Genomic DNA, 71,017 nt, shown 5'->3' on the forward strand with positions numbered 1-71,017 from the left:
CAAAAGAGAAAGACAATTTTTCCTAAGAATTCGAAGTTGCCAAGGAGGAGAAAAAGAGCCAAAAGAAAAGCAAGATATCACACTAGAAGAGTCACTTTTAAACCACTGATTTCACTAATCCTACCGTGTGTCAACTGCACAGTAAAAATGGTAGCATGAAGCTCTGCATAGAAAGAAGTATGATACCCCAACTCTCAAAATAACCACCAAAAAATTAAAACTACAAGCATGCTGCAGGTAGTACGGCCAAATTTCCTTGAACGTATTGTCCTTTGGTAATTTGTGTGAACGGCTGGACCAACAAACTTTAAGATTTAAAAATTGGCATTTCTGAACCCACCACCAAGTTTAGCAATATGCATAGTTAATTCGTACATGTGTGCATACATATGCATATGCATTCAATGATGGATTCATAATTTATTTTTAGGAATCTTAGCATAAAAGATCAAAAAAATTTGAAGTTAAAAGTCATATTTGACCTAATTATTTTCTAATGCACCGAAAAAGTTGGAGTCATATATGACTTGAGTGGAGTTTTGCATATAACTATAAAGTTAAGGATTGAACCCATCATTAGATACAAAAGTTAGGGTAATGGTACTATCAATTTAAACCAATATTTTGCAAATCATATGATGTGGTTGTTGATGATTGAATTATTACTTAAATGATGATTAACATGCTTATTTCCTATTGATAATACTTCGCTTAGTTTGAAAATGTAGTCTAAAAATTTTATATTTAACTTTCTCTTTATCAAAGTTATATATTATCTTTAAATTGACTTCATCCATTTCTAATGTACAAGAGTTAAAAGTTAAAAGTCTAAGTTTAACTTTGTATGCTGTGGAAATGCAGATGACCTAAGTCGTTTGGAGTCAAATATGATTATAATTCTTAATTCTTGCTTGGAAGATAAACCTAACTCGTGGTCCGTGGTCGTGGCTGGGCTTTAACATTCTTCAACGTCAGCTAGCATATTCCACATTGAAATTGAATTTTAAATTTACAATATACTTGTTATAATTTAAATTATACAAGTAATTAACAATATTAGGTACTGATTCAGTATACAATTTCTAGGAGATAACAAGACAAGGAAAGAAGAACGTAAAGAACTAATGACTTCACGCTTTTGCTTTACATACCTTCTTAAATCTCCCACTCCTAACAAAGTCGGGATTTTAATAAAAATGGCGTGGGCTAAATTTAGTTTAAGAAACATGTTTTTGGGATGTCTATGTCCGTAAGTTATTTTCCAAATAGTTGCACAATCTATGGATTTTTGTAGGTCTTTCTACTATTTCAACTATTTGAAAGGCACGAAATAAGTTTATTTTTTAGGGTCGTCTAATCTATTTTCATTGTCTTTGCATGTCTATCAATTCGGTGATTGTTCATGGTGGGAAGTTTATTCCTAGTTATTCTCAGGGTTTTGACACTTGGATCATTTCTTCTTTGGGGATCCGACCTATCCCTCGCAAAGACACCTACTATTCTTCCTGTCTTTTCGTCTCCTCCTTGGTTTCCTTGGGTTAAGCTTAATATGGATGGTTGTTCTAAAGGAAATCCTGGTCATGCTGCTTGTGGAGGAGTTTTCAGGAATTGCCATGGTCGTTTTCTTGGAGGTTTCTATCAAGGGATTGGTCATCACAACTCTTTTTTGCAAAGTTATCAACAATTATTATTGTTACTGAGTTTGCATATTAGTGGGGTTGGCATTGTCTTTGGTTGGAAAGTGACAATTCTAGTGTTATTTCTGCTCTTCAATCGTTTGATTTTGATCCCCATTGGCCTCTTCATATGCAATGGTCTATTTGTTTGGATCGCGTTCGAAAAATGACTTTCTACGCATCTCACATATATCGCGAAGGAAATCTTGTTGCGGACAATTTTGCTAACATGGGCTTGTCTACTCCATCTTTAACATGGCATGATTCTCCTCCGATGGCAGTTCATGTTGCTTTGTTTTTAGACTATGTTGGCTTGCCTGACTACCACTTCTCAAATTAATGTGCATGTTGGCATCCAGGTTTGTCTCACTTATCTTTTTTTTTTCCCTCCTAACTTGATGGTGTTGTTTGACTTGTTTTGCAGGTTAGGTTTGGTTTTAGATGAGTTAGGTTTCATGTCCCCTCTCTTTTCTTTGTATCATTCTTGTTTTTGTTTCTAGAAGGGTAAGGTTTGTGTCCCCACCCCCCTTTTTTTTTCTTGTATTCCTTTTTGTTGTCTCTGTTTTTTTGAGGGATAAGGTTTATGTCCTCCCTGACTAGATGTAATTTATTTTTTCGTTATCAATAAAATTACCCTTGTACCATCGAGGTTTCCCAAAAAAAAAAAAAAAAAAAAAAAGGTTTAAGAAACATGTTAGAGAAACAGAAAACTCGATGGTTCGCAGGAATTTTTATTCAGGGATCCGATATACATAGTGAGAACCATAAAAACATCTAGCGCACTTAAGCCATCGTAATCTTGTTCTTGTGTTGGTGGATGTCTCACTGGACATCAAACTTATGTTGCACGATCGAGTCAATTAAGGTAATCGATTGGGTAAGGAAAGTAATAGAGGAATCAATTGACATCGACAGGACAGAGGGTTGCTCGTTGGGTTTAACACTGTATGCCATACTGCCCTTGCCTGTGTTTCCCCGTCTCTCCATGATAGTTAAGTTTCATGCAAGCTGTATGCACGTTCCCAAATTAATGCCAGTCATGACCTCCGGTGGGGACTGGGGAGCAAGAATTTTTTGTGCAAGTGGACCTTTCATAAATTAATATGTATTGAGACAAAATTTCTAATTCATAACATGAGTCATCTTGGCAAAACTAAAAGACCCATTAAATTTAATGGAGAGAACCAAAAGAAGTGTATAATACAACTAACAGGAGGTAGAGCACAGGGTAACTAAAAAAAAATTTGAATTTATAGGGAGAAAATACAAAGAAATCTGGTTTGAATCGTTTGATAGAAAAAGAGAGCAAAGAGGAGGCTGCAAATAATAGTTGATTAGGTTGCTTTAGAATTAACAATAAGGTGATCAACTTTAACCATTTTTGAGTTTCATTAAATCACAAGACAAAACAAACAAAATAGTTAAAAAAGTATAAGATACGACATCACTCAACTCAACTTCTTCACGAGAACAATTCATCTTTTTCCTCATGTCTCACGGTTCTACAACTGCAGACTTGAGGTCACTAGAAATTTTTTACACAATGGTCAAGATGGGCATGAAACAACTCTGGTCCCTTAGTGGCTCCGCCATGATGACCTGATTAGGAGTCCACTATATAAGGGTTATCATCTTGCAATATATTGCGGCCAATTGATCAATATTGAAGACTTGTTATATAATCTGTACTCATATTAATTATTTATAATATGTATCAATCCACGTTCCGAATTAAATATTTATTAAGGGTAGGAGAGGAGGTTCAAAACTATTACAATATTTTAGAGAGGTGGATTGAACTCGGAATGCATGAGTAGAAATCTAACACTCTATCTACCACAATATTGAATCACATGCCTTCTTAATTAAATATTACCGTTGAAGTGTTTGTCATGGGTACTTTCTCTATATGAACACTACGGGAGGAAAGAGCAACACCATTCCAGTTCATGAAATATTTACCGTTGAAGTGTTTTGTCTGATGCAAACACAAAAACCGCCACAAATCTAGGGCACCAAATTAATAGTTGGGTCTTCCACTTCTGACTTTCCTGGGTTTCCATAGCTAATGTACTTCAACATTAACTGGATGTCTTAATCAATTCTTCATTTTATTTTCAGATGAATCTATGTTTTATATTATCTAATTTGTTGTTTATATTTTGAATTTCGTGGGTTTTTATTTTCTTTAATGGAATATATTATCATATAGGCTTAGTTAATCTCATGTTTGTATTACGTACAGACTGAAAAGTTTTCTGTAACTTTGATCACACAACAAACATATGAAATATTGATTAATTAGTAGTAGATAGCATACCCAACAGCAATGACTCTAACTTCATTGCCATAACTATTGGTTGGTCATGTAGTAAAATTTCCTACGTACCATAACATAGAAAAAAAGAAATATCAGGATATTTTAGTTTGATGACTGGAAGGTTGCAACCAAAGTTCATGTTTTACAGTTTTACTTATAAATCACATTCACACTGAAGGTAGGAGGAAACTGCTCGGTACGTAGGAAGAAAAGCCATGTGGCCTGATATACATAACGAAAGTGTTTAAGCAATTACCATACCCTAGTCCTTTGAGGGTTTTTTAGTTTAGAGATACTTTGGATGCAGTCTCTTAATAGTATTCAAAGTTTGATCAAAGTCCCTTGTCTTTGTGTCACATCCCGGCCCGAGGTCCACCACATCCCAGGCCCGCTCCATCACCGTAACACGATATTGTTCGTTTTGGGCCCCGACGACGCCCTCACGGTTTTGTTTATGGGAACTCACACGAGAACTTCCTAGTGGGTCACCCATCATGGGATTGCTCTCGCGCGCTACTCGCTTAACTTCGGAGTTCCCATGGAACTTGAAGCCAGTGAGCTCCCAAAAAGCATCGTGCTAGGTAGGGATGAGAGTATACATATAAGGATCACTCCCCTGGGCGATGTGGGATCTTACACTTTGTACACCTCATAATATTACTATTAATATTTATATTTTTATAATTTTGACATTAATTGTTTGATATTTTATGAGATTTATAATCCTATAAATTTAAAATCCCTCATTATAATACTATTAGAAACGGTTACAATAAAAAAATTCAAACATTTTGATTGAATATGTGACATCCCACATCACCCAGGGGAGTGATCCTTATATGTATATTCCCATCTCTACCTAGCACGAGGCCTTTTGGGAGCTCATTGGCTTCGGGTTCCGTAGGAACTCCGAAGTTAAGCGAGAAGGGGGCTAGAGCAATCCCATGATGGGTGACCCACTGGGAAGTTGCTCGTGAGTTCCCAAAAACAAAACCGTGAGGGAATGGTAAGCCCAAAGCGGACAATATCGTGCTACAGTGGTGGAGCGGGCCCCGGGGCGTGATCCGCCCGGGCCGGGATGTGACAGAATAAATGGATAAAAACTATGTAAAAATAAGCAATAATAAATGGCAAAGAATGTATCCATAGTGTTAAAAAAATTGGTACATTTTACAAAAAAAATGGTACATTTCACATATAACAAAGTGGTACATTAATAAAGAAGAATGGGTACATTATAAATAAATTAGGGTACAGATAAAAGATTAGAAAATTATGAGTACAAATGAATTTTTAAAAAATATAGGCGCTAAAAGAAATTAAGACATGGGTACAAAATAAAACTAAAAAGAAAATACTACAAATTAAAAAAAAAATGTTGCAAATTAAAAGTGGGTACAAACTAAAAATATAAATATATGATACAAAGTTTAGGCATAAAACATAAATATACCATATGTAATTTTTCTATCATTGATTAAATATACAATGTCATGTGACGGTATACACATGGGTACAAACACAAATAAAACTTTAAAAAATATGGGCACAAAAAGAAACTAATATATGGGTACAAATTAAAAATGAAAAGAAAATTGGTACAAATTAAAAAATATTTGCAAATTAAAAATAGGTACAAACTAAAAATAAAAATATATGATAAAAAATTTAGCCATAAATATAAATATACTAATTGTAACATTTTTAACACTAAAGGAATATATTTAAAAATAAAAATATTTTATTATTCAAATAATTAATGATGTTATTAATACCAAGGACCTTGATCAAAAATTGAAAATGAATATGATTTTAATCAATGGAGTAACAAAAAGAAGGATATGAACCTAATTTTCCCTTTAGTTTATCTGGCTCCGATGGCAAGTCTCTTCTTCGTCTTCCTCCACTCTCACTCATGATGTATTTTTGTGTTTTAGAGTTCCATAAGGGAATCGACACCTTCTTTGAACATGAGCAAACAAGAGGAGAAAGAAATATATATGCATCTCAAATGTGGTGCTTGAATGAACTCTTCAAGATCCTTCAATGTAAAGAATCAAAACAACAAAAAGTTTGGCCCATTTTAACCTTCCCGTGTATGAAATGAAACAAGTAGCTAGTTTTGGTGGGGCATATATTTTGGGTTTTTGTTGGATGTTTACTTACAGGTATCTGTTTAAAAATATGAGTTGTAAAGGTCTATTTCTAAAAAACTCTATTTATAAATATCTCTGAGTACAAAATTTCAAAATAATTAATAAGAGATTTTTCAGTAAGCTCGAAATTCAAAGCAGTACACTACTTATCAAAGTTGAAGGACATAAGGAAAATATAGATAGAATACAAGACGTCAAAAGGAAGTTCCAATGCATCAAAGCTGCCCTGCACTAGTGCATGACTAAACAACAAGTGGCAGGCATCTTTCACTTCCTAAGAACATGTTTACTTTTCTAACAGATCATCTTGAAGTCAAAACAGTGATTTAGTTATGAATAGTTCAAATCTTATGCACTCATTTTGTGTGTGCCATTTATGTAGGTTCTACTATTGATTGACACGTGTTAATAAACTTAACTGTTCTTAACTTTGTTGTCATAAACTTAACAGACGTCAATCAAGAATAGAGACTACAGAAAGATCATAAACAGTGCAAAGATTTGATATCGTAATTGTATTAAATACATACAACTATAGTAGTCAAATCCTTAAATACAACTGTTTTGTGACTTAATTGTACGTTAATTTATTAAGTGAATTTAAGTATTTGTGTATTTCTGATTAAATGCCAAATGAAGGTCTAGAATCTCTCAAGGTCTGTTGACTTAAGGTTAAGGTAGGTGTCTTCAAAGAGGCAAGATTTGCCCAATGCCCGGACAAGAGTCAAGATACAGAGCTCCTCGTTGAGCAAATACCATTCTTTTTCTTCTTCCTTTGATTCAGTTACTCTACCTTCGACAACGAAATATATGTAAAATTCTAACATATAAACCCATGTCAGGAAGAGCAAAACCATTCCGGTTCACCAAAAACCCTATTAAATTAGTTATGGCAGTGACAAATAGTAAAGCTACTGCCGTCATGCCAATTCGTTATGACACTGCTTTACTGAACAGGAGCAGTTTTCCAGCTGGGTTCATATTTGGCTCAGCTTCAGCGTCTTACCAAGTCAGTCTTTCTGCATTTAATACGTGCTTTATGTAAAGATTTTAGAGTTTTCCCTTAATGTCAGACCAATTACCATATCCAAGCATGAGGGAAATGCTGACACTTTTGTGTGTAAATTAATTTCAGTAGGAAGGCGCATGGAATGATGGTGGTAGAGGACCAAGCATATGGTATAACTTCACCCACCAGTATCCAGGTACCTACGTACGGGTGCCAAATCAAATGAATAGTGATTTTTCTTAACCTTTGGAGACTGACGAGAAAATATGCCCGCGCGTTTCTGCGGGACTTGAATGTGTTAGTCGCAATAGGCATGAATAGTTTTCACACAAAGCAACTAAAAAGACAGCATCTAAGAATCAATGAACAATTGGAACATCTGACTCATACGTGAGTCTCAATCCCTACTTCAAATCCCTATTGAACAATAGCCCTGTTTCTTCTTCAATTGAATCGACATCATTGATCAAGCAATTAAACATTCCTACTGGCAAATAATTGATCCAAGAGTTGAGCAGATAAAAAAATGTACATAACTAATTAGGAGGAACCAGGTTCTTCCTCTCACGACCAGAATTTCTGAAATTTCCAAAGAAAATAAATCCATTAGCAATTCAGAGAAATTCAAGGACCAAATCTGATTAAATTTTAGACAAATGACCAAAGCTACACCAAATAAATGAGATTAAAAACATTTCGAATCTAAGAAATAGAAGAATGATCATATTAAGACTCCTAATATGACTATATTCAAACATTTTACAGACGAAAGGGCGGGGGAAGGCAGATTATAGCAACGCGAACAAAGTGATAAAGCGAGATTATAAGTTTGACATATATCAAAGTTCAAACGAACCACAGATTATGCATGTATTTAGTAAACAAAAGCAAACAGTGCTGATATTTGTATATCGAAGATATAAAACTGTGTAGTTACCCTCTATTCGATAAAGGTACTCAAAATCAAAAGATAATGGTGAACTGGTGATACAGATGCTAAGATTAGCAATTGGATTAGCTTTTGTTCTACACTTGGGGATGCAGATGCTAAGATGGCTTTGGAAAACAAAGGCAATTAGAGTCGTACCTTTCCAAATCAAGAGAAGCAAATTGGCAAAATTTATCATAAATTAGAGGCATACCATTCTGAAGTGTGGAATCAGAGATAGCAGGAAAACTAGTAGTACCCTGAAATTAATAATAAATTTAACAAATGGATGATGAAAATCAAAACAAAGAAGCCCTAAGAAGCAATTAAGAGGGAAAGAGAGTACGTCTACAATGAAGTTCAGATTAAGAGGGTGTCATTTTAGCTTTTGGATTACTCAGGGCCAGGGTTGTAATCTATATTCATATTAGAGATGAGAGTAGAATTGAAAGCACTTCCCAAATTATACACTGTATTTTCCTTCAACCTAAAAATAGAATTAACCCTTCACATGTTGGGTTCCGAAAACCACATAAGGAGTAAAGTCTAAAATATCAATTTCAATTTAACACTGACCAGATCTCAATAAAAATAAAAGTAAATCAAAAAAGAAAAACGTACACACCATGCCTATGCCCGTACATTTGCTTATGCACATGAAAAAGAATATACATGTGAATAACATTAGACTCTTTGAAACCTTTACCATCCTGACCACTATGAAAAGCTTTGTCACAGCTGCAGTCATAGATTGCAAAACCACGCCTCTTCTTTACTTGGTCTTCTTAATCCTCTCCTTAATTTCATTGCAAAATTCACACATAAATGACCAACCAGGGTCCTTGTGGAACAAAACCCAAAACTGAAGTTCTCATCCTAATCAATTGATTCAATTTTTAACAAATACACATAAATATTAAAGAGCAACATGCCATATTGAACAAAACAAATGATTGATCAACTTAAGGAGTGTGTCTGGAAAGGCTTTGGTAAGGCTAAAAGCGTTTCTAGATACCAAAATTTGAGCAGAAATAACTAGAAGTGTTATTGAATAGAATTAAATTGCAGTATAAATAGACTTCAATATAAACCATTTACCTGAAAACCACAACCATGAATAGAATTAAAGTGCAAGTGAACTAATATTTTGTACAATAAATATATAAGGGATATACATTGCAGATATACATGATGCATAAAGTCTCCCATATTTCCGAAACGAAAACGCTGCAAATCCAAGATATATGGCCAATTAATTGTTCAACTGGTAATGGATTGCTGGATATTCTTAGCTGCCTTTTGTAGTTCTTGTTTGTCATATTCGAACACAACTCAGGAAAAATAAATATAAACACAAAGAGAGAAGAAGATATAAGACAATTACCTATTTAGTGAGTTCTTGGACCTGTTTTAGAGAGTCACCGGAATGAAATGAAGCCAACTCTGCAACAGACAAACAAACTAAAAGTCAAAATCCAGAAATCCAAGTTTAACTCAATCAAATATAATAACCAATGAAGTGAAACTTTGCTTGCCATGTATGGATATGCATGCTATAAGAAACCATTCATTTGTAGATCATATTCCATCATCAGTATTATAGACTCATTGTTTCATGTAATCAGCCTACTACATGGGGGAAAACACAGAAAAGGTAAAGTAGAAAAGTAGAAGACATTTGGCAGAAATAGTTAGTTTTCCCACGAAATCGAGGAAAACTACCTGTGTCTGATTTCATGTCAACACCTCAACTTATATCCCATCCAATTAAACTACTACAACAACATACTGACAAAGTGAAATGGAAATTCATATAACAATACCAAATCAATCAATTTCTAAAGACCAGAAATAGATCCTACAAAGCAGAAACCCTATCTCATACGCATTAAAGCGATTAACAAATTCTCGGTGAATCATTTGATGAAAAAGCCAAAATTTTCTAAGAATGGAGTTCAAAAATTTATAACATCAACCTCGTGGGGACTCGGCTAAAATCTATAAAAAGCCATTAAACTAAACATAGTTAATTCTTCGTACCTTTGTATGAAGATCACACAGGAAAACGTTAGCATTCCTACATGCTATGCTGGAATTTCAGGGGTTAGATTATGGCCACATTTGAGTTTGACATCGAAAGTAAGGCCTCACTGGTGTGCTTCCACACCACATGCTCTGTAAAAGAGACAATCTCAGAATCAGAAACACATAAATAAGAAATATACACACTATAGATATAGCAAGAGAAACTTAAGAAACAAAAAGTTCAATCAAAATGAGTGAAGTGAACCTTTTTCTTTTTTTAACCCAAAGCATTGAAAGTAGCAGAAACCATTATTTTGTCCTCTTTCTCCCCTCTTCCCGTGTCGTCCCTCACTGTTTTTCACCCTTTGAAACGATAATTGATAAGGAAATCCCATAGATTCAGAAATCTAACCCCAAAAACTGTAATCCAGAACCTTCATGAATCACTTCCACAGAACCACACCGATCATAGTAATTTACTGATCAATTATACCAGTGCATTCATCAAATAAGCATTTCCAAATTACACACTTAGCAGATAACATAACCTATGGCACAAATTCACACGGATAGAGAAAATCAAGTTCCACAACCTAGGAAAACAAAGTGGCAACTGAGAGACCATTTGAGGGATTTGAGATTGAGCTTCTTCAATAAACAACATACCTAGAACTCCCCAAGTTTTCAAATGGAAATTAAACATTTAAAAAGCTTATATTAATTTAACAAATTCTTTATTAGTGGAGTAAATAATTTGTAACCACCTATTTCCTGGTAGGAAAAAAAATCAATTTTAAAAAAGAAACGTACTTTTTAGTTCAATTTCCACAGCCATAGTAATTTATGTGGACTAAAATTAAGATTAACCAATACATCCAATCAACTGCAACTAAACAACTTATAGTAATTTAATCTGTGTTTGTGGATATGAGAGAGAGAGAGAGAGAGAGAGAGAGAGAGAGAGAGAGAAAGAGAGTAATCTATTATAAAGCCAACCTTCTTTGAATTCACTTCTTGGTCCACTTGTGGCTTATTACCAAAACTCTCCACTGCATTTGCAGTAATGCCCTCTGCTTCTCCTCCTGTGATAATTATCATTCCGTAAGTAACATAAGATGAACCAACATTTGAAAAGTATAAGCAGATGGACCAACAGAGATAGAAAACACCTAAATTTACAGCAAGATGAAAGCTTAACGAAAAAAAAAACTGGGTAAAAAATACCTAAATTTACAGAGATATGCAAAAATAGGGTGCAAACATAATGTGCCTCTTTTTTAATGTGGGTCAGTGAGGGTAAGAGAGTGCCCTCGGTGTTCTCACTCTCAGTGCGACCTTGCTTGACAGAGATATGACCTTACTACCAGAATGGAAAGAAGCCGGTAAAACAGCATTGGTACTTACATTGGATATATGCAACCTGCTCTGGGAGCCATGTATCCAAAGTGACAGATCTCACCTACAAAAGCATCCAAATCATCAGAATAATGCAGGAAAAAATAGAACCGAAACTCATTAGCATAACGCATAAAATATGAAATTGAGTACCATACAAATTAAAAAACGAATTTGAAGTTTTTGAGTAACCGAAAATTATACCTTTGATATATGCACCCCAAGACTCCTGTGGATCCCTGAACATTGCATGCATATGAAGATACCAAGATTCACGCTAGCCAATTGTGGAGCTCTGCACCAAAAAATGGAAACACTACAACAAATTTGAGGTTACCCAGACAACATGAAGTATGAAAATATATAGGATGTTGTTTAAATTGAAAATATATGTAGTATTGCTGCAATGACATATCTGCAAATCAAAGTAATATTACAATATACATATAAATATATATATATATATATATATATATATATTTTCACCCATCTTACATAAAAATAAAACTCTGTAAAAAATTTTAATTTATAAAAGAAAAATTGAAAGCTAAAATTATATTTAAGACCTAATATCAATTGGCAACTGTTAATTGACTACTCTCTTTGATGACATGCTTCAACTGAAACAAAGGTCCTAGGCAATTACATCTTTTATATGCATCCCTCTGTTTCTCCAAAGATCAGTGACGAAAAGCTTTCATCGTCCTTTGTAGATCTGTAACAGAAACAAACAATGAGAAACATGTCATTCAATTCTTGCTTGTTACTAAGACACTTAATGAGGATGGAATTAGAAGTATTTCATTGCATTTCTCGATTGTCATTCCAATATGGATGTTAATTGGACTCTATTAATATTGAACCTATCAGATGAGAAATTAAACAGAAGAAAAGTCAAAAGTTTCTTAACTGAACATGCTCATGAAGGGGTAATAGGTTGCTGATACAAAGAAAAAAAGGCAGATTTTATCTACACATCACCATAAGAAAGAATACGATCACAAAGTACTTTTTTTCTTGGCAACTTCGTGGAACAGAAAGAAGCAGGATACATAAGGGGCAAACCAATCTTCTTACTTGTACATCAAAGCAAAAGAACAACCATTATATTAGTATGCCATTATCATCTGGGGAACAAATCCAATTGGCAGCTTTTACATACCTACAATTATAAGCAAAGTTTGGAATTCACAAAAAATACAGGGCAAATACTAAGGCTGCCATTTGAAAAAGCTAAACAACAACAAACTTTGACAAATTAAGTACAACTAAATTCAGATGACATCCGATATATGAAGACATTCTGAGAAATCAAAGGCTCTGAAATCAATACCATATTTCATGTGCCTTTTACTGATAGTGAACCCAGCAGCAGAACCAGGATAAAAATTATATTAAATCACAAATTTGAAGCAGATTTTGACATGCAATAAGTCAATAAGATAGGAATCGCTTCAGACTAACCTCGATGGCAGGGCCTCCGGAATCGCCCGATCCGAACCAAGCTCCTAGGTTATAGGGAGATGCCGTTGATGTGAAGTTCAACACGCAAACCTTTGACGCAGCTGTGGCGCCTGGTGGTGGCGGGGGTTCCACACTGGGAGAGACTCCGGAAGAGGAATCTAGTTTTCTGGTTCAGAGAAAAGGGAATCAAGGAAAATAGTGGAGAAGAGGGAAAAGGCTGTTGAAATCATGCGGTGGTTATTAATAATTCGATTATTAATTAAGTATTGGTTAACGTTCTTATTTTTATTAACCACCCATCACATAACTTGTAAATATGATTTAAAAAATTAATCTAACTAGTATTACTCATTTTTTATAATATCTTTTCTTAATCTACGTAGGCAGATGTCGGGATTTTGCAGAATCTTGGATTTGATGCTTACATGTTCTCTATCTCATGATCCAGATTGTCACCAAGTAAGTTGATCATCCCCATTTGATATTTGGTTGGGAGCAATGGTCTGTACACAACAATTCTTAGATATAACCAATAATATATATGGTTTAGCCTGATTTGAATCGAATGTATTTTCTTATTTGCTTTTTTTGTTCTAATTATAATTAGATGGAAAGCTAAGTGGGGGCGTGAACAAGGAAGGAATACGATACTACAACAATCCCATTAATGAACTTCTAAAAAGAGGTGATGCATTGCTTAATCTCATCAAGTCCATCTTCAAATTTTTTTTTTTTCGGGGAAAAATCGACGACGAAAATTTATTGATAACGAAAAAATAAGTTACATCTAGTCAGGAATGACATAAATCTTACCCCCCTTAAAAAACAAAAACAAAAAAAAAGAATACACGAAAAAAAAAAAAAAAAAAAGGGGGACATAAACTTTACTCTTCTAGAAACAAAAAACGAGAATGAAATAAAGAAAAAAGGGGGGGATATGAAACCTAACCCCTCTAAAACCAAACCTAAAGGTTTAAACCTGCAAAACAAGTCAAATAACCCCATAAAGTTACGAGAAAAAAAAAAGAAAGTAAGACAAACCGGAATGCCAACATGTATATTAATTTGAGAAGCGGTAACCAGACAAGCCACCATAGTCTGAAAACGATTATAGAAACCCAGAAAACGAAAAAATGAAGGAACAATTCAAAGCATATACATATCCCATGAATTACATCTTCTTAGGATCAGACCAAATTAGATAATTAAAAAGGAGAAAGTGCATCGAGACTAAGGCATGTAGCAAGAAAAAAACGAAAACCAAATATGGTATGTGGAAAGGAAAAAACCAAACAAAAAAATTGAAGCCGGGGAGGATCAGTATAACGTGATACCAATTTCCTCCCCCTTCAATTTTTTTTTTCTTCTCGCAATATATAACACCAAATTATATATTTTACAAAATGTACGTTTCGGCACAAAATGTCTTATAATTCAAGTTTAATCACTCAAAATATAACGATATAAAACCTAATTAAACTATATGATTTAAATCTAAAGAAATGAGAGTTCATGCCACCACTGCACTGTGTCACGTACATTTTTGCAAAGAACACAGGAAACCAAAGCCTCTTATCATTATATGTCGATTGAAGCCTTATGGGATCATATGTCATCTCACCATGATCCACTACCAACATTATTGATATTATTCCAACTTATACAAGATTTTAGATTTTATCTCAAAATGCACCGATAATATTTATAGTAGAATCTCCCATATATTAGTTATAATTATTTTATTATATGACCGATGTGTAATTCTTTTTCCAACACACCCCTCACAAGGGCCCCCACATGGGGTCATCTTTCAAGAGTCGGTATTTTCAGTCACTAGATTGGGCCCATTAGATTGGGCCAATTATTAGTCGTAATCAAGCCCGGTAGATTGGGCCCAGGATGTGTGAGAAGAATAATTTGCTCTTATATCATGATAAACTTTTTAGGTCCATCACCAACATTACTAGTATTGTCCATCTATTACTATGTGTTGGATTTTATATAAATAAATAAAAGATCTCAGTAATATTATGAGTGAAATCTCCGACGTATTAATTATATATTATTTTTTCAAATAAGTAATGACCAATATGCAATTTTATTGTCCAATGTTGCATGTTATATAATCGAACGTGTTGCTTTTATTACTCATGCTTAGGTCTAAAGCCATTTTTCACAATCCTTCATTGGGATCTTCCTCAAGCTTTAGAAGATGAATATGGCGGTTTCCAAAGCCCTCAAATTGTGTAAGTGATCGACTTTTATCCTCTACACAATGATCCTTTATGTTTATTTTTTTTATGACTGATCGTTTAATTAAGTGTAACTGATTTTTCAAAATCAGCATGCAATTGATTTCTCAAATTTCCATGATGTAGCAATCATTTTCGAGACTTTGCAGAACTTTGCCATAAGGCATTTGGTGATCGGGTAGCACTGGATCACACAAAATGAGGCATGGACCTATATTGTTAATGGCTATGCATCAGGAGGATTTGCACCCGGGCGATGTTCTGCTTCAACTGCACCAGCGGAGATTCTGCTATTGAACCCTATTTAGTGGCACACCACTTCCTCCTTGCTCATGCACATGCTGTGAAAGTGTGCAAGGATAAATATCAGGTAGTGTTGATTTCTTTTTTCTAGGGTCATAATATTCGTTCATGTTTGATAAATATACATAACACACTAATTTTCAATTTTAATACATGAATGGTGATGTGCAGGCACTCCAAAAAGGCGCGATAGGAATTACACTAGGAACACATTGGTTTCTTCCAGTTTCTAACGCAAAGCACCATCAAATTGCTGCATTAAGATCTTTGGATTTTATGTTTGGATGGCAAGTATCTTAATATTTATACATCAGCTTACTTTAGTATTTATTTTGTAGTATACGATTCAATTATTAGCAATACTTTATTTGTATAATAGTAAATTCCTTCTGGAAATTTCTCTGTCTAAATATGTAGGTTTATGGAGCCAATGACAAGCGGCCAATATCCGCGCTGTATGTGAGCTCTTGTTGGAGAACGATTACCTACATTTACAGAAGAACAATCCAAGTTGATAAAGGGATCATTTGATTTTGTTGGAATAAATTATTATACTACTCACTATTCAAGATATCAACCTCGTAATAATTCTGTAAATGCAAGCTACTTGACAGATGCTTGTGTTTTTGAATCAAGTGAGTACAAATTAAGAAACTAATTACTTTGAGTCATTTATGTTTAATAAAATATTTAAATTCTCATAACCCTAAATGTTGTGGCAGCCGAGCTTAATGGAGTTCCCCTTGGTTCTCCGGTACACATCGAACAAGTAGCTAAACTATTTGCATTCAAATGGTAATTGTTTTTCATTTAGTTAGCTAACTTACCATCAAATATTGGGGTTGTAGGCTGCTTCAAGCTGGTTAGTTGTTTACTCAAAAGGAATTCGAGACTTTTTACTCTACACTAAGAAGAAATATAATGATCCACTCATTTACATTACTGAGACAGTAATTATTTTTAAACCTTAATTAACTAAATAATTAATGCTTCACATGTATACGGTGTAAAATTCTTCTATAAAGTGATCTACATATAAAACTAGATGATAACATTATATTGCAGGCGAGTAAGTTTTTGTTCTTTTCGAAATGATAATGGTTTTACTAACATCTTAAGAAAATGTACAAACTTTAAAAAGGGCATCTTGAATTAAATATGATGGATCTTTAAACATAAAGAACTCCAAAAAAAAAAGATCAACTTAGCCAATCTAATAGCCACCATATGGGCGAATCTTTGCGCGTGGCAAGCACGGTAGGTAGAACATATTCAACACTCTAAAGTCAAAAGAACTTCAATCCTGACAACTAAAACCCCAATTACTTAGTTCGCCACATGAGGGACTCTACACACACAATTACCAACAAAACTGATAAAAAAAGACTCTTTGCATACAAGCATGAAGCAATGCCGATTTCGAAAAGAAACAAATAGTGACAGACTCCATGCACAAAACCACTAATGAAGCTCTAATTGCATCAAGATAAACCACACTAACCCCACATGACATGAACAAAAGACTCAAGCCCCAAAAAAAAAAAAAAAAAAAAAATTACGGACAAAAGCCGCACCATAATCCAGAAAACCCACATCACAAAAATCCAGCATCATCTCTTGCCAAACCTACATTACCCAAAATAACCTAAAAGGGAGGATTTTGGGAGAAGGATTTGATTGAAAAAGAGAGAAAAAAATTAGCGATGGAGAACTCCAATATAAGCAAGGTTAGACAAAGACTTAGTCACCACAAAGGGTACAATAGAGTTGGAAAAAAAAGGGAGCAGATTGGAACGGTAGAGAGGAGGAAAAGCAGAAGTGCTTTTCCTTCCTCCTCTTCTTCCTACGACGACTTTTGCTCTAGATTTTTCACTGGAGGTTAAGGTTTCTTCAAACTTAGAATTTGGATCAAGTAATTAATTTCGCAATTAATATTCAAGTTAATTACGTATGCAATTAATTTCGCATCCTATTTATGCAGGGATGGTGTAAATGTGAAGGGATATTTCTCATGGTCATTGCTAGACAATTTAGAATGGACGTCTGGATACACTACGATTCGGCATCAACTACGTGAATTACAATGATAGGCTTAAGAAGCCCCCAAAACTTTCAGCGCACTGGTTCAAATATTTCCTTGGACAGTAGTAAAGAAATCCTATTTCAGTTATGGTTCATAACATAAATATTTGATGTAGATCATTTCACTGTTTTCATAATTGTATTCGTTTAATAATATAAAGAGTTGTTTTATTTACACTCTACATATCATTGAACACACCATTGCTTACTGCATACGTCCCATATTTCTTTTTCAATTAAAGTTTATCTTACTAACCCACAAACTTTTTTTTATACCATTCTCATATCCCACACGTTCTACTTACACTTTACGACCTCCATAGACACCCCACATCAATCTCGCGTATTCCTTATTCCTCCAACACCCAAATACGAATAAATTCTCCTCTTCTTTCACTGTATTCAAATCAAGTTCCCCCAAAACTTATTCATATGCATATTGTGCTTGTGTATATAGTGTTGCTGAGTGAGGAACTCATTGTCAGACACTAAGGAACTTGCTTTTAGGGAATTGGCTCAGAACTGGGGGTAATTTCAGGATTCTACTTTTTCCCGATACGTTTGCCGAAGTTCTTTATGGATGATTACCACGTAATGTTTCCAACACTTTCTTTTATGAGTAATGCTAATGATATTAAATTTGCAAACTAAATGATGTGTCACTAATAGGAATGAGCACGTTGATCAAGTCATTATACCAGAGCTAACACAATTTTTGAGAGCCCAATTAACATTCATTTACTAGAGCCAATACAACTTTTTGAAAGGCCCATTCATTCAATATCCTTAAGTTGGAGCTAGCGTAACTTTTCGAAAGTCCAACTTAAGGAGGCAAATTAGGCCTAGGACGATTTGAGAGAATAGCATGCTCTAATACCATGATAACCTTTGTAGGTCCAGTGTGGTCCACCACCAATATCATTGATATTGTCCCAACTTAACCACTTATTATAAGTTGTCGGATTTTATTACAAAAACCTTGGTGATATTAGAGGTGAAAACTCTCATATATTAATTGTAAATTATTTTCTCATATGATCTTCAGCGTGCACTGTTCACAGACAGTGCGCAGACAAAAATGCCCCCCAATTGATTTTCAGCGTTTTTTTTTTAGTGCTACTAAAATCACCCCATTGTCTTATTTTTTTCACCCACATTTTAATAAAAATATTAATCACATAATTATACTTTTAGCAAAAGACTTTTAAATCCATATTTATAAATTTGTTGTAACTTTAATTAAATAAACTAAAAGAGAATAAAGAAAAACTAAAACTAACAAAAGTAAAAATAAATTCATTACTCTCCCAAATCATCCACGATGGGCCGACGACTATTAAATCTCCAATCATCCATTACCCTCCCCAGCGACAAACACCACCCTACTCTCCCTTTCAATTCCAATACTACCACCTCCACCCTCTCTTCCTCTTCCTCATAGACGAACAACAACGACAACCAAGACTTTAAAATGAAAAAATACGTAATTCCAGTTGGAACAAATCGATTTGGAGCAATCTGCTTCTATATTGGAGCAATTTCCCCCATGTTTTTCTCTCTTCGTCCCCGTGCTTCTCTCTTCCTCCCCCTTTGGTTTCTCTCTCTGTCCAAAGGAGACGTCGCCAAGCAGGTGTCAAAGGTTTTGGTTTTTGATAGGGGTGGGAGGAGGTTCTAGCGCCGCTAGGGTAGCTAGTGGCAATTAAAGAAGCATGCTGTTTTTCAAGAAACATATTAATATTACTCTTTAAAAAATTAAATATATTAGAGGTTATTTTAGGAATAAAGGTGGGTGGACAAATAACATTTTAATTTTTTTTATTTTTTTATGGCGGGTGAAATTATAAGATGGGTGTAAAAATAGGACGATGGGATGGGTCTATCATCACTTTTTTTTTTTTACAGTAAAATGGCGGTTTTGTCCTCCTACACCTTTGTTACAATTTTGGGGCTTTCGTGTGCAACCTTGGAACCACTTTGTGCTTAAGGTATATAAAAGGTATGAAACCTCATTGTGCCTTATCTTATCTTCAGTTGATAGGAATTTTGTTGGTTTTTCGATTTTATCAGTGTCCCTTTTTTTACCTCCAGCGTCTGGCGTTTGTTGATGAGTTTTTTTTTTAATTTCTTAGTATGGCTTTTAAATTTTTTTGGTAGTTTTTGTAGATATAGCCTACGAATGTTGACCCGAAGGTTGGACATAATCATTACTTCCTATTACAATTTATTAACGTTAAGTCAATTAACTAAAGTTGATTGGAATCTAATGATGATCGAGATATTTGCATAGGTGAGAGAATCTCGCTGACAGTTTTCGATATTCAGATGGGATTTGTGCATGAATTTTGTTTTTGTAATTTTCGGTTTTGTTTATATCGTTAGATTCATCGTTTGGGTGTATGATTTGCTTCTGCTTTTGTTTCAAGAAACATTACTCTTCGTTTCTTGGGGCTTTTGTGTGAAGCTTTCGAAGCCCGTTGTGTTCAAGGTAAATAATTTTGGTTTTTTCCTTTGAGGCTCTTGTGGAACAAATTTTTTTGTTTGTTTTTTTTTTTTTGTGTTTTTTTTTTTTTCTTTTTGTAATATTGTCATAGTTTTATATTGTATATTGTGAAAGTTGGTTGTTTGAGAAACTGAGTAACTGTGTATTTGTTTGTAGTTATGGTATGAGACGTGATATAAATTGAACAAGGTGAGATAAGGTATTTAGGTATCACAACAATTGATTGTGAAAGACTATTAACAAACTACATTTGAAAGATTCATTCATTTATGTTATATGTGGTGGTCCAAGCTCGAGTTCTTTTTCCATGCAACCTTCTGTTAACCATTACGGGTCTATTCATTTTGGTAATGCTGCAAATGGATAAATCATATCAGAGCGCTCTGCTACCCTTTGTTACCTGATTTCATGGATTCATTTAAGTGTTGTCTCCATAACTATAGCATATGGGCACACACAAAGTGTGAGAAATTTTTTATTTTTGTTTTTGAAATAGAATGAGAGATGAAGAGATTGATAGAGAATGTGGAAGTGGGAAGTTTTTTTTTTTTTTTTTTCCTTAATTAGAGATATGTTAGTATTACATATAGATGAGACTTTGAAAAAAAAACAGCAAAATTTGGTTATGTGAAATTATATTTCTGCCCCATATTTCTTATTCATGTTCTGTTTTAATTAGAGGGTTAAATTGATAATTTCATAGAGTTTTAATTGACAATAAATGTTTTATCAATTAATAGAGATTATCAGTCTATTGCCTATTACTATGGAGGTAAAACTTATGGTGAACTCTTAGCTTTAGATTGGTTTATTTATGGATTGTCAGATTCTACTTTAAATTCATATATATTTTTTATATCAAAATTCATGTGTCTGGTATGAATGGTTTTGTGAATTTCTTTTAGGCTATGATGAGACTACCAACAACTGGGATGACTCCTTGAGAAATGCAAATCCTGAGGGAGTAGAAATGATTTCTGTAAGTTCCTCTTCTGACTTCACAATTGTGAACCGGGTAGTCACTGTAACTGGTTACAAGCTTCCTGTGATAGTTGTCTAACGCTTCGAAGGCAGCTCTCTAAAACTTAAATTATCTTTCTGAGTTTTCTTTTCTTCTAATTACATAAAATTGATATTTTTATGTAGTTATTTATTTGTCATATGTTCTGGTATATCGATTTCTTTTTTATCAAAATTTTCGCTTCGTTTTATATAATGCACAGAAAGAAAGAGGAACACCTAACTGGAGAAAGGTGCGGTTAAGGCTGTTTAAGATCTTTATGACGTTGTGCACCATGACATCCTTTCTATGGACCTGAGGTCAGTCAAACATGTGTTATATGCGTATGAGTAGAGTTTCCATTGCTTGATTCTCCTCTGCTTATATTACTTTATTGACTGCCAATTTTAGGGGAAATTATAAGACATGGAAATTGTTGCCAAATGCGAGGACATAAGGTTGTCTATTTGCCAAGTTACGTTGAAGTGGCACAAGGACCCTAAGTTGGTATGTTTGAGTAGATTACCTGATCTCCTTAGTTGGGTTTAGGTTTAATGCTCAGTGGTATGTTGTGCTTTTGCTTCTTTTTAATTATCGAGGATATGCAAAGATCGCAAGTGAAAAGATTGTATTTGCTGTGTTGATGCATTGTTGAGCGAGAGACGCAAAAGGAAGGACGTCTTCAATCTCAAGATCTGTGAGCTTTCACTTCTTAATTTTATTATTATTAATTTTGTTTGCTCTTTGATATTTGAATGTATGAGTTTTTTAATGTTATTGGGATTTACCTGAGATGCCTTATGGTTATATTTTTAGATTATGAAATTTAATGTCAATTGATTTTCTAGGAAAAATGAGAGACTGTGAGTGAGTATGTTAAAAGGCTGAAACATTGCATAAAGTGATTCCAAGAACTTGAGGAAAGCTACTTATTAGAGGGTGAGAAGTTAGAGAATGATTCTAGGGTTATTGAATTCAGAATTTTGATTTAGAGTTCTTTTTTTGGTTTTTGATTATATTGGAGTTGAATTCCGTTTTTTGTTTGGGCGTTCAATGGCATGCATGCTTAATTTCCTTGATTGGTAAATATCTTTTGTATTCCTACATATTATCCTTCTTAGCTAGCATTCTTGATTGTATTATTTTATTATTATTATTATTATTTTTTGTTAGTTTAATGTGCTTCTGGTGATTATTACATGCTTTTAACTGTTTAACTTTGGGTTTGAATCTATAAACCCTTAGCTGGTTACTTTGGGTTTGGTTTAAGAGTATCATTATATGGTTAAACATTTGACAACTTTAATGTTTACTTGATTGAAAGATATGCAATATGAAAGTTTGTATTTTTACAATGTTTCATCGATACAGATAATGACACACCCCAACCGAAATCAAAGCGTGCTGGCGGATGACGTTGCCATGCACGTCTTGATTTCGGTCGGAGTGTGTCAGATAATGCAAGAGTGGAAGGGATTGGGAGACAAATGAGTGTGCAACTGAGGAGGAGGAAGATGAAGGAAGCAGTAAAATTCAGTTGGGTACTAAATGAACTCTTAAAGAATAGATGGTAGAGTGAAAGTTGAGATATCACAAGTTTGGATGAATTGAATCCTCCGGTTTTTTAATATAGATCAGTAATTTTTCAAAGTTGAAACCCACTTACTTTCAATCTTTTGGAACAAATTCACTTTGTAAAGTAACAAAACAATGATATTCCTAAAGGAAATAAGATTGCTTGCTTTGCTGAGGTAGTTCTGTTTAGATTAATCAATGCTATAGTGCATTTTGAAACCTAAGTTATGGATCTTTTAGTAACATATCTAGAAACTTAGAGATACATTTATTAGCTCACATTTATATACTGCTGGAAAGTTAGAGATATGTTGATGATACTAGATTTAACTTGGTAGTTTTTCAAACATAATTACCTATACAATTTTTAATCCCGCAGCAGTATACGGGCATCACTTTCTAGTAAGAACTATTTTCCAACAATTGAATGGTTGATGATTATAAATTCCGAGAGCTGATGGGACAATTTTTTCGGTTAAGTGGTACAAAAAAAAAATGTAGGATGTCATGCAAAGGACTTTAGGTATCATTTGGTATGCAAACGGGACGGGACGGAACGGAATGGGATAGGACGGGACCGGACAGGACGGAACGAAACGGAACGGAGCGGGAGCAAAGATGCCCTCAAATGGAAACAAGGAGGAAGAAGAAGGAGACGGAGAGGTTATAATTTTGTGTTCCACGGATGTGGAACGAGTCGTTCCAGGGGATGAGGTGAAACGAAAATTCACCCAAAACTCGTCCCGTGAAACAGCTCGTTCCACCCGTTTTAAGCGCACCAAACGTGGGACGGAATGCCTTGTCCCACTCTGTTCCTTCCCGTTCCACGTAGCAAACGGTACCTTATGGAACTCATGAGCCCCAAATCTATGAATTGAACAAGAAGCCATTCACGATGAGACAAGATGGCAAGTCGGTCTGCATATATCCCTCAAAATTTCTAACTCTGAGACTGCTTTATGATTGTTTAAACTATTAGTCAATTAATGCTTCCCTTCCTAGAGGTGGAATTCAAACTCTCTAACAAAAGGCTTATAGATCATCAAGTGGTAAAAACGTTAACATATTTTAGATGACTAATATGCAGTGAATCAATTAAAAACACTAATAAAACTTGTATAAAAAGTGGAAAAAAAAAATATTGACATGGTATACGTAATATAAATTGTAATAATTTAGACAAAGATTTTTGCATTATGATGTCATCTAAATCTTTAGAGATTGGGTGACTACCGCATAGATACAGCTGGCTTTTGCAATTAGCAAATCCTAATTAATAATTGATGATACGTGAAGTGTAGCAGGTAGCATCAATCTCATTGTCAATTTATTTATTTATTAGGGTTTTGTTGTAGTCTAATTTGTTAGATTTTTTGAATACATCAATGTCTTTTACATTAAAGGGAGGAAGAGTTTAGTTAAACCACACAATGGACAACCTACTTTAGTATCAAATTCCCCATCCACTAGATTCAAATATAAGACCTCTCACTTTTAAGTGAACCAAAATATCATCAGATCGTAGTACTAAATGACTATTTATTACATAGGTTAAAAATATATTTGATTAATTTCTATGTGGGTTGGGTTTATCTGTGCTTTTGGTTGGCACTGGGGCTGCGTAAGCATATATTGAATGCATGCATGACTATGGATTGTGATGTTTCAGAGCTACTTGGATCCCATCCGGATCCACTTCTTAGTATTTATCGTGTATCGTGCAATTAAAAATCATTTAAATTTTTTTATTTAAAATTAAACACAAATAATATTTAGTAAAAATTAATCACACGATATATAATGAGATCCCTACAAAATGAATCCAAAGAGGATCCCTTTCCGTTTCAGAGAGTGAATTTTTTGCTTCCACAAACCGTTAGTTTGGTGGGTTAGATGCAAAAACGAGCACGTGTTCACACTTACTCCACGCAGGTGTTCAAATTCTCACAGTATAATTTGTCGCCAAATTCAATGCCTATGTTTTTTACACATGCCACATCATCTTTGACATTTCAATTCGAGAAAAATTTTGGTTGCCTTCTTCCAACATTTTTTATGAAATGAACTATTTGACATCTGTTTTGGGAGAGCATTTAAAGAACATGAATATTATTGTTGCAGTGGAGAAATTTTTAGGTGTGCCGGGAACACCATGCCACGTGGTGTTCCCTCACACATAAAAATTTGACATTTTGAATATACTTCCATTTTTTATTTCAATAAATAAATAAAACTAAATTTTTATGTGTGAGGGAACACCACGTGGCATGGTGTTCCCGGCACACCTAAAAATTTCTCGTTGCAGTGGCGTTGTGTGCTAATAAAAAAACGTATAAATTTTTTTGTCCACATATTATTTGTTATTGGCATAAAATAGTGGCAGTGTGGCCATATTATATAATTATTATGCTCTTCCTACAATGAGAGTTTGTAATTTTACGCATGTCAGATTATTTTATTTTATTTCTGTCCATACATAATGGACCCTATTCCTCAAGCTAGTCATTGGATACGAGGAACTTTAATGAAAAACTTCCGGGTACTGTTTATTTTAACGAAAAATCATATTTTTACACTAAAAAGTCAATCATGGTACTATTCATTTTATCCTTTATTTTGTCTTTATCGTTAAAACTCAAAGTTTTCAAGTCATTTTTCATTAGTTTTCCTTTAAATTTATCTATTTGTCTTGGTATTATTTGATTTTTTCCCTGTATCTCACCTCAATTTTAATTAAGATACTGTTATCCAAGAGAAGGATTTTAGATTCACGTAAAGCTCCATATCAATAACATAATACGTTTAAATTTCTCTTCATATATTATTGACACGAAATAATACACCGATGGTGTATTGGTGTGCATCGGTATGGTAAAAATTGTTCTCATTAATTCACACCGACGTAACCACATGAAACTGCTCAGATGTGGTTTGGTCTTTTGAGTTGATTTCTTTATTGCAAGGCTCAGTAAAACAAAACCCACGTGCATTTTGCTCGTTCCAAGTATATTTTAAATAAAACTATAGGAGCTCGTCCGTCTCTAGATCATCAAATCTCTATCTTTCATTTCTTTAAATTTTAGGAACGCATTGACTTCTTTCTTGACTTCTAATTACGTTTACACTCAGCCGTGTTTCACGTGTGCCAATTTTTTAGCATAAGATGGCCGTCAACAATTGATACAATGATACAAGAAATTATTACACGAACTCAAATACGTAAAAAATATTATTATGTATACATTATATGAGATTAAATACTGTAAACCGTTGATACAATAATCTTAAAAACTAAGCAAAAGTATAAAAAAAAATGCCTACGCATTATGCATGAGTGATGTGATCAGAGAGACTAAACAACCACATCAACCTTGAGGGGATGCATCGGCACTACAATCATGCATCATAATTCACACGCAATACGTTTTGAAAAAAGGGAAAAGACAACACAAAAGATGCCAAACAAACCGGTGAAAAACGAGAATATTAAAAGACTGTCTGTCTAACTTCATATCGACAATTAGTCCACTAATCAAAATATCAAATATATAATTAAACCCCCAAAGCTTACACCCTTTACATTCCTACAAGGCCACAAGTTTACAAACCCTCTCTCTCTCTCTCTCTGCCATATTCTAAAAGCTCTGGTTTTTGTTCTGGAAATTAATCGATTAAGAGATGGGGAGTTATAGGATGTGCATGTGCTTCACTAGGAAGTTCAGGGTGAAGGAGGAAGAGCCACCGCGGGACGTGAAGGAAGCATTCGAAAAGTACGCTGAGGGGGGGACCCAAATGACAGCGGAGCAGCTGCGCCGCTTCTTGGCCGAGCTCCAGGGGGAGAAAGATGGCGGCGGCGCGTCGGTATCAGACGACGCGGAGCGGATCGTGGAGAAGGTGCTGCAGAAGAGGCACCACATTGCCAAGTTGATCACAAAGCGCACTCTGTCCCTTGAAGACTTCCACCATTACTTGTTCTCTCCCGATCTCAATCCCCCTATTCGAGATCAGGTAATCTTTTTTAATTTTCTCCTTGGTTTTCTGGGTTTTGTTTGTTTCCCGAGAAAGTGTAGGAAAGTACAAGATTCTTCATGTTTAGTTGAAACTCTGTTAGCTTGTTTAATGAGTTTTTTAGCAGTTTTTCTTTTTAACTTTTGTGTGAAAGAATATTTGTCCCCAGTCGTTCAAATCACAGTTTGATCGGCGTAGGAAACTACAAGATATTGTACACTTTTAGTAAAAACTATGTTAGCTAGCTTGATATTAAAATTTAACATTTTATGAGTTTTGAGTTGAAAAATTAATTATGACTAATAATGAACCATTCTAATCACATTTGGACACGCGACCAATATTTTTATTTCCTCTTTTAACTAGTCATTTCGTCATATGATCTGCAAATAAGAAAAAGTGCTACATGTAACGTGTCGAAGAATATTGTTTTGAGTGCTACATTGTTAGTCTAGCATGGCAACAAAGACGGACATATATAGCTCATAATCTACCAATCTTAATCATCATATCTAGTATCTGGCCTTACTTAAATTGATTTGCGAATTTGATGTTCTATCTTCTTGATGAAGTCTGCATCCTTTTTTTTCTTTCTTTTCTATCAGAATGATGTCTGCATCGTAGGAATTTAAAGAATTTTTAATTTACTAAATATGGCACTTGGCAAATGATGTTCAATAAATTTTATGATTAAGAGAGTTCCTAATAATTTTATTGTTTGGGTATTTTGTTTCAGGTTCACCAGGACATGACAGCTCCGTTGTCCCATTACTACATATACACCGGCCATAATTCGTACCTGACTGGAAATCAGCTAAGTAGTGACTGCAGCGACGTTCCGATCATAAAGGCACTCAAAAGAGGTGTGAGAGTGGTGGAGCTTGATATTTGGCCAAATTCCACAAAGGACAATGTGCATGTTCTCCACGGAAGGTAATTAATCTCCAATTACGTCCAACCTAGCTCCAATTTTTTGAAATTTAGGCATGTAATTATCCTTCGAATTTCTACAATCATCACGAGCGAGCATCACATGATTAGAGATGAAAACACAAGGTTATATATCCTCGACTTTACCTACAGATTTCTCATATTTTAGGTCAGTTTTTTTCAGTAGATATTTCTATAAACTGAGTTGTTATTGGCACTCCAGATATGTCGCTATGTGTACAAAAATTTTGGTCTGTTTTTCTAAATTTGAAGTGCATGAAGACTTTTTTAGAGCACCAATAACAATCCCGCCATATGCTCCAAGTCATGAGAGAGATATTCAAAGTGTGTATTTGTGAATGTAGGACCTTGACAACCCCTGTGGAACTTATAAAATGCTTGAAATCAATTAAAGAGCATGCCTTTTCTGAATCTCCATACCCCGTCATCATAACTCTTGAAGACCACCTTACGGCTGATCTCCAAGCTAAAGTAGCACAGGTGAACTTCTTAATCTTGTAATAGTTTTAATCAAGTTCTTCACACAACTACTACTGAAAATTTTCAATTTGTCTTGTATTTTCCAGATGCTCATTCAAACATTTGGTGAAATGTTGTTTTACCCTGAAACCTGTTGTTTGAAAGAGTTACCTTCGCCCGAAGAACTTAAATATCGAATTATTATATCTACAAAACCTCCTGAGGAGTACCTTAAGGATAAAACTTCCAATGAAAATAGACTTGACTCACATAAAAGTGAGGAAGATTTATGGGGGAAGGAACCAACAGAGCTTACCCATGAACGGGAAGATGATGATACGGTGTGTTTGCGAAATTATTTACCACATCCTTAACCTCCATTATGCTCTCTGCCTCTTAGGTGATTAATTTTTGGGTTGCAGAGTGACAGTGATACAAGTGAGGACAACAATAATATCAATCATGGATCGTTCTCCTCAGTAGAACACGATTACAAATGTCTAATTGCAATCCATGCTGGAAAACCGAAGGGTGGTTTAAAGGACGCGCTAAAAGTTGAACTCGAGAAAGTCAGGCGGCTTAGCTTGAGTGAACAAGCACTCGAGAAGGCTGCTGAATCTCATGGAACAGATATTGTTAGGTACTCTTTTTTACCTCTAGCACAATGAAATGCGCAAAGATTCTCTCCTATTATGAATGCAGTCAGTATTGACATCTATACTTCAAAAACATTTTCATAGATTTACACAAAAGAACATTTTAAGGGTGTATCCAAAAGGTACTCGGTTCAACTCCTCGAACTACAAGCCGCTTGTTGGTTGGATGCATGGTGCTCAAATGGTTGCGTTCAATATGCAGGTTGTTTAAAGTTCTTGCATTCAGTCCAAGAATAAGGATTGCTTATCTTCTTTTTTGTTAGTTTTATTTTCTCCAACGATCACGCGGATATAACATTTCTCTGGTTTAATGGCAGGGATATGGTAGATCTCTTTGGCTGATGCATGGGATGTTTAGAGCCAATGGGGGTTGCGGTTATGTTAAAAAGCCTGATTTTATTATGAAAGCGGATTCCGATTATCAGGTTTTCGATCCTAAAGCAAAACTGCCAGTAAAGAAGACTTTAAAGGTAAGCACATTTTCCATTCCTTTTCTCTGTATATGAAGTTGGAAAGAAGGGGATTTCCAAATCATAGCTACTTTTATCTCTCTCTCATTCCCCGGTTGAAGGTCCCCATATATATATGTCTAGCTCTGTCACTGCGTATGTGACTAAAGAATGTCGTTATACTAATTGTGTTTCGTGGCAGGTGAAAGTTTATATGGGAGATGGATGGCATTTGGATTTCAAACAAACACACTTTGATTTATACTCTCCACCAGATTTCTATACTAGGGTAAGATGGTCAATTAATCAAATGATAAACCAATTAATTTGCAACTCTACTCAAAACCAATTAATGTATGACTTCATTGCTTGATTAACAATAATGTGGTGATGTATGCACTTGTTAGTGCTTCTATTTTAACAGTTAATCTTATGGCAGGTTGGCATAGCAGGAGTGCCGGCTGATGAAATAATGAAGAAAACAAAGAAAAAAGAGGATGATTGGACACCTGTATGGGAGGAAGAGTTTACATTTCCATTGACAGTTCCCGAGTTGGCTTTGCTTAGAGTTGAGGTACATGAGTATGACATGTCTGAGAAGGATGATTTTGGTGGCCAAACTTGTTTGCCAGTCTCCGAATTGAGACAAGGGATTCGTGCAGTCCCTCTCTTTGATCGCAAAGGAGTAAAATACAATTCAGTAAGGCTTCTAATGCGATTTGAGTTCGTCTGAGCATAATTTGGTTCTGCTCATCGGAGTTTTATTTCGTTGCCCACTGCAGTGCTGCTATAATTTTTGTTTATTTCGCTCACTGTAAAAGAACTATTGATATATTCAAACTTCCACTTACATGCTCTCTTTCTCTCTAGAAGTAGATAATCACAGTGTCCTTTTGTTTTTCCCTATATCTTTTTCTCAATTATGTTTCAAGCTGCAGATCGATATGGCTAAATTCAGTCTTTTTTCTTGGGCCACAGAACCAAATGCTGTTTGAAACTTTTTCTTTTCGGAACCATATAAAATGTACATGCCTTGCGTATCACTCCTCGAAATGGCAATATGCAAAAAACCGTTTTCATAATTACAGGTCTCCCCTATGGAATCACGTATCGCCATCTAAGGAACATAGTAGTTGTCCGAATAGGGGGATAGAAAGTATAAAGATCTTGTTAGCCAAGTTGCACTGACGAGAGAGAATGTACATGTGAGAAAGGCAGGTATAAAGAAGCATCTCTTTATTTGTGGCCAAGAAAAAGTTTGATTGAGATATTGGAATTGTCATATAACAGCTTGTACCTGAATTTTACAGAAAGAGTAGGGAATGTGGAGTGTTGGGAATTAAAGTTTTCAAGAGCACAAATTCTGACTTCGCTGCAAAGCCAGCCCTAAGAATTTCAAGCCAAATATGTTCTTTTCAGGAGATTCTAAACATTTGTTAGCCGTTGATGTATGCAAGTTCCTGTGTAGGCCACTCGTACATAAAAGCCAGGATGAATACGTAGGTGACTCTCAAAAACAAAACTTAATTCATTTCTTCCTTTCTCTGTTCAGATAAAATAAACTGGAGAAAGCAGTTTCAAAAATGTCTAATAAGCAGTCTTTCAATGTCTGCTTTTGCTTCCAGAGAAAATTTAGGCTCCGGACGGCAGAGCCTCCTGAAGATATTAAGAACCTTTTTGAAAAATTCGCAGAAAGTGGCACCATGACCATCGATGAGCTGCAGTGTTTTCTGATTGAGTTTCAAGGAGAATCCAGTGCCACCAAGGAGGATGCTCAGACCATTTTCAATAGTCTCAAGCATCTCAACATCTTTCAACGAAAGGGTCTCCACCTTGATGCCTTCTTTCGATATCTCCTCGGTAACCTTAATCCTCCTCTCTATTCAAAGGTAATCTCATCAAACTTTTTATTCTCTGGTTCGACTCACATCGACGGAGGGCTGAAGGTTATTTCATTTTTTAGAAATAATAGCACATCTAAACTTTCTAAAAAAATATTCGCAGCACTATAGCATATTAACGTGACAAAATGATGCTTAATGTAATGAAATTTGAGGATAAATGTATTTGGATTCAGGTGCACCATGACATGAATTCTCCATTGGCTCATTATTTCCTATTTACCGGCCACAACTCTTACTTAACAGGAAATCAACTCAGCAGTAACAGTAGTGTACATCCGATAATTAAAGCGCTGCTTCAAGGTGTTAGAGTTATTGAATTAGACTTGTGGCCGGGTTCTAAGAAAAATACTGTGGAGGTTCGTCATGGAGGGTATGAGTTTAATCTTCGGTTGTTCTCTTTCTAATTATTTGTCCTAACGGATTAACAATATTCTTGTAATAGAATTTGATCTCTTCAAACCTTTAGGACGCTTACAAGTCCGGTGGACCTCATCAAATGTTTGCGTGCGATCAAGGACAACGCTTTTGTTGCTTCTGAGTACCCTGTTATCATAACATTTGAAGACCACCTACCTTCAAATCTTCAAGCCAAAGTGGCAAAGGTGAATAGAATGTTCTACCTTAGGGTTTCCAATTTTATAATTTTCAACGATTTTTTGTGACTTCAAATTTTTTTTAAAATGTGATTGCAGATGGTCACTGGGACATTCGGTGACATGCTGTACTCTCCTCATTCAGAATTCTTAATGGAATTCCCTTCACCGGAATCATTGAAGAGGAGGATTTTGATTTCGACCAAGCCACCGGAGTATCATGAATCACAGAGACGGAGAGATGAATCTGGATCCACAAATCATGTGAAATAGTCTACATTGTGCTAATAAGCCTAACATATATATATGCATAAGGCATCAGAAATCACGTTACCTTTTCTAATGTATCATTACACAATTGATAGCAGGAAAGGGAACAAGATGATGAAGATGAAGAGGAGGAGGATGCTACTCCGGAGTATAAACAGTTGATTGCGATTCACGCAGGGAAGCCGAAAGGTGGATTAGATATATGGCATATCGATCCAATTAAAGTCAGACGTCTTAGCTTGAGCGAGCAACAACTCGAAAATGAAACAAAAACTCGTGGATCCGACATTGTCAGGTGATGTTATGCATAAGAAGTTCTGGTTTTATGGTGAAGGTTTTTTTTTTTTTTTTCACCATCTAAACGATCGAATGTGCTTTAATCTTTCTCTAGGTTTACTCAGAGGAATTTGTTGAGGGTTTATCCAAAGGGTACACGTTTGGACTCATCAAATTATAATCCTATGCTTGGATGGAGTCATGGAGCTCAAATGGTGGCATTCAATATGCAAGTTAGATTTCTTTCGAAAACTGTAGTTTGCTTTTAGATAATCGGTTTCTACTTTTTGGACATCTATGAACATGTAGTTAAGAACTTACTAGGAAAGGAAAATTTTAGCACGGCCCCTTGGACTGGTACATTTCATCTGATTTGCCCATTTGATTTCAAATTGGTGGTTTTGAGCCCCCCCCAATCATTTAGAACGTGACAATTTGGCACCTACCGTCAAATCTGTCAATTTTTTTCCGTCAAATTGAGAATTATTTTTATCCATTCAAGGGAAGCAAAACTAAAATAAAAGTGATAAATTTGACTATTGGAGTGTAAATTGACACGTTTTAAAAGATTAAGGGGCTATATAGAAAGTTGAGTGAATTAACGAGGAACTGCTAAATTTTTCATCTTTCTACTCACCCTAATTCCCTGCTTATATATTACAACTGTGTATTTCTCAAAGGGATATGGAAGGTACCTTTGGATTATGGAAGGAATGTTCAGAGCAAATGGAGGTTGTGGCTATGTGAAAAAACCTGATTTTTTGCTGGATGTTTGCCCAAATAATGAGGTTTTTGACCCTGATGAACCTTGTTACCAGTGAGAACAACTTTGAAGGTTGGTTGAATGCATCTGATCAAGCTTGTTAATCTTGTTAATCATGTCAATTACTCTTCCTCCATAACATTTTCGTTGACAAGCAGGTAAAAGTATACATGGGTGAAGGATGGCATTCAGACTTCCACCATACACACTTCGATCTGTATTCTCCACCGGACTTCTTCGTGAGGGTATGACAACAAAATGTTCATTCACATTTACATCCCCATGCATCCTTTATTTAGCGAGAAATTATTAATTTCCAAACAGTTTTGGATGTTATGTTGTTAGATTGACAAACTAATTCAATATATAGGGTTCTAATTTGAGTAGCCAGTTTGAAAAAAATGTCCGACAAATAAAATATTAACAAATAACTAGTAAATGCTATAAACCAATAATTCCAAGAAAGAGTGTGCATACATTTTTATCTTAACTTTTCATTACCCAACTGTGACACATAACATGTCAATTGTGTACTAGTTATATATCAATGACATTGAACTTTAATACATAACTTAGCTAGTGTCTGCTATAAATGCCATCTTTCGTTCTCATGCATCAACTTTTATTTTTATTTTTTATTTTTTATTTTCAACTGACGTGATACATAACATTAGGGGTGCAACTCGGGTAGGTTGGGCAGGTTAGAAGGTCAACCCAATCCTAATCCAACTTTTACAACTTGGGCTCGGGTTCGGGTTGGGTTTCATTCAGGTTATTTGGGCTCGAGTTTAATTGGGCTAGGATTTATCTGGGTTGGGTTCGGATTACCCAACTTTTTTAAATTTAATTTTGTGACAACTTAGTTTCCAAGAATTTCTAAAAAAATTAAGCCAAGTAGCTTCAAAGCTAGCTAACTTTAATTTTATAAATCAATCTACTATAAAGCTTTAGGATGTAGAGACTACGAATATGGGTTGACTAATCAAAGCCTCTTATTTCCTAAAAGCTTAAGTAATTATAAAGGGTAATTTATTATAAAAAAAATATATTATAAAGGGCATTGGTTTTTGGACTTGGCTTGGTTTTTGGACTTAGCTCACTTGGGTGTAGTAAGAGCATTAATTGATATGGGTTACAATCTGGTTAGATTGAGTTTGGTTAATTGAGTTGGGTTGGGTTGGGGATGGACGGGCAAATGATCAATCTAACTCAACTCAATCAATGAACGGATTGAAATTAGGTTGGGTTTGGATGGATTATAACTAAAAAAAAAGCCCACTTATTCAAGTTTAAAGTCAGGTTGAACATGAACAGATTCAGATTGCCCAACTCAAGTTGCACCTCTGCATAACATAACACTAACTTATACAAATAAATGAGATTCAAAATGAATTTCAATATAAACAAATTAAATATTATCGCATCAAGTGCAATTTGAAAAAATTGAGATAACAGTTCGCTGCCGCCTGTAGTATATAAAAACTGCAAAATTGCAGTGCAGTGAAATGTGGTAATGATTAATTGGGTTTGTTTGTATAGGTTGGAATTGCTGGAGTCCCAAGGGACACAAAAATGATGGAAACCGAACCAATAGAGGACCAATGGGTACCAGTCTGGAACAAGGAGTTCACCTTCCCATTGACGGTTCCAGACCTGGCTGTGCTTAGAGTTGAAGTCAAAGAGTATGACACTTCTGGGAATCATGACTTTGGTGGCCAAACATGTCTGCCAATCCGAGAGCTCAGAACTGGGATCCGAGCTGTTCCTCTGCACAACAAAAGAGGTCAAAAGTATAAATCTGTGAGGCTTCTGATGAGATTTGAATTTGACAATGAGGAGTAAATTAAGTGTGCTTACTCATAATATGCTGTATATTCGATGTTAAATATTACGCACAGTAAACTTGCTGCTGCTATAAAAATATATGTCGTTGTATCCGAAATTCTGTGTTTGACTATATCCTATTTCTACCCCCAATGTTGAATTCTAATGCATAAGAAATAGAGCATGCAACGAAATACAGAGCTTGTAACCCATGTAGCATATTCACCGCTGCACTCGAGCTTTGTTTTTCTGCCATAGAATCAAAGCCGTTGAATTGTTTTTGTTCAAAATTTTTTTTTTTTTAAGTACATAAATATTTTTACACTAAGTGGAGGGAGAATTCGGCAAAATCACATAATGGGCAGTCTAATTTGGTAACGAATTTGTCATCCATGAAATTCGAACCTAAGACTTCTCACTTCCAAGTGAAAATAAATATCACTAGACCGTAATACTGAATGGTTTTTGTCCAATAATTAGATAGGTGTGTCAAAATATATGTATATATTAACTTGCATCCCTTGGAATCCTGCCCCAAACTAGAATTATCCTATATTTTGTGAGGTTCATTAGATAGCATGTGGCTTTGAATTTTTATGTAACTAAGCCACCTACGGTAGTTTCTCTTTTTTAAGCGAAACGGTGTTTTAGCACTCCTAAAGATGTACAACCAACAAAGAGAACGTCTTAACATTTCAATCGTGATAGACAAGTTAAAACTAGCCAAACGATGGGCAACCTCATTAACTTGATGGTGAACATTTGGAAAAAAACTTTGTGTAAAAGATCCCTAGAATTTTCCCAGGGCAATAGTTTGAATGTTGATAAACATTATAGTAGGTTCCTATTTCCTATTGCTTCACATGATTTATCATTTAGTACCTAATTAATTAATAAGTTAACTAGTAATCTAAGACTTAATATTTTTTATAACCCCAAGCTTATCATCAGCACATAGCTGCTTTGCAGCCTGTGATGTATCAAACAGTGCAGCCGCCGGAGGCACCGCGTTTTTTGAACTAGTGTGAGTCAAAATTATTTTTCTCTCTTTGTTTTTATTTTTTAGGTCAACTTTGTGATTTTGTTTTCTTTTTAAAATGGATTTCAAATAGTTAAATTCTATACACGGAAGCATACTAGACTTGTGTGCCACAATCATGAAATTGCGAATTCACATGCGTTACATTTGAATCGCTAGTTGAAATTACATTTTAATAGAAAAGCTCATTTTAAGCGTGAGTTAATTTTTTTTTCCCCTTAGCATAAGCTATGCTTTTATGATAGGTAACTGAATATGAAACCTCAGGTGCATACAGGACGGAGGCAACTTAGGCCCACTAGGGCCAGTTGTCCCCACTAAGTTTTGTGTTAAGAAAAAAGTCATGATGCTTACAGAAGAGACAGATAACATATTTACCATATTATTCATGCTCCTTCAAATGATATATTAAGTAAAAGACATATATACCTTGAATCATGTTTAAGTACTTTAACTAATTAGTTGAAATTTTCAAATAACTGTATAATAATAAGCAATCATTGTGAAAAAATGCCTACAAGTTGGCTTAATGAAATTTGAGAAGAAAAAACGCAATGAAGTTATAGAAGATATCTCCTAAATCTTGAGTTTTTTTTCTCTAGTAAAACTGGAGGTTAAGGTCGCCTCCGTTAGAAAAAGTTTCTAGTGCTTATGTGAATGCTCTTAATCAACTAAACTATATACTCCAAACTATTTGTAAGTTTTGATTAAAGATCCCACTTTGTTGGGATTACTGGTGTTGATTAGAATCTCTATATATCTTCATGGCCCATGTCTCCCACACCAACAAAGTCTTCCTCAACAACTCCGACATTAAAGAAAAATGTGAAAAGATACTCTTAACACCTCAAACAAGATCACAGAAGGCCATCACGTCAAGAGGGGACAAAAAAATCTTAGGGTAAAACGCAAAATAGAAAGAAAAAAAAAATAAATAAAAAAAAGAGGTATGGAATTAATAGGGGAGAAAAGAATGAACAATGTTTTTGGGATGGAATTTTACAACGAAGGGAGGGAAATTGTGGTGGTAGGGAAGCTAAAAGGATCATCCTCACAAAGAGCAAGAGCCCTCTCTAAATTGGCAACAATGTCAGTCATGCTAGGCCGTTCCTTCCCCTCCAAGTTCACACAATGCGTAGCAGTATAAGCCACTAGCTCAACAGCTTCGCCTTCCTTCGGGTCCGGCTTCCCCACCCTTTGATCCAACATGCTTTGCAGCTGCCCTGCCACTATTCGCGGCCCTGCGTATTCCACAACCCCCATTGGACCTCCGTCTTCACTATTTATAAACAGAGCCATCTTCCCTGTCAAAAGCTCCATTAGCACCACTCCAAATCCGTATACGTCACTCTTTGCTGTCAAAACGTTTGACACAAAGTACTCGGGATCAATGTACCCAACTGTTCCAACCGCTTTGGACGACATGATCTCTTGGTCTGATTCCGGCCCCAATAATGACAGTCCAAAATCGGATACCCTTGCATTCCAATTTGCATCCAAAAGAATGTTTGAGGACTTGATGTCCCTGTGAATTATTGTTGGCACTGCATAATTGTGAAGATACTCTACTCCCTTGGCTGCATCAAGCGCAATTTTTATCCTCATTTTCCAAGAATTCACAATGCTGCTATTTTCCTCCACATTGTTCTTGCCATGCAAGTGATCATGAAGCGAACCGTTGCTCATGTACTCGTAAACCAAAAGCCTCTCATCGTTAACTTCACAGGATCCCACTAGCTTCACCAAGTGCTTGTGGTGAAGCCGGGACAGCAATGCTAATTCGGAGTCAAATGCGCTCTCTTTCTCCTGAAATTTCTTGGTCTTGGTACTTGTATCTCCCCTCTTGATGGCCACTTCACGACCATCTGCAAGCTTGCCTTTATAGACAATGCCAAAGCTACCAGCACCGATCTTGTTTTCGGTTGAGAAATGTTTGGTGGCAGTTGAAAGTTCTGCCAGGTGAAATGACTGAGTCTTGTCACCGTGCTTCGATGATGAACCACTTAAACTGCCCTTCATGGAACTTGAACTTAATGGAGCATTAGGAACATTGGCGATTCTAGCAGCAGAAGAACCCACATTTGGATCAGTAGAACTTTCGGTTTGTACGGAGTCATGACAGTTCAACCAAGAACCACACAGTCCAGTCCACAGGCAAAAGACAATAGTGCAGAGTCCTGCAAATGCCCCAACTGATCCAACTATTACAAAAACCAACAGAAGCCTATCTCTTGTTATGGATAACGAAAAACCCGGCTCTGAAGCTTGGGTAGGTTGATTTATTGGAGGCAATGGAAGTGCTAACGGGAGTTCAACCTGGCATGATCTGCATATTTTCCCTGAACCACCACATAGAGTCTCCGAATTCGGGTACACGCAGCTAGTACATGGACCGTGCACACATGGACCAGGAAGAATCATTCGCAGTGGAAGGTTATCACGAGAACCAGACCACCCTGGTCCCCAACAAATCACTGATAAGTTACTCGTTGTCACGCCACACACGAAATCCAAACCTGCAGAAATTAACTCAAATGAAACATTTGTAATTACAACACTGTCATATTCAAATCTGTTTCTTCCTCCCCAGCATACAACAAATCCATCTTTTCGCTGAATGGCACAAGTAAAATTTTCCCCCAACGCAAGGCCGGAAAACTGGAAAGTCGAAGTACTTGAAGGTACATTCAATTGCCCGAAATCATTGTTTCCTCTGCAGACCAATGTGCCATTCATACTCAAGCCACAAGCATGAGATTCTCCTGCAACAAGGCTTGACATTTTCACATTCTCAAACCCTGTTTGAATATCAGCTCCAACACCACCCTGGCCCCAACACAGAACGCTCCTATCATTGATCAAAATCCCACACGAAAACCCACTTCCCGATGTGATTGTTTGAAACTCCAATGCTTCCCCAGGTGAGGGAAACAAAACCCCACTTGTATTATCTCTTCCTCTCCAGCACCTGACCATTCTAGAGTTGACTTCTCTGGCGCAAACTTGTTCATCACCCACAGCCAGATCAGTCAAAGTTACATTCTCACTGTGATATATTCGTTTCGGTCGAAACCTATTTGAGCTAGACAAGCTGGTCTCCCAGCAGAGAAGGGTAAACCCTCCAGACCTGAGGCCACAGAAGAAGCTCTTGCCTCCAGAAATGGATTCAAAAGAAATATTGGGTTGGACTGAAATGGTGGTCTGAGTGTTTTGATAGCATTGTATGCTCTGTGTGGGGTTCTCAGCCACAATGCCACAAACCGTTGGAGTGCCATACGTGATGGCTGTGGTGGAGGATAGGCCTAGGGCATTGGCCACCCTCCAATTATGTGGTGTGATGAGAGAAGATATGAAGGTTGTGATCAAGATTGTGGTGGTGATGAGAGAGAAGGGTTCATGTGAAAGTGTCATTTATGAAGGTTTGGGTGATACACTGATCGGTAAGTTGGGTTTCTGGCACTCTTTCTTCATTGGGAGGGAGAGGGGGTTGGGGAAGTAGGTGACGATGATAAAAATAAGAGAGAATATAATAGGCAAGGGGGTGGGGTACGCGGTCCCTTTACGTAGGTAGTGTTGTTGCTAACAAGAAGAGAACATGCAACTACTTGGCTCTTTAGCCTTTATATCTATTAATAAGTTATTTCTTTTTGCAGAAAAATCGCATTTAAATATGAATGTAAATGCGTCAGACTGTGATTTGTAGTTATAAAGAAGAATGACATTTTACGTGCAACGAGAGTATCCAAGAACATCCGTAATGAAATTAGAAGCTTCTTAACTATATCAAACAACCTACTATACTTCACTAGTTTGATAGGCATTGATCAATGATCAATATACATACACAAACCGTGGCAAAACATTTTAGACTGTCCGAAGAAAGAAGAACGTTATGCCATTCGGTTTTGTGCAAATAATAATTATAGAAGATGAAATTTCACTGTGGCATGAAAGATTTCAAAACCAAAGCTAAATTGGAACTGCTTCTGGTTGAAACTAAAGTGTCATACAAAAAATCTCTTGATATAACATCAGCTAGTTTTGTCTCTACTAAACCTGCAGTTACCTTCTTATCAGCTAATTTGGTCTCTTCCAATCATATGAGAGAATCGAATCTCAACCTCCATTGGTGGCTAACTTTGTTTCTGTTTTTATATTTTGGTTCTTCTCTTAAATAGAAAGATGTGAATAATTCATCAGAAAATAGGACCATGAAAGCTTAAACCTCTATTATATTTTTGAGAATGGAGACTGAGTGCCAAAGGACTTGTTTTTTTCTTTGGTCCTTAAATTTCAATGTCGACGGCTAAGGTTCCAAAACAAGGTTTCTTTGTTTATTTATTATTTTTTTGTTAAATCAAGAGGATTATAGAAATGATTTTCATCTGTTGTGTAACAATGATATTCTATTCCCACTATCTAATTCATAATGGGGATTCAAATTGAGGTGCAAGAGAACGGCACACTACCTTGACCAAGTAAACTAACCCACATTTGCAGAAACTTTTTTTTTTCTAAATTTACGCATAATTTAACTTTAGATAGGCCAAACTTCATTATGACGTGGATGATTAGGCAAACTAGCATGTAAGAGCATCTCTAAGGAATGTAACAATTAGGCAACAAAGTTAGATTTGTTATGCCATGTACAAAAAAAATTAAAATAAATAAATAAATAAATAAAAAAACACATCTCCAACGAAAGTAGCAACCCAATTAGTTAATGGTTTGAAAAAAAAATTTGAGTCCAAAAGATAAAATAAAGTTAAGATACTAATATTTTATTGTGGAAGATAAAATATGAAGAGTGGATTGGAGTACGAAATTTTTTTGATAGTGCTATTCACACCTATTTTAACCTTTGCACACAGTCTTGTTAATTTGTGTCATTGATCTTCTTCTATTCATTTAATCCATGATAAAATTTGAGAAGGGTATATAAGAAGTAAAAAAGACTCTGATAGCACTACCCGAATGTTTTTTAACAATCGATATTATCTACACTAAGGGTATGAGTGAGCTAAGCTTCACAATGAGTTAGCAATAATGTGGTTCAAGTTCTTCTTTTGACGAGAATCGAAACCTCTTACTTACAAGTGAAGAAGAATACTACTAGATCATGGTACTAACTGACAAAAACCACTCATCACAATCTTTGTTTAATTTTGAACTTCCTAGAACAAGAAGAGTTACTCATGCAATTCTGATCTCAAAAAATGTAGTTCCTTTAGCACACTCTCTTTCTACAAACAAGTTATGTATATACTAAAAATACCAAAATACAATAAAAAACCAAAATCCAGCAGACTTGAAATACCAAGGCGAACGACTTTGGCTGTTATTACAGTGACTGTCATCTAGAACAAGTAAAAACCGAATAACCTACCTACTGACCAGATCGTGGATTTACCGGCCAGCTGGAATTCACCTCCACCAAGCACCCATCTGATTCCATCATTTCCTTCTCATTTTGTACACTCTTATGGAGTAGGGGCAGGTCTTTACTTATGCTGTCAACTGTAAATTCTAGATTCAAGAGCGCCTCACTATAACGGGTATGACCTTTTACGGCGCCAGTGGATCTCCTCCATCGGCATCACCCATATGGTTATCATAACTTTCGTACTCATAATCTTCATCCAGATTCTCCATAGTTTTCCCAAAAACAAACGATTTTGTCCCCATTGTCGTGAAAGGCATTAAACCAAAAGCTCGAGCTGTTTTGATTTCCCTGGCGACCTTCCTCTGAGCTTTGGCGCTAATTCCAGTCTACATTATGAGTGAAGAAACATGAACCATCAAATTTCAGCGCACGTTTATCAAGGTTGAAGTCACTCGACATGCAATCATATTTACCTTGCTTCTTTTGATGAGAATTCCAGCCTCTGTTATGAAATTCGCAAGGAATCTCACATTCTGCACAGAATAATACATTTAGCGATAACACATCCGAAGCATCAGAGATCAAAAGCAACCTAAATTAGCATTGAAACTGCCTAATTCAGAGCTTCATTATTATATGCAAGCACACCTGTAAAACCGGTGAAACAAGATTTCAGATTACAGATTTCTGTGGAAGCCCAGGACCAAAAAAAGATGAGCTAAAACCTACATTTGAACAATATCTGGTGGCAGGGGGGAGAGTAACAATGACATCAAGGCAACTGGGCGCCGAGCATTTTACATCAACCTTCCTACTGTGCTAAAATTTAAGATCTAAGAAAACATGAGGCACCATGATAAATATTACCTAGAAATCCAGCCAACAGGCCAGTATGATACGAAATCATATTCACTAAATATAATTATAATTCCGAAACCGAGTCTCAATCAAGATAGACCATCCGTTGCACAATTTAGATGGATTTACTTTGCATAATTTTATGTCTCAAATGCTAGTTATGCATAGCAGGACAAATAGGTTTAGAGTCATCAACAATAAAACAATGCTTTAGATTGGACTGAACATATACAAAGCAACGGGGATCCTCCATTTATTTATTTTTGCTATGTAATCCTTTGGAATTCAATATATTTGGGAGACTGACAGGTATGCTTACCCTGAAATCGGCTTTTCTAAGAACTTCCTTTGTAGTTACTTCAAACTCATACCTACGGGGAAGTTTACGAACTCCTGGCTTAGTAAGATCCAGATCCTACATAGAGTCACACAGTACTTCCATGAGACAGGAATAATTGAGGAAACAAGGCATACACAGAACAAGAACACTGCAACAAAATAATATGGTTCAGTTGTAAATGAGGAAGGGCTGAATGGTATGCCTTTTCCACTTGGGAAAAATAAGGCAGCCTAAAATCAGGTTATAAGTTTGTAATACCACACAATAAGGAACAAATAATTAGAAGGAAATAAAAACAAAGGTTCGGTTGCTCCATAACATACTTTTGTCTCATAAGTCATTCCTGGCTTAAACGTCATATCTGGTCTGAAAGAATAATCATCTTTGTCTACTTCTTCCTCATCAAACTCAAAGTAGGTGGCTGCTTTCTCTAATTTTCCATCCATTCCATCAGATAATGTGTTAAAACTCTCATCTAAGCCGTCAAGTATATGGGAACCACTTACACTTCCAATTCCTCCACCCAAATCTGAACCATGTCCATCATGAGCCTTCCCAAGCCTATCAAGCTTTGTGAAAAAACTACCCCCAGAAGTTTCATTGAAGATCCGCCGCTCGAAATCATCAGAAGATTCAAAGGAATTAGAATTTTTCTCATCATCCATTCCTCCACCTGACATAGAAAAATGGTAATGTGCACAGTCCGGTTTGAAGCATTTAAACTTTTAATCAAATTTTATTTTCTTTCCAGATTGAATAATACTTGAAAAATAAGCCTTAATATAAGTGAAAACAAACCATGCCCTAAGTATAACCTCCAAAGACCAGAGTAAAATCTGTTGCCGTACTACCTCAAGCAAAATTTCAACAAATAAATTATCAAACGCACACGGAAATGGTACCAGCAAGAGAGTTACAGCAAGGAATTGTACGAAAAAGTACCTGATGTCCTGTTTGTAGAAAGAGTTCTCAAATGTGGCTGATGAAATTGGCGTGATATGCAGTCATTGAAGGATCGTAAAGCAAACCGAACAATTTTCATTTCTGCAAAATATCAAACTTTGTGAAGAAGTAAAGGTTGGAACCTCTGGAGGATAGATACATATCAGAAGAATCTTATTATGTGTAAAAATAAAGGTAACTAATAACAGCCACTAGTAATCACAGATACTACTTAATAACACAAACACGAACATCGATATTGCTAGTGAACCCTATGAAAATTTGCAATGATTAATTGGAGCCTTCCATTTCCAAAAAATACAACCAAGAGACAGGAGCTAATTGAAAGAGAATTCGCCACCGGAATAACATTTTGCTTGAATATGTTGGCACAGAAATCTTATTAACTAACTCTAACAACAGCTATACAATACAAAGAATAGAAACAGAATCATGTTCAAAAGTCTTACGTTCTTGCTCACTAAAGCACCGAAAAGACTACATGCCCGCGTTTTGAGCATTTTTCGATTCTTCCATGACTACCCAACTGGAAGTAATTCTTACCATACTTGTATAACCTTGGAATTTTTCTTTCTTATCTAACAGTAAAAGGTAATTTCTTACTACGTGTAGTATCAGCTATTAGTCTCCCAATTTCAACAAAAACTAGAAATTAAGAACTCTTATGAGCAAACGGCACCAATCGGAATAATTTCCCCCAATTTTCAGACCAAGATTAACGCTTTCATAAATAAATCATCGAGCAGAAGAAAACCCAAAAATTAAAAATGCCCGAAATGAAAACTAATTGAACACTTCGGAAATGCCCATTAAGATAAACAAGATGAAAAACGAGTTCAGATGCAAAAGTAACAAGAACAAGTTCGAATTTACAGACCCAATTCGAGAATATCAGAAATTCAATCCGTACCTGGACCAATTGGCGATTCCGAGATGAAATGAATACTGCAGAAGAAGAAGAAGAAGAAGAAGAGAGAGTTCAATCGTCTGTTTTCGAGGGCTTTGGCGACAACGGAGGGACTTGAGCGCCGGTTGAACTTAATTGGGCTTGAGATTTGAGTAGAAATTTTGATGTTTGGATTTGGGCCTTGATAGAAAGAAGTCCATGGCCCATTCAAGCAAGCAAGAAGCCCAACACAGATGTCTAAAAACTTTAATGATAGATTCACATCGACAACGAAATGACAGAAAAGATGGGAGCTCTTTGTTTTGGTCTCCTACTTTAAATTCACGTTCAGACTTTAATCAATATCCTTCTCACGACCTTTCTCCAGCCAAAAATGTCCGAATTCCGCCGTAACTGTCAACCTGTCGAATCTAAATGTGTTGGATCATTGCGTGTATTGTGCAATACATGGGTAGAATCACAATTTTAATATAATTTTGAATTTTTCCAAAAAAAAATATATGGACATAAGTTTCTTTTGGATCTTTTTCAATGGTGGGTTGTTGGGGGATACAGTTCCCCCACTTTGGAAATTGTTGTGAGTGAGTGGTAGGCGAGGTGGTGGTGGGGGGCTGGGGAGGGGTAGCAACTAGGGTGGTTTAGGGTTGGATAGATAGGGTGGCTGGTGGAGTTACCAATTGCTGAATTTTTTTTTTTTTTTTCTTGTTGTTCTTATTAAGTGTAGAAAGAGAATTATGATCACATATGAAATTTCAAGTTAAAACGTAATAAGTTAAGTGTAGAAAGAGAATAAACAGGTTCAGATAAAATTTTCCTTGTGTTTTTGCCTTGTCAGGTACCAATACCAAACATGACATCTTGATTAAAAAAAGTGTTGGAGTTTAAGTGATTAGAGCATTCATTCGTGTATTTGATTTCACCACATTCAACGGTATTACCTTTCACAGAACATGTTTACTCGCAAGAAAATGAATTTGTTCAACCAAAACAAAAAAATGAGTGAGCATGCAAGCTATGGGTATTATTCTGATTTTGTGATATTAACACGAAAGAATCACATATATGCAGGTCTTACACTAAAATCAGTTATCTCATAGTGAATAACCACGTATCAGATCACCTAAGAAGTATGTTTGAGTCATACTTAAAAAACCTAGAATCATTTATCTTCATGGCTTTCTCGATTGCAAATTAACATTCTAACAATGTTAGAAAGAAGTTCAAACTTAGAATCACCGTGTTTGAAAAGGTAATTTGAAATCGAAATTAGTCTAACAACGTGACACTTTAGATTTAACCAAAGATTAATTTACATATTGATGTTAGGGGATGATTTAGTACTTGTAGGATAAAACAAATATCACCAAACCTAGGGCAGTGCAAGGCAAGAGGGTAAATGCAAATGGTGGTAAGTAGTTTTCAGCCACATAGTGAGTGGGAGGTTGAATATGTTCATCAAGAATCTTTACATAATTGGAAATCCATCATTTATTTTGGGGACCCTCTCTTTCCCTCTCTGAAATTAGGGTTCGGACCCCCTCCACACCATGCCCCATTTAGATCTTCCATTATTTTCTTCCCCACTTTAAGATCACCGTTCAAGTCCTTTTTACAAGGACAACCACAATGCAACAATGGTGTCGCATCATGATCAAACCCTAATCTTATCGTTCAATTTTGGGATCTTTTAATGGCACACAATGCAAGACATTTTGCCTTATTTTTTATGGAATTATTCACTATGTTTGCCTAATCACAGTGTCCCAACCATCCACATTGCATGCAAAACAACCCCAAAAGTGACATAAACAATTTGGAACCCGAAGCCAGTGAGCTCCCAAAAGGCCTCGTGCTAGGTAGGGATGAGAATATACATTTAAGGATCACTTCCCTGGGCGATGTGGGATGTCACAGTAAAGTTATATTAGCATTGACATCAAAATTTGTATTTTTTTAGATCGTTGCGATTCTTCATGTTTTGTCATTTATTATTATGGTTAAATGATATTCTTTTTCGTTTGTAAGTGGATTCTTATGAATGCAAAATTTGATACCAATATATGTTATAACTGACTCATTACATAACTTAAGCATAAATTTCCTCCATTTCGCCAAAATATCATTATACTAAAAAAAATTGTTCACTCGCCAACGAGGGTTGGTTAAGTTGGCAATGATTGCTTTCTTTATTAGACTAAGGCTTAGGTTTGAGCCCTGCTGTCGACAAATCTTTTTTATGGGCGATCTGTAAAAACCAAAACAAAAGTTAAGACCCTTCTGCAAGTTCTTAAAGAGGCTTGAGGTATGCTCTGACCCTAAGATTTGGTAGCATCCTCTTCCCCTACACTTTTATACTGCAAGAAAAAAAAAGTTTTTTTCCAACTAAAATGATCTATGAGATTGGCATAACTCTTCACTTTGGTCTTTGAGATTTAAAATTGTTAGAAGTTGTCCCTGAAATTATCCACCATCAATCATTTGGTTATTCTGTGAAAATTTCCCATTAAATTGAGGGTATTTTTTTTGTCAAATCAACCCGTCTACTTGAACTAGTGGTTTCTTCAAATTAACAAAAAAATTTCACAGAATGATCACTTTAACGAAAAATCATATTTTTACACTTAAAAGTCAATCATTGTACTATTCACTTTACCTTTTATTTTGTCCTTATTGTTAAAACTTAAAGTTTTCAAGTCAATTTCATTAGTTTTCTTTTTTTTTAGTCAACTTTTACACTTACTTTATAAGAGAATATAGATCGGTGGGATCTAAGTGGCGTTTTGAGGCAAAAATTCTTCTCGGGTGCACTACGCAACTGTGATGTATGAGGCAAAAATTCTTCCAAAGTAATGAAAGACAAACAAATAAGCAAATAAACCTAATTAATAAGCTCATTCCTGATTAACGAGGATTAGTTTATAGAGCTTTTCTCATGAAATCACTTGCAAAAAGGCCTTTGCTAGTTGTATAAGATGAGTCCTAATTAGGTTTATTTGCAAAATTGGTGCCTTTGGACTTTGCAGAGGATGTGAAACGTTTTGGCCTCCTGGATCAGCGAGATCGTGTGCGGATTTGCTTGTTTTCGTTATGGTGGGTGTCGTCTCGTGTTGCTTGTTGAAGAGCTTGTATTCTAATCTCACCTGAGTCCTAATCTTGGCTTCTAGTGAGTTGGTTTGTTTTGAATCATATTTATTTTGCTCATTGTTTGCATAAACCCTCCTTGGTTTGGGTTCATGTTGTAGCAAAAGCTTGTATTTGCCCCCATGTTCACATGATATAGTAGATTCTCAATCACGTAACAAGTGAGATATCGACAAAAATTGTATAGGTATAACAAATTTGTGCCCTCAAGTCTTCCATAAGTATATGTGTAAGTTTATTTCTCAAAGGACGAATTACGTTGTCTGAGTTTGATTTTTACAACACTATTGTTCAAGTACTGTAAGTTAAATTTAAAGAAAACTAATGAAAAATGCTCGAAAACTTTGAGTTTTAACGAAATATACAAAATAAAGGGTAAAATGAATAGTACTAGGATTGATTTTTTAGTGTAAAAATGTAATTTTTCGTTAAAATGAACAGTACCAGGAGCTTTTCGTTAAAGTTCTCTTAAATTTATGGCTTTACTATGAATATGAATTAAATTCACGGACCCATATGTTACACTCAACAACTAAACTCATAACATAGATCTTAAACTTTTACATATATTCACATGAGTTATATCTAACCAGTCTCGATAATATGAGTGCAAACATTTGACTTTTGCCTGATTGAAAGTCAACATCATCACTTTGCAAACTCCAAACGATTTAATAAAACTAATCACTTCTTTATTTGCAAGTCTAAAACTATTTACCAACCATCCATATTCAAGATTAGACCAAACTACGCATAGCTAACCCCCTCATACTCCAAAAGATTAATCGAATATGTTTCGTCATGGTCTGCCTGAGAACGTTTTGGTAGAAAGTACTTTTGCTCGCACGTGTTTATAAAAACGCTTGTGTTGGGAACATATATTTTTTTTTTAGTTACAAATTTAAGTACTTTTCATACATACATTTAAAAGTGCACTATGAGAAGACAAAGAATCTGACATGCGTATCTTCAAAAGCACCAGAAAAGTACTTGTAGAATCCCAAATCACTTTATTGATCTGCCAAAACTCTTTTTGTTTATTTTTATCGCATATGCTTTTTTATTTAAAACTATCTTTACCGTTCTAAAGCTATTCCCACCGAGTCTCTAAAAACTTTTTTTATTTAAAACTCGCTTTTTTAAGCCTATATTCAATGGGAAAGGGATCCATTCCATATCTCTTCCACCAAATTTACCAATTTAGATTCTTAAAATTTCATCTAACGATTAGAAATAAGGGTCTTTTTTAAAAGTTATAATAACTTTAGCTATTGTATCAAATTTCAAATATCCAGATTGATAAATTTGATAAATTTGGTAGAAGAGATCCGGAGAGGATCCCTTTCCTGTTCCATATTCAATGGAAGACTTATATTTTTAGACCTATATTTTTATATTTGAGTAAAAAAAATACATTTGAACCCATGTTTCTTATCTCTACACCCAACTAAATAAATTTATCCACCAAACGTCCAAAATTTTCCTTGAATAAATAACAATGAAAAACTAATTTTATAACCCTAAACACACAAACAACAATAATTTCTCTAATCGCTTTTTATTTAATCCGGTGAACTCAATCCTTTTTATAGGGAAAAAAAAAGTGTAAGGGGATGGTGGGTGTCGATGATTTTGGAGAAGGGTTGCTAGCGTTATGGTTAGATTCATCGGATTAGATAAAATGGGTGTAGAGAGAAAAAAAAATTATGTTTGTGTTTAGGTGTATAAAATTGTTTCTTCTTTCTTATTTATTTAAGGGTGAATATGGAAGTTCGGTAGACAAAATTTTCCAGTTGGGTGTAAAGATAAGATAGTTGGGTTCACTAAAATTTCTCTTCTTTTTTTTTTTTCTTTTCTCCTCGGATGTAAAAGACTTATTTAAATTTTTGTTCAAAAAAAAAAAAGACTTATTTAAGTTTTATAATTTGATTTTTGCATTGAAGGAGATAACTTCGGAGTTTTGAGTTTTGACAAGTTGTGTGTATTTGCATTGGAGATAATTGTGGTCAAAACTCAAATCTTATTTTTCATAGTTGAATATCGTTTTTCTTTGTTGGCATAAGTTCCACTTTCGACTCAAATCTCATTTTTCTTTGTTGAACATCAGTCACAAAATTATAATTCCGTCACTACAAATTTCTATTATAAGTAAACTAATATAAATTCACATGTATTAGAAAGTACACAAATAACGCGGTTGAGGAAAGATGATTTCTTTTCTTTTTTCTAAAAGCAACTTTTAGAATGGCCTTTAAAGTAGCAAATGACATGTGAGAAGTTCAAAGAATAGCTAGCAAGGTCCCATAGAGTCATGGACCATACATAATCGGCAAAACCAACCAACTGTTTGTTGTCTGGTGTGTGCACAAAAGAGGAACAGAAACCACTGAATGAGGTGGGAACTGAAGGTGGAACAAATGCAGGCATTCCAAATTTTGAGCAAAAGTCACTTTATGCGGAAAGTGACATTCATGGCCCATGAAGGAAAAATCTCTCCTCTATTATTAATTTAATTAACGTTGTTTATGTATGCATTCTTTGTTTTACACATATTTTTTTATATTTTTAAATGTCAAATTAAATGAAATAAATATAAATAGTGAATAAAAACTAATAAAGTGTATAAAAAATAAAAAAGTTGTATGAACAACACTATCCTTAATTTATTACCACATCTAGGTACATCAATTATCATAATATAATTGATTGAAATTTTTTTTTTCAAGTTTCTAATCAATTGTATTATTTACAATTCCTGTACTGGACTGTGTTTTTATCACACTGAAAAATCTATCCATATAGAGTTCCACTTTGATAGAGTCTCCTTAATATTTCTCATAAGCTTTACATCCAATATTTGGCTTCTTATCTGTAAAAAACTGTGTTTTGTTTCAATGACCCGATATCATTTATCTTATCAACATTGTAATATAAGCATTCATTCTCTTTTTCTTCGTCTAAAAATGATTTCTAGAAGATTTATTTCTCTTTTTCCTCGTCTAAAAATGATTTCTGGAAGATTTATTTGGTTGGATTGCTTAGTCATTTTTATTTGCAGAATAAATCAACAGTTATAAAAACAAGTAACATTTTCATAATAAATTACCAATTATTCTGATTCATATAGATGACTAAATTATCTTTTAATCGAATAAAATTTCTAAAAATAATATGTAGATGTTAATGAAAAAAAAAATTTATGATTATAAAGATTGTACATTAAAATAATGTCAAGTCGTGATTCAAAGAAGAATAAATTTTTACATATAAAGAATTAAACAGAGTCTAATCGCATCTCCAAAAGCCTAACCAAATGACTAAGCAATTACTTTTTAATGCGCCATACGTGTCAGCAAATTACACTTCAATAGACTAGATAAACGACTATACAAAAAAACCTAGTGGAGCTTGATAAGACTCTTTGTCTAATTCGAAAGGTTTAGGCAAAGCACATCTCGCTAACAAATTACCGCACCAGCTCCCAAAGTAAAATTTTACTCGAACTTTTGCCTAATCCTTTGGAAAATACTCTTATCTTTATTAATATTTTATCTTCAGGTCAGTTTTATTAACATCTTTGGCTAACGGTGGATTCGGAGTTTTCAAATAATTGGTCATAATATCCATCAAAAAACTTCGTTCGAAGCATATAGTGGGCACCTATCAATTCTTGCCAATATATGTTGAAATCTTATACCAACATATATCGACAATTACTATTATTTGTAGAGGTTTGTTGAGGGTGGATGGAATACCGTAGAGTAACATTGAAGATTGTCAAGACTTGCCAACTAAAGTATTTTATCGAGCATATAGTGCTCACAATACAGTCCCCACCCAATAAGAGAGACAAATATGATAGAAAAAAATAGAAGAAATAGGAGAAGGAGATTGTAATTAGTTTTCCTTAGTTGTTTATAGTGTTCAAATACAATACACAAACAAAAATATATGGGTTTGAAGTTGTTAGGTCAAGAATAACCAATGATCTCATGTTGGTTTCGCTACTATTTTTGGAACTTTGATTAGGATCTGGATTCTCTCGCCGCTCATTTTCTCCTCCCCTTCTTCCCTTCTTATTTAAATGCTAAAAATTAAGCTACATTATCATTTTGTTTTACCTTATCAGTAGAAAGGAAAAAACTGAGAGAGAACGGGAGGGGAAGAGAATCCAACTCACCTGTGACTAAGGGTTGGCAAGTTGATGCATGCAAGTCCAAAAGAAGCTGTCACGAGCAAAGAGCTTTTTGGTGGGGTGGGGGATGGGATCATCAGGGCGACTCTTTTGGCATTGAAAGGGTGAGAGGAGAAGAAAGTGATATGTGCAAGAATAGCACTAGCAACCATAAACATCAACTCCAACATTATAGGAGAGAGAGAGAGAGGAGAGGATGAAGGATTACGGTGCGAATATAAAGAGATTGATGGAGAGATTATGTTCACATGAAAGGTTTGAAGTTTGCTTCTAGGGTTAGTTCAGTCCAATAAATTAAATAAAATGTTTGCTTCTGGGGAAGGTTTATATGTCTTGCAAAAAATTTAAGATAGAAACATGTTGTAGGACCACTGATGTTATCGACTGTAAAGTTGAAATAAGGGAAGTATCAAATTACTCATCTTAATGTGTAGCCTAACTTATTTTTTGATCATTTACGTGTTAGTAAATGTAGAAAAATTAGCAGATTGTGCTTTACTACAATGATAGAAAGTAATTATGTTTGTGCACTCTAGCGCGGATTCGATTCTCACTGATTCCCCTTTCCCAGTAAAACCCACTAATATTGCCTTTGAAATTTTTTTACTGATTGGCAGATTGTGCTTTACTCCAAATTCGATTCTCACTGAAATTTTTTTAAAAAATTAATAAATCAGAATGATGTTAATTATTTTCATGCTCACAGTCACATCTGATAAGTAAACATGCTATAAGTTTACAATATTACCTTTCTTGACACGAAGTTAGGCATGCTTGCTTATTTGGAAATGAGAAATCATGAATTTGGAAATTCATGAATGGAGAATAGGATCAACCACTTCCCCCCTAATTGAAGTCTGTTTCAAAGAGTTTTTAAAAGAATTGAACACACCAACACAGTTTCAAATCAATGAAAACGGTTCTAATAATATTTAGCAGAAAAAGTTATAAGTGCTTTAAGGTTTCAAAAGTACTTAACATACATTCTAACAAATTTTTGTTATAAAAAATATTGATGTGCTTCTAATAAAAATGCGTCTTAAAATTTAAAGACCTTGCTCAAAACAACGGCTATACAAACCATATTGACATTTTTATAAAAAATATTGATATGCTTCTAATAAAAACGTGTCTTCAAATTTAAAGACCTTGCTCAAAACCATGGCTATACAAACCATATTTTCATCAACTCTAAGAAAGTAAAAGTGGGATTTGCTTACAAGTGAAGTCTCCTCTTCTCACATCTCTAGTTTTTCAAAGGTACGTAGTTTTCTTGTATAGATTTGGGAATCCAAGTTAAGTTGCAGATCTTCAAACTAAGATTTTTTATATTTTTCTTTTGGAATGAGAGAAATAGAAGTGTGTAAGAGGCAGCGCAAGCAAACAAGGGAAAAGGAAAACGAAAGGACGAAGGAAAGGACAACTATAAAGAACAAAAACAAGAAGTCAAATCAAACACCTTTTGCCCATCTTCACCTCTTTCTTTTGAAACTTTGACATAAAAAAAAAAAAAAAAATTTTAACAAAACATTTTTGATACTGTTCATTTTTAACTTTAAGGATATTTTTATTCTAAAAAGTCACGTACTATTCATTGACAACATATTTTTATCCTTTTGATTAAAACTTAAAATTTTCAAATCATTTTTATTAGTTTTCCTATAAAAAATTACGATGAAAACATCCGACCACGTCATTTGTAAGCAATTTATTTGTAAGAAATTGCTGTTCTTGTGGCACCACTATCCGATAGCCCTTGTAGAATCCAATATTACCGATTTAGAGGCTTTTTAAGGACCAAGTAGTGTCTATCCGGATATTGAATTTTCGAACAAGTTGTATGCACTCGTTGCATTGTAGTGAACTTTGTCATAGAACCTCTCTATTCATAGAGAACGACTGTCACAAAGGGCATAAGGTTACTTACATTTTGACCTCACTTAACTTCTATTTAGACCGAAAATAAATGGTTAATATTGAATTGAGGAAATTTTATTTTATTTTTTTGGAACTTGCCAATCTACTTCGAACTAGTCCGAATTACACCATGGTCCGGACTACTAAAAATAATCCTTGAACCCTTTGCATCGTTTCATACGAGAACATTAAGAGTTGATCTAATCATGCAGCTTAATGAAATTTTAACCTAAAGAGAGGCTAATGACACTGAAACTGAGTCGTGAAATAATTCAAAAAAGGCCTGCCTCGCCCGTGATAGGCATATATGGTCCAACATATGACTCAAATTCCCATTAGGTCCGCCAAGGGCTTTTTCTACCAAGTGTTCAAGTGGGGGCTGCCTTTAGGATGACTCTTGGTTGGTGTTGGGTCACTCCCTCGTATGCTTTTGTTGATATAACTTTGATTATATCTTTATAAATAGTATAATATAAGTTCAAGTTGCTTTCCCTCTCAAAAACTTTATATCCATTTTACACATGAAACTTGTGTTTTGTGGCCATGTAAACTTGCTAATCTAATTGGCTGATGTGTCAATTAACAGATAATCACGGTTTAACTAATTTAAAATTTTGAGTTTATCGAAAGAGGTAAGCGATTTGGATTTCTCTTTATACGAAAGTGTGAATCACTGCTGTCACAATAATGTTAAAATTTTATTACGACATTCTGCTATGACAAAGAAGTCTCGATTGAGTTGAAGTTTATCCTCACAACAATTTCGGTTATGTCACTGACAGAGAAAAACATGAGGTAAGAAAGTTTGAGGAAACAATTTGTGCTAATTGTTGGAGAATAAATTCCACGTCAGAAATATAACAAAATAACATACAACATAATATAAGATTTTAACTTCGAATATCATAGAGACCTTTTGTAATGAAACCAAACACCTAATGACAAGTTATTAAGTTGGATAATATTGATGATATTAGTGGTGGACTATGATAAGCCTAAAAAGTTTATTACTAATAACATTACTTGCTCAATAGACGCTTGTCATTTAAAAAGTAAACCACCCAACTAAATGCTAATGCTATTACATCTGGTTTAAGTTGCTTTTTTTTTTTTTTTTTTTTTTATAAAAAGCAGCTTCTTAAAAAATTTAAAAAAATTGGTGTCTTAACTCTGTTTGTTAAATTTTTTTTTTTTTTTTCAAAATTATGGTTCAAAACAGCAAAAATCAGAACCAGCTCTACACACGCTTCTAAAAAAATTCATTAGAGGTAGATGAACAATACTAATAAATTAAACCTTCATATTGACAATTGCAATATAGTTTACAAAATATTTGCCTTTTTTTTTTTTTTTACAATTATTTATTTTCATAGCACAACATATTCAGTTTAATAAAATAACACAACAATCCCAGATTAGTCGTGAGGAAAAGCCATGGAATAAGTAAAAGACACATGGCACGTGTGATGTGGATATTTTACGTTAGTCCTCTTATCAATTATTCAGTTTGACATCACCAATTTTAGAAATTAATGGTCAAAAGATAAAGAAAGGCTAATTCTGAAGGGCTCAAAGCCATGACGTTGACGGCTAATGTCATCATGTTGGCCCATTTGTATGAATCAGGATCCTCGTCGGATCATTTTTGTAAAGATCTTGAAGATTCGTGAATTGTTTTTATTTACTGTATATCGTGCGATTAGAAATTATTTTAAATATTTTTATTTAAAATTAAAAATAAATAATATCTGATAAAATTGATAGCATAATCCATGATGAATAGACACGATTCACCAAAAAATCATCACCAAAAAATCCCAAGAGGATCCTGCTGGCATTTGTATTGTTTCTCTGGTGGACACGGCATCAGGATCAAATGTCAATCTTCGCCCTAGCAATAGGGGTTAAAAGTAGTTAAGAACGTTGCATTCAAAAATCTTGTGCTTGATTCCTCTCACAATCATCACTTATGCTGTCTTTCGCTGAAAAATTGAGTTTGATTTTAATTTATAAAATTTAAATGTTTGTGTAAGAGCGATTTCAATTGTTGAGTTTAGTATAATAAATTTATAGTTTAATTACCACAAATATATTTTAGGTTTGATTCTTGGTACTAGTGAAACACACGATAGTGGTCAGGATGTGGTTGAAAACACACAATAATTATCAGGAGAAGCTGAAACGTCTTTGTGAGTCCTTCAAATTTACGAAAAGGTAGCAAATTTGATATTAAATTAGGTTACCCATTGTGTAGCTTAGCCGAACTCCTATTCCCTTAGTGTAAAAATATCAATGTACTAAAAAAACCGTTAAGGGCCTCAAAACCACATGAAAGACAAGGACACAAATAGAAAGAAAGTTACGAGTTATTGTTTTTTAACAACTCATCAAATAGAAAGAAAGTTACGAGTCATCGTATTTTTACCGCTCATCAGTGCATGTAATGCGTTGATATTTGAAAGTTTAAATTAAAAATATCAAAATTTAGTGTTACAAATCTAAGCATCGAGTTACACTAATACACTACAAAATTTTCGTACAAATCATGAAGATGTCACATATTCTGATGATGCATTGGACGACTGTATTTTTACATAACTGAATTTGCATGTCGAATCCCACTTATGCATTGTGGAAGTCATGGCCAAACTTTTCCAAAACAATTAAAAGCCAAAGGGAAGGAGAAGAAAGTAGCGAATTTATGCTGATGCTGAGTTCGTATTAATGCCTAATCCAAGGTCCCACCACCTCGCCACAGCCCACGCCCTAAAACGGTTGCTACACCCGCGGCATTCAGCAACCGGTACACAACACAAACAGAACCAAAATCTCTCTGTCTCCCTCTCCATTTTATACTCCTCGCAGATTGCATAATTTAATCGAAGCTTTCTCAAATATTTTTCCATATTTTATTTCCTTGTCAGAAAGGCGGGATTTTTGTGTGTTGCTGTGTATCTATCTGTGCATATATATTATTATATTTGATTATACACGCTAGCCGGCGATGCCGACGCCGGTGAGCACAGCGAGGCAATGCTTGACGGACGAGGCGGCACGTGCTTTGGACGACGCCGTTGTTGTAGCGCGCAGGCGGAGCCACGCCCAGACGACGTCGTTACATGCCGTCTCGGCCTTGCTTTCCTTGCCGTCCTCGGCCCTCCGCGACGCCTGCGCGCGCGCCAGGAGCAGCGCGTACTCCCCACGCCTACAGTTCCGGGCTCTCGAGCTCTCCGTCGGAGTTTCCTTGGACAGGTTGCCGTCGTCCAAGGCGCAGGACGAGCCTCCGGTCTCGAACTCGCTCATGGCGGCGATCAAGCGGTCTCAAGCGAACCAGAGGCGGCATCCGGAGAGCTTTCACTTGCACCAGATTCACAGCCAGCAGCAAGCGGCGTCGCTTTTGAAGGTTGAGCTGAAGCACTTTGTTTTATCTATTTTGGACGACCCGATTGTGAGTCGGGTCTTCGGAGAAGCCGGGTTTCGGAGCTGTGATATAAAGTTCGCGATTATTCACCCGCCGGTCACGCAATCCACCCGGTTTCCTCGGACCCGGTGCCCGCCCATTTTCCTGTGCAACTTAACGGACTCGGACCCTGCCCGACCCGGATTCAGCTTCCCTTTTTCCGGGTTCGAAGACAGAGACGAGAACTCCAGAAGAATCGCCGACGTGTTGGTTAAAAAGAGCGGGAAAAATCCGTTGCTAATCGGCGTTTGCGCCGGCGACGCTCTGAAGAGCTTCACCGAGGCCCTGCATAAGGGTAAAGCGGGGATTTTTCCGGCTGAAATCGATAACTTCAGCGTGGTATCCATTGAGAAGGAGGTTTCTGAGTTCGTCGTCAATGGCGGAAGCGAGGAGGAGATGGGTTGCAAGTTTGAGGAGGTGGGTCGAATGGCTGCGCGTTGCTCTGGAGCTGGAAGTGCTGTTATTGTAAATATTGGGGATTTGAAGGGTTTAGTGGGTGAGGGTATGGTGGCGGAGGAAGCTCTGTGCTTTGTGGTGCTGCAGTTGAAGAGCTTGTTGGAGATTCATGGTGGGAAATTACGGTTGATTGGCGCGGCTGCGAGCCACGAAGTGTTTACAAAGCTTTCGCTTTGGTTTTCGACGATTGAGAAGGATTGGGATCTTCATCTTCTTCCCATTACTTCTTCTAAAGCTTCAATGGAAGGAGTTTACTCGAAATCCAGGTGGTTATCTAACTCTGTTTTTTGTATTTAGTGCAAATGCTCAATATGCTCTTTTGTGGATTGATGCTTGATGTGTGTCTGAAGTTGCTTGAAGCATAATTTGGTTGTGGTTTCGAGTTTGATATGCGAAAAATATGATGTTTTGTACTGAAAAGATGAGTATTGTTTGATTTCATTACTCTGGTTTAGGCTTTATAATTTTCTTTTTGAATAGAACTGATTTCAGAGTGAAGAGTGTTTGATCCATATATGCATTCACGTCCCAACGTACATGTTATAATGTTTAAGTCGATAGCAGTGGTATACGTTGCGTGAATGTATGGAGTGTATGTTCCAAGTAATACACTTAAGTGTCTGACTGTTCTGTGCTCGTTGGATCTCACAGTTCCGTGCTCATGATATACTTACAGTTTGATGGGGTCCTTCGTTCCATTTGGTGGATTCTTTTCTGCACCGTCCAACTTCAAAAATCCATTGAGCAGCACATATCAATCGTTTAGACGTTGTAATGGGTGCACAGAGAAGTATGAGCAAGAAGTTGCTTCTGTTCTGAAAGTAGGATCAACTGTTTCAGTAACTGATCCGCGGTCTGATAGCTTGCCTTCTTGGTTACAAATACGCAAACTTGGCACTGGCAAGGGCGATGATCTAGCAAAGGTGTGTAACCCCTTCGAGTTAATTTTATGGATCAAGTTGGAATAACTTCTGTGCACACATAAGCATGCCTTCCCGCACAAACACATGGAGTTTAACGAGCATGTTTCTTGTAACTGGTTGGATTTTTATCTATTACCTGTATTTGCTTAAGCATATGTGTAAGTGTGTTTCATTATTCATGCAGACCAAAGATGATAAAACAACAATGAATGTTACAGTATCAGCACTGCAGAAAAAATGGGATGATTTCTGCCGACAAAATCTTCACGCTCAACCATTCCCTAAAGTGGACATTTATCAAGCAGGGCGTCAGGTTGCATCTGCTGAGGGCTCCCTAGCCGTTTGGGATAGAAAAGAAAACAGTGGTGAGGACTCATCTCCAAATGAACGTGGATGTGCTATTCAATTTTACTGCCAGCAGATGGACATGCAAACGAATTTTCTATCAAAACAGAACTTGCCTGTGCAAGTAGTTTCTGATGCTGAGAATACCAGCTTCCAGTCCGAGCTATTGGTAAAAGATTCAAAGGGTCAGCGAGTTGAACTGGGAAGTCCTTGCCGAACTACTTACCCCATCCACAATCTGCCCACCAACTGCACATCTTCTGCGTTGGTCACTTCTGTGGCAACAGATTTGGGATTGGGAACATTATATGCAGCAACCAGCCAAGGGCCAATAAGTCCTCAATTACAAGATATTAAAGGGAGTTCCCGCCTCCTCTCTGGTTCGATTTCTGCTGAATTTGATGCATTGAGTGAAAATAGTTCACACCAAATAGCTCAGTCCTCCTCCTGCTCTGCTTCTGATCTTGGAGGGCAGATTGATCCAAGTGATATCAAATCACTTACGAGAGTTCTCACAGAAAAGGTTGGCTGGCAAAATGAAGCCATTTGCAGTATCAGTCAAGCTGTGGCACATTGCAAATCTGGTGGTGGAAGGAATCAGGGCTCAAAAGTTAGAGGAGATATATGGCTGACTTTGATTGGACCTGACAAAGTCGGAAAGAAGAAACTTGCTTTAGCACTTGCTGAGATACTTTTTGGCTCCAGAGAAAGGTTAATTTCTGTGGATCTGAATTCCCAAGATAGGGGTTACCAATCAAACTCAGTTTTTCAATCCGAATGCGCAGATGATTACAATGTGAAGTTTAGGGGTAAGACAGTTGTTGATTACGTTGCAGCGGAGTTAAACAGGAGACCTCATTCAGTGGTCTTCCTTGAAAATGTCGAAAAGGCGGACTTTATTGCCCAGAGGAGCTTGTCCCAGGCCATTAGGACTGGCAAGTTTCCAGACTCACATGGGAGAGAAATCAGCATTAACGACATAATCTTCGTGACAACCTCCACTATAAAAAAGAGCAGCAAAAGCCACTCTGTAGAGATTGAACCGCATAAATTTTCTGAGGAGATCATACTTGCCGCCAAGAAATGTCAAATGCAAATTCGGAATCTTGGGGATGCCAACCAAAGCAAGGGCATGACTGTGAGGGTTGCACCAAGAGAAGGAACCTCGAACCCATATTCTTCTGTAAATAAAAGAAAGCTGATTGACACCACTGCCTCCATAGAGCAATCCTCTGAACTACAGAAACGGTCCAACAAGCAATTAAGGAGCCTTCTCGATTTGAATCTCCCAGTAGCGGAGACAGATGAGAACATAGATTCTGAAGATTGTGACAGTGACTCCATCTCCGAAAACTCAGAAGCTTGGTTGGAAGGTTTCCTTAATCAAGTGGACGGAGAAGTGGTTTTGAAGCCATTTGATTTCGATGCACTTGCTGAGAAAATAGTGAAGGAAATCAATCATGAATTTAAGAAAATATTCGGATATGAGGTTCAGCTGGAGATTGATTTCGGAGTCATGGTTCAGATGCTCGCAGCTGGTTGGTTATCGGACAAGAAGAAAGCTGTAGAGGAGTGGGTTGGACAAGTTCTCAGCCGAACCTTTGTTGAAGCACGCCAGAAGTTCCGTCTCAGTGATCATCCACTAATGAAACTGGCTGCTGCTGGAACTCTTTCCGTCTACGAGCAAGCTCCTGGCGTTTGCCTACCTGCTAGAATTAGTCTAGACTAATTTTTTGCTAAACTGTGCTTTTTGTAAGTACATGTACGTATACCGTAGCTTTTAGCATATAGCATTTGGCACTAGAAAAGCCTCTGTTTTTCTAATCAGTCCTATAATTTATTGCTAAATCCATTTTGTGCTGTATTAGTGACTTGTTTGTAAGAATGTAAATGTTCCTGTTGATCTACTACGACGGTTCGGTTTTGTAATTTGCATTGTGTTGTATTGTCAGTTTAGCTTATTTACTCGATGGAAAAACTTATATACATGCGACTGAGACGTCAAAGTGCTGGTATCTCAAAGCAATAACGTAATGTTACGCCTTTCATAGTGGTTGAGGTGAGTGTAATACCTATATATAGGAGTCAGGCATCTTAAAGCTTAATTTTTATAACAATATATTGTACCACACTCATGAGTTTGATATTTTGAACCCATGAGTTCAATAAATTTGTATCATGCTCAAATTTCCCGGCCTACTATAAAGATGTGATTCCTATATGTGTTCAATATATTGATACCACACTCACTGTTTCTGGGGCAAAGGTCTTAGGTAGGTAAATTAGACCACATAGAGTGGGCTAGGAATACCATAATACCAACGTCTTGCAGCCCATAGTTTATGTACTTGGGCCTCTTTAGTCAATGTTTTGGGTCGGATCTCTGAACAACTCTCTGCCCCTCCTCTGTATTGGGGAACAAAACACTTGGGTCCGGATCCGAACTCAACGTAATTATGTAAACATTAAAGTACACAATAAAAAAAGGTAGGGAATACAATAAAATTTAAAAACTTGTTTGGAACTATTTTTAAAATAAATAAAGTATTTTTGATAAAAAAAAAAAAAAAAGAAAGAAAGAAGTTTTTTGTATAAATTTTTAGTAAGAATGTAAGTGAATCTTAAAAAAAAAAACACTTGAACTGCTTTTGAAACAAAAAAACATTTTATCTATAAACGATTTCAGTTATTTTAAAAATTATTCCAAGCGAGCTCTACACTCTCATTCTATTGTTTTGCTCATTTCTCCCCATGTTTTTTAAATTTTCCCCAAAACAAAAAAAGGCCACACACAGCAGTGACACCTGTCCCTCTAGTAACATGACATTTGTGCATTGTTTGTCATCCAACTTTCCCTTCACACTTTATGAAAAAGAAAAAACAACAATTGAGATTTTGGAAGAAAGTGAATGTGAATGCATTCACTTTCTGAAAAAAGAAGGACAATTGAAATTACCCTTTCCTTTTAGCTGATTTTCTTCATAATTTTTCTTACTTTTATCATCTAAAGATAGGTAATTCGATCGTGTTCATGCAAGTAATTAATTTTTAGTGTCGGAACGTTGTGTGAAATGAAATTCTATTACTTTACGTCGCTTTTTCACAAAAAATATTGAAATACTTTTCGATACTGTTTCAAAATACGAATAATAGCCGTAAAAAAAAAAACCAAAACCAACAAACAAACAAGAGGAGACCAAAAACAAGCATACACAGTCCTAGGTATCAATATCTAATTAGAATCTAAAAACTTTGATGCTGAAAGGATTGAACTAGAGTGATCACACACACATAAGATGTCGTTTTCCACCGAAGTAAACGACATAAAATGAAACCGACATGCCGCTTATCTTGTATTGCACGTATATTTGATGTCGTTTTCTCACTTGCATAGTCAAATTGGCTTTGGATTTTTGGGACACACCTTTGAGCCGTTGATTTGTCCATTGTTCATGGATCAGAGGATGACCGTCCGATTGTCTTTGGGTTCAAGTTGGAAAGTTTGCTTTGAAGAAAAGTAGCAAGCCATAAGATGGGGCTTGTCCACTTAGTCATCAAGTGTCACTTCGCTCTTGTCTTTCAACTCAACTTAATATTCTGGCTTTTTAAAAATATTAAATCATTCCTATAACTCTGGTGTACTAGTTAATGTGCTCACGTTAAACGCTATATAACCAAGTACGGAGTGGATAACTGTTGAAAACATTTAAGTAGTAAGTCCACTTCAAGATGAGTGCTCTCCTATTTTCGACTTCTCAGGAGCTTCCAGTAGCACATCCAAGACAACAATGAGTTTTCTGGCCTGTGAGGGTGGAGTAACAGAAGTTTTGAGAATTCTAGGTTGATTGTATCCCTTTAGTGGGTTGTGGTTCCCTTAAATGAGTATTATGGTCTTGCTGAGTGGTGATGACTTGATGTGGTTTCGTTGTATGACAGTGACTTTTGTGTGCTACCAATACAAGTCTATTGTGTCTCTTGTCATTGTAACATACATGTATTAGTGTCGTTTGTTTCTATGTGCATACTTTGTACAAAAATGGATGGCTCTTGAGCTTCTATGTTAATTGTGGCCTAGTTTGCTTCCAAAAACTTCATGTGTATTGCTCAATCATCATGTGGATGCTCTTATTGTGGACAATGTTATTTTTAACTTGGTAGCATATGATGCACAAATTTGGAACTTCCAGGATCTTTAGTTGGTACCAATTATCACCGTCACCGCCATCATTATTAGCATATTTTTTTAACTACTATCCCTCATTTATATATTAATGTTTCTATACACACATTAAATTTTGCATTCAAATTTCATTGTTATTTTATGTTAATTAGACAAAAAAATTCACAAATATACAAAAATAAAATTTTGTCATTTTATAATAAGAGAGCTGTTATTCCCACCCTAATGTCTTATCTTCCCACCCACGTTTTTATGATTTTTTTTTTAATTACAAATTTGTCAATTTGTAAAATGACTAATAAGGACCTTAGTTACCCCCTTTTGCATTACTTTTTTTTTTAAAATAAAAAATAAAAAAGAAAAGTTTGGGCGTGATAACTCTCACACTATGTTTAGACGATTTGTCTTCCTTGAACCCTAACTCATCTTTCCCATCTCCTTTCATTCAGAGAAAGCAAAAAGAATGAACTTAGAAGATGATGTTTCTATGGAAGAAGTAGATGATTATGTTTTCGTTGAACAGGTAAAAGGCAATTTTATGTGGGTCATCTTAATTTGTCGAATCGTATAATTGAAGCATAACTCTGTGACTTTTTATCTCCAATTATATATATATATATATTAAGGGTTATTTTAGGAATAATAGTGGGTGAGAAAATAACATTTTAATTTTTTATAGTGGGTGTAAATATAATATGCGTGGGAAAATAAGACAACGAGATAGGTCTAACAGCTCTCTAGAATAATTTTTGCATCCAAACACGTGTAAGGAATCAAATCATGATTGGATTTTGTAATGACATATATATTCTTGGCGACTAAAATAATTACATATAGATTAAATTCAATGGGTATCACAATTGGAGCACTTACTAAATCATGACAATTACAACTTGCCTATAATTTTTTTTTATCTCACCATGTGTATTTCAACCTATTTGTAATTTTTTTTTTATTTATTACAACTTTTTTTTTTTCAAAAAGAAGCAACAGAAATGATTGGGCCGCAATAACAAATGCGCTCGTCCAAAAAAGCAATAACAAAAATGCATGTCCGGTCTCGGTTTTTCGAATGTAGCAAGAAATGATACTTTTTACCTCGTCTCTTAAGAGGCAAAATCTTGTATATGTAATGAAGCAAGAGTAAATTAAGAAGAAGATTAGTACATGGTTTAAAGATGATGGCGATGATTAGGCTGAGATAATTGAGGAAAATAAGGCAATTTGCAAACCATTCAATTTAATTTTTTTAAAAAAAAGTCCAGACAAAAGGGGACAACTTAAATGGGAGAGCCCCACGGTGATAGACTTTTTTTTTTTGGCCAAATTTATCTACCAGAAAAAAAAAAATCGAAGAAAAAGACTTTTTTGCTCCATTTATTACGTCATTAATTGAATAAATTCAAATATTTATTAGGTTGCAGGCGAAACGAAAGCGAGGGTTCTAGAAAAAGCATCGAGCCTCTCTCATTCGTCGATGGCTCCAAGAATTCCAAAGTGCGCGGTGGACAACGACTACCACCCTGTACCGATAGCCTCACCGGCCGTCTCCACAACCCTTCGCTGACAGACAAATCATCGACCTTACAGTTGAAAAACTGCACTCCCAACAGGGAAGAGATCTCCATCTCTCTCCCGTCAAAACCCAGAAATCAATTAATTTGAATCATTGAAATTTGATTTAACATGACAAATATGAAGCTCTTAAAAAATTATTAATTGATTGGTAGGAATCTCTTCCCCTCCCAACACATTGATTCAAAATTACCAACCAATAAGATATCTCAGTCGTTTATGTTTCAGTGACAGTGGGCAAAAGACCATGATGATCTAGAAGCGAATTGGTTCTTTTCCTCCTCGGATAACGGACGGTGGAGGTATCGCCACGTCATTTGTAAAGACAAAAAGGCGAAGAGCGGTGACCGTCCCGGAATCTGCACACATCACTCTGGTGTGGTCGGTTCCACAGGATCGTAGACACGCGGCCATCCGCTACTCGTGAGCTCTTAGATATTTAAAAAAACGGCGGGACCCACTGGAATTTAAAAATAAAACGAATTTATTAGCTTCTCTTTTAATTTGCTTTTTTTTTTTTTTTTTTAAATTTTCTGGAAGAAAGAAGGGGGTGAGAGAGAGAGACAGAGAGCACTTACATATTTAGTAGGCTCCTTCTATTTTTACTGGAGAAAATAAAAACCATAAAAACTCAGAAGGAAGGAACGAAAAGTCTCTGTCTCTGCTAATAGTTTGGTTTTTTTGTAGAGTTAAAAGAGGAGGTTGGAGGAGTTGGGTTTTTTCTGAGCAACTCTGAGAGTTCTTTCTCCCTTTGTATATTATTTCTCTGCTGCAGTAAGGTATGCCCGTGCTCTTTAATTTATGTGTGTTTTCTTTGTTTAATTCGATAATTTGGTGTGTAATACCACTTGGGTTTTTGTTTTCTGGAAGTTTTTGTTGATTTTTCTGTTTGGTTCTTGAGAAAATGGGTGTTCTGAATGAAAGTTTGGTTCTTTTTCTTTGATGGGTTTGTTTGTTATTTGTTGGGGATTAAAAAAGTTGGAAGAAAGAAGTAAAAGAATTGAGTTTAATTGAATTTTAGTTCTCTTTTACTTTGATGGGTTTTGTTATTTATTGGGATTAGAAGTTTGGAAGGAGTAGAAGAATTTGTGTAAGAGTTGAGTTGTGGATTGGTTTACTAGAAGGGGGTAGAGAGAGAGAGAGAGAGAGAGAGAGAGAGCTGTATGTGAATTTTCTTTTCCCAGTTTCCTGGCAACCAAACAAGTTGGGGTGTATTTGTTATGAGGGGCTGTGTTCGTAACAGATTTCTGTTTCAGTTTTTGCTTGAAATTGGGTAACATGTGCGTGTTGATAATATGGTTAAATGATGACACCAAAGTTTGAATTTTTATGTTTTGATCAAATCCCTAGCACACCCTTTCGAATCGATCTTTATGAATATTTTTTTAATGCCTTTGGATGATTGACTTTCGCTCTTTGTTCGTGTATCTTTTTCCTCCATTAAGTGCCCATGCTTGTGATCTTGCTGACAGAAGGTGTTTGAATTGATGTGTTCTTTTTTTAGGAAGAGACTGTCTTGAGATCCATGTGCAGTGGTTCCAAGAGGAAACCTTCTTCCACTGATATGGTCATGGAGGGTGAGAAACAAGAAGGGATGCAGTATAGCTTTTCGATTTTGCTTGAACTAGCAGCCTGCGATGATCTTGAAGGGTTCAAAAGGGCTGTCGAAGAAGAGGGTCATGATGTTGATGAGGCGAGCTATTGGTACGGGAGGCTGATTGGATCGAAGAAGTTGGGGTTTGAGGAGAGGACGCCCCTCATGATCGCTGCTATGTTCGGTAGCAAGAACGTGTTGAATTATATTCTTCAATTGTGTCTTATTAATGTTAATAGATCCTGCGGTTCAGATAGAGCCACTGCTCTTCATTGTGCTGTTGCTGGTGGCTCTGCTGCTTCGGCAGAGGTTGTCAAGCTCTTGCTTGCTGCTTCTGCTGATTCGAGTGCTCTTGATGCTAATGGAAACCAAGCTGGTGACTTGATCACATCTGCTTATGGTTCGAGCTTCAATTCGAAGAAGAAAGCTTTGGAGGGCATGCTCAAGGGTGTTCCCAGTATTGATGAACCTTTTGACTTCTCGGAGCAAATGATTAATGAGACAGAAGCTCAAGAACAGAAAGAGATTACAACTCCTCGTGCTTCAAAAGATGGAACGGAGAGGAAAGAGTATCCTGTTGATCTCTCTCTTCCAGATATCAAGAATGGGATTTATAGCACAGATGAGTTTAGAATGTATACTTTCAAGGTTAAGCCTTGCTCTAGGGCTTACTCACATGACTGGACAGAGTGCCCATTTGTCCACCCTGGAGAAAATGCAAGGCGGCGTGATCCAAGGAAATATCATTACAGCTGTGTTCCTTGCCCAGAGTTCAGAAAGGGGACCTGCAGGCAGGGAGATGATTGTGAATATGCACATGGTATTTTTGAATGTTGGCTTCACCCTGCCCAGTACCGCACACGTCTTTGTAAGGACGAGACAGGATGCACAAGAAGGGTATGTTTCTTTGCTCACAAGCCAGAAGAGCTTCGTCCCTTGTATGCTTCGACAGGTTCTGCTGTGCCTTCTCCGAGGTCATTCTCGGCCAGTGGTGCTTCTCTGGATATGGGGTCAATTACCCCACTTTCCCTCAATTCTCCATCCATGATGATTCCTCCTACTTCAACTCCGCCCATGACTCCCACTGGACCTTCTTCTCCTAGGAGTGGTTTCATTTGGCAAAACAATCCAAACTTTGCACCCCCTACCTTGCAGCTCCCAGGTAGCAGGTTGAAATCTACTCTTAGTGCTAGAGATATGGATTTTGACATTGAAATGCTTAGCCTGGAGAAGGATCGCCGAAGGCAGCAACGCTTGATAGATGAGATATCTGGTTCCCCATCTAACTGGAACAATAGCTTATCTCCTGCGTTGCCCTTTTCTGCCTCTGGGAATCGAACAGGGGAATTGAATAGCCTGGGAGGAGTGAACCCTACTAACCTTGACGACATTTTTGGATCTGTTGAACCTGCAATTTTGCCTCAATTTAATGGCCTTTCGCGTGATTCAACAGCATCCCAGTTACATTCTCCAACTGGGATGCGCCAAAACATGAACCTGCAGGCCCGTCCCAGTTACTCTGCCAGCCTCTCATCCTCTCCTGGAAGGGCTTCGTCGATGTTTGGAGTTGATGCATCTAGTGCAGCTGCTGTTTTTAGTTCAAGGTCAGCTGCATTTGCAAACAGGAGTCAGAGTTTCATTGAGCGTAGTGCTGGCAACCGTAACACTGGAGTTTCTTCTTCTGCTGATTTTGGAACATTAAAGCCCTCTAACCTTTCAGATTGGGGCTCACCTGGAGGCAAATTAGACTGGGGTATGCAGGGGGAAGAGCTGAACAAGCTGAGGAAATCTGCTTCTTTTGGAATCCGAAGCAACGGAAGCAGTTTCCCAACAGCTTCATCCACTACGCCAACACATGGTGATGAACCTGATGTATCATGGGTTCAATCTCTTGTCAAGGATGGACCTCAACCCTCGCAACAACGTGGGCAATTTGGTTTCGAGGATCAGCAGCAGCAGCAGCAGCAGCAGCATAACCCTAACAACGGAGGTCCAGAAATGCTCCCTGCTTGGGTGGAGCAGCTATACTTTGAGCAGGAGCAGATGGTGGCTTAAATTGATGACTCCCCGGAGTGCTCCTTTCGTTGACGTTTAACTATGTTATTTTCTTTTGCCATTTTTAAATTTTTATCGTATTCATCGTAAGTAGGTTGAAGGAAACCGGAGAAGAGAGGAAATAACCCGACGGAGAAGAGAGATAAGTCAGTGCAGAATGCAAGTTCTGTACGTAGTGTTTCCTTTTAATTAGTTCGTCTTCACTGTAATCTCCATGTGAAACCCAAGCTGAAAGATGCTGAAGAACATGAGATAGCCTTTCCCCGATGAGATCATTAATTATCAAGTTAATTAAGATGTTTTTGGTCGACTGTATAACCTTATATGTATCACCAGCTCTTACACTGATGAATTATTCATATCCATTTGGCCAACTTTATGTTTATCATGCTGAATTTTCTGTCTACATTTACTTGTCAACAGAAAGATATTGAGAATCTTGGGTGTCATCGAGTGTTAATACTCGTGCATCACTATTTCTCATCCTATGATTACATGATGAAAGAGACAGGAGATGTGTCATCTTGTGATTACACGATGAAAGAGAGATGAGATGTGTGGCGTGACACGTACGCACATGATGACATGGGAAAACCTTTCCTTCCCGTTTGAACTTAATAATACAATTCCCCCTAACCCACCTCCCAATCTTGTGCAATCAGAAGTATCCAGCTTTTAAGACTTTTGAACTTTCCGAAAAAAGGATTTCCACACCTTTTTTTGCACACTCATATTCGTTTATATCCGTTGATTCTCTTTTGATTTATTAATCTAACGGTTAAAAACTACACAGAGCGTAAAGATGACAAAATTGGGTGAAAATCACTTCCGTTAATCTATCTTTTCCTGAAATCTGCATATTGCTTTTTGGCTTTCCAATAGGTGAATCTCTTCCCAATCTTCCTAATCTCTGTACTTTTTCCACCTTTCAATCTGCTTTTTAGGAGTTGGGTAATTGCTAGTGGCATGAGCACTAGATAAAGAAAGGATTAGTGGCTTCAGTCCCAACACCCAGAGATGCCTTGGCCCACAAGTATCAACACTATACCTTAAATCCAGGGAATTTGATATTCTAAAGTTTCTACCCACTCATCTTCAAACAGTAATATCACAAGCACATGTACCCTTTTAGATTGAGGTTGAACTACCTACTTTATTACTAGTAAACTAATAAAAAACCTCCTTTAATAAAGGTTGATATGGGGGGATTCACCCACCTTTTAATTTTCAAAATAAGAAAGCATTTTTTCCTCGACAGAATAACAACAAAGTTCGATTGTATGAATCTTAGAATGTTATTGTGCTCGATTTTATGCCAAATCTTCCGTTAGCTCCAACTACTCTATATTCATGATCGTATTTTCTAATTAGAGCATTTGTAGGTCTTTGTTTCACATGTCCAAATCACCTTGAATGATTTTCTCTTATCTTATCTTCAATTATGACTAATCCTACTTTACTTCGCATATCCTCATTCTTAATCATGTCCTTGTTCATATGCCCACACATTCAGCGAAGCATTGTCATCCGGCTATACTTATTTTTTGCATGTATTGATGCTTGACCGCCCAACATTCCTTCACACAAAGCTTTAAGACTCTAAATTTTGGTCTTACTCTACCTCACGCTGGTCTTAATCATTTTAAAAGTTATCTTAATCAGGCAGTCGTGCCGAAGTTTCTGTCTTGATAGAGATCTCCATGAATATTTATTTACTCTAGTTTACCAACTCAAGGTTATTTCTCTTGAAACTTGACCATTCAATTTAAACGAAAATTTGTTGCTTCAATTACTTCACCAGGAACTGCCTCTCTTGGAACCCTGGTGGCTAAGTCGTAATAGTCCAAGGGAAGATGTTCCTACTTTAAGTACAGAGGATAAGAATTAATTAAGCATCGTTATAATGCAAGCTCGAGAAAGAATCTGCCCTGTAATTAAGATATGTCAATGAGGCGTACAACACTTATCACATGACTAATTGATACATTCCCTTGTGTTTGAAACATTCTTCGTGCTACTGAGATAATGTCTCTATCCCTCTGCATCGAAGTTCAAATCTAACTCTTCATAATTTAAATTTAATTAAGACAGATTTACTATCGCTTGAACGAAGAAAATCTATGCTTCTAAGAAATACAATATTTTGTTGGTTGATTTGATTTATTTTGATGCTAAAATTTACAAAGGTTGTAAATCTTACAGGTTCTGAATTTCCATGGGAAAATCAGCAAATTGATCTACAAGCTCGTCTAATAATTGACCAAGAATCTGTGACTCGAAATCTGCACCAATGCCTGCAGAAATAGCTTCAAAATTCCACGTGCCTTTGTTTTTTATGATCCAATTTGAACCGACCAATTCAGCTTCAGTCAGCCTATAAATCTCACTCCACATCCCAATATGCTTTGCTCTGTGAAATTCTTTCTTCTTTGGTCCAAGACAATTGCCTTCTCTTCTCTTTGTTCTTCTTGCATCACCATTTGGACAAATTTCTTTGCATGAATTGGCAAAACTTCGATCTTCTTCTGTCACAAGAAAAGTATTAATTTTAATACATGTAGCGATATTTTATTTTAAACTAATTTAAACTGCAGAGAGAAGATTTGAAGTTGAAGACATAGGAGGAGCAGTGGAGCACATTCCCTCTAGCCAACACGGCTACGCCCACATCTGCTAGGTGGTTTAATATTTATGAGTAGGGTTTGGCTAATGGATGTAGTTAAGGGTAGGGTTTTCTGACTTTTTGTACAAGTTTGTTGATGGATCCAAGTTCAAGTACCAATTTGAAATCAACTCTAATTTTTGAGTAATTCTAGGTAGTTTAACCACCGAATTAAAATAAAAAAAA

General features: G+C 36.0%; 6 protein-coding genes, 1 long non-coding RNA gene and 2 pseudogenes across 22 annotated transcripts in view; 5 read left to right on the forward strand and 4 right to left on the reverse strand.

The window, feature by feature from the left end:
• Positions 1-7,514: 7,514 nt before the first annotated feature.
• Positions 7,515-13,193, reverse strand: LOC103938931. Of its 15 annotated transcripts, none has more exons than XR_007252508.1 (9): positions 12,974-13,193; positions 12,156-12,224; positions 11,729-11,804; positions 11,519-11,573; positions 10,380-11,196; positions 10,130-10,264; positions 9,474-9,532; positions 8,304-8,349; positions 7,515-7,740 (listed from the first exon to the last, which is right to left on the reverse strand). It is a non-coding gene; the product is annotated as an uncharacterized LOC103938931 (long non-coding RNA). The 15 variants fall into 15 exon arrangements; XR_007252505.1 differs by adding an exon at positions 8,796-8,885 and having other exon boundaries at positions 7,515-8,349; XR_007252501.1 differs by having other exon boundaries at positions 8,796-9,532.
• An 8-nt stretch (positions 13,194-13,201) lies between these two features.
• On the forward strand, positions 13,202-21,170 carry LOC103938941 (annotated as a pseudogene).
• Positions 21,171-26,215: 5,045 nt separating this feature from the next.
• LOC103938930 (phosphoinositide phospholipase C 4) lies at positions 26,216-30,063 on the forward strand. The gene is made up of 9 exons (XM_009348981.3): positions 26,216-26,693; positions 27,430-27,626; positions 27,989-28,124; positions 28,211-28,444; positions 28,526-28,743; positions 28,844-28,961; positions 29,077-29,229; positions 29,411-29,497; positions 29,648-30,063. The coding sequence occupies exons 1-9, from the start codon at positions 26,364-26,366 to the stop codon at positions 29,939-29,941; spliced, it is 1,767 nt and encodes a 588-aa protein (XP_009347256.2). The 5' UTR covers positions 26,216-26,363; the 3' UTR covers positions 29,942-30,063.
• Positions 30,064-30,705: 642 nt separating this feature from the next.
• LOC103938929 lies at positions 30,706-34,978 on the forward strand (annotated as a pseudogene).
• Positions 34,979-36,441: 1,463 nt separating this feature from the next.
• On the reverse strand, positions 36,442-39,369 carry LOC125470477 (putative serine/threonine-protein kinase-like protein CCR3). Its single transcript, XM_048569596.1, has one exon. It carries the CDS (start codon positions 39,286-39,288, stop codon positions 36,877-36,879), a length of 2,412 nt encoding a protein of 803 aa, XP_048425553.1. The 5' UTR covers positions 39,289-39,369; the 3' UTR covers positions 36,442-36,876.
• Positions 39,370-41,066: 1,697 nt separating this feature from the next.
• Positions 41,067-44,635, reverse strand: LOC103938927. Its single transcript, XM_009348978.3, has 6 exons — positions 44,332-44,635; positions 43,401-43,502; positions 42,782-43,131; positions 42,438-42,533; positions 41,734-41,793; positions 41,067-41,646 (listed from the first exon to the last, which is right to left on the reverse strand). Exons 2-6 carry the CDS (start codon positions 43,498-43,500, stop codon positions 41,443-41,445), a joined length of 810 nt encoding a protein of 269 aa, XP_009347253.2. The 5' UTR covers positions 43,501-43,502; positions 44,332-44,635; the 3' UTR covers positions 41,067-41,442.
• Positions 44,636-56,204: 11,569 nt separating this feature from the next.
• On the forward strand, positions 56,205-60,694 carry LOC103938924 (protein SMAX1-LIKE 6). Its single transcript, XM_009348974.3, has 3 exons — positions 56,205-57,763; positions 58,174-58,420; positions 58,605-60,694. The coding sequence occupies exons 1-3, from the start codon at positions 56,586-56,588 to the stop codon at positions 60,492-60,494; spliced, it is 3,315 nt and encodes a 1,104-aa protein (XP_009347249.2). The 5' UTR covers positions 56,205-56,585; the 3' UTR covers positions 60,495-60,694.
• Positions 60,695-65,070: 4,376 nt separating this feature from the next.
• On the forward strand, positions 65,071-68,543 carry LOC103938925 (zinc finger CCCH domain-containing protein 66-like). The gene is made up of 2 exons (XM_009348975.3): positions 65,071-65,299; positions 66,025-68,543. Exon 2 carries the CDS (start codon positions 66,046-66,048, stop codon positions 68,167-68,169), a length of 2,124 nt encoding a protein of 707 aa, XP_009347250.2. The 5' UTR covers positions 65,071-65,299; positions 66,025-66,045; the 3' UTR covers positions 68,170-68,543.
• Positions 68,544-70,213: 1,670 nt separating this feature from the next.
• LOC103938926 overlaps positions 70,214-71,017 on the reverse strand; it is a 1,582-nt gene continuing 778 nt past the window's right edge. Inside the window, exon 2 of one of the 2 annotated variants that reach the window (XM_048568908.1) lies at positions 70,214-70,691. In XM_048568908.1, coding sequence (XP_048424865.1) covers positions 70,366-70,691 — 326 coding nt within the window. In that variant the 3' untranslated portion in view covers positions 70,214-70,365. Of the gene's footprint in view, positions 70,695-71,017 lie in introns of both variants that reach the window. The other variant, XM_009348976.3, reaches the window with a different exon arrangement.

Source organism: the organism of the source record quoted next, unplaced genomic scaffold (genome assembly GCF_019419815.1).
Source record: "Pyrus x bretschneideri cultivar Hongxiangsu unplaced genomic scaffold, Pyrus_bretschneideri_v1 Contig5, whole genome shotgun sequence".
In the NCBI taxonomy this organism is placed as follows: domain Eukaryota; kingdom Viridiplantae; phylum Streptophyta; class Magnoliopsida; order Rosales; family Rosaceae; genus Pyrus; species Pyrus x bretschneideri.

Excerpts from the sequence above, each read along its gene's own strand:
- LOC103938930 (XM_009348981.3), top strand. The coding sequence starts at position 26,364 with ATGGGGAGTTATAGGATGTGCATGTGCTTCACTAGGAAGTTCAGGGTG. Across the intron at positions 26,694-27,429 it reads ATCCCCCTATTCGAGATCAG|GTTCACCAGGACATGACAGC; the intron begins GTAATCTTTTTT and ends ATTTTGTTTCAG. Across the intron at positions 28,744-28,843 it reads CATGGAACAGATATTGTTAG|ATTTACACAAAAGAACATTT; the intron begins GTACTCTTTTTT and ends ACATTTTCATAG.
- LOC125470477 (XM_048569596.1), bottom strand. The coding sequence starts at position 39,288 with ATGACACTTTCACATGAACCCTTCTCTCTCATCACCACCACAATCTTG.
- LOC103938927 (XM_009348978.3), bottom strand. The coding sequence starts at position 43,500 with ATGAAAATTGTTCGGTTTGCTTTACGATCCTTCAATGACTGCATATCA. Across the intron at positions 43,132-43,400 it reads TTCTACAAACAGGACATCAG|GTGGAGGAATGGATGATGAG; the intron begins GTACTTTTTCGT and ends TTTCTATGTCAG. Across the intron at positions 41,794-42,437 it reads TTAGAAAAGCCGATTTCAGG|AATGTGAGATTCCTTGCGAA; the intron begins GTAAGCATACCT and ends TATTCTGTGCAG.
- LOC103938924 (XM_009348974.3), top strand. The coding sequence starts at position 56,586 with ATGCCGACGCCGGTGAGCACAGCGAGGCAATGCTTGACGGACGAGGCG. Across the intron at positions 57,764-58,173 it reads GGAGTTTACTCGAAATCCAG|TTTGATGGGGTCCTTCGTTC; the intron begins GTGGTTATCTAA and ends ATATACTTACAG. Across the intron at positions 58,421-58,604 it reads AGGGCGATGATCTAGCAAAG|ACCAAAGATGATAAAACAAC; the intron begins GTGTGTAACCCC and ends TTATTCATGCAG.
- LOC103938925 (XM_009348975.3), top strand. The coding sequence starts at position 66,046 with ATGTGCAGTGGTTCCAAGAGGAAACCTTCTTCCACTGATATGGTCATG.